The following is a 72,089-nucleotide window of genomic DNA, read 5'->3' as shown; positions in this document are numbered from 1 at the left end:
TACGATGGATTTCATCACCAAATTGCCGAGAACTGCCAGAGGAGTCGATGCAATTTGGGTGATTGTGGATAGGTTGACAAAGAGTGCACACTTCCTTGCCATTAGCGAAAGTTCATCAGCAGAGAAGTTGGCGGAGTTATACGTGAGAGAGATAGTATCTCGGCATGGAGTGCCGATCTCGATTGTTTCGGACCGCGATGTACGTTTCACTTCCAGGTTCTGGAAGAAATTCCATGAGGAGCTGGGTACTAAACTGCATTTTAGTACCGCATACCATCCCCAGACAGACGGTCAGAGCGAGCGGACGATTCAGACATTGGAAGACATGCTTAGAGCGTGTGTGTTAGACTTCGGGGGTAGCCGGGATGCGCATTTGCCTTTGGCTGAGTTTTCCTACAACAACAGCCATCATTCGAGCATTGGTATGCCACCTTTTGAGTTGTTGTATGGTAGGAGGTGTCGGACTCCCATTTTCTGGGGAGAGGTGGGACAGAGAGTGATGGGCAGTACAGAGATCGTACTTCAGACGACCGAGCAGATTCAGCAGGTTAGGCAGAGGTTATTGACCGCCCAGAGCCGACAGAAGAGTTATGCGGACAGACGCCAGTCCGAGCTCGAATTCCAGGTTGGCGACTTCGTCCTCCTAAAGGTTTCTCCTTGGAAAGGAGTGATTCGGTTCAGAAAGAGGGGCAAGTTGGGGCCCCGGTTCATAGGTCCATTTCGTGTAATTGCAAGGGTAGGTCGGGTAGCCTATCGGTTGGAGTTGCCAGCAGAGTTGGGTCAGATTCACAATACCTTTCACGTATCACAGTTGAGGAAGTGTATAGCCGATGAATCGGCAGTGGTTCCGTTAGAGGATATTCAGGTGGATGCGAGCCTGAATTACACCGAGAGACCAGTAGCTATCAGGGATCGGAAGATCAAGGTTCTGCGGAACAAGGAGATACCTCTGGTGTTGGTTCAGTGGCAACATCGGAGGGGATCGGAGATGACTTGGGAGCCGGAGCGTGAAATGCGGGAGCAACATCTGGAGTTATTCGCAGAGTGAGACTTCGAGGGCGAAGTCTAGTTCTAGTGGGGGAGAGTTGTAACAGCCCGGTATTCCAGGTATTGTTTTAAAACTGTTTTTGGGGACATTTTAGGAAGGGACTCGGCGAGTTGGTGCCTGACTCGCCGAGTAGGACCACAGGCTTGGTCGCGGATGCGCGACTGGACTCGACGAGTCCAGATATGGACTCGGCGAGTCGACGCTGTTCAGCAGAAACCCTAGCCGTTTAGTTTGGAGCGTATATAATGCCTCTTAGGCCGTCACTGTACGTTTTTTGGCCGATTGTGAAGCACCTAGCATCTGTGGACGATTAGAGGTGAAGGGAAGGCTATTGGGGACCTTGAGGAGATTGTTAGGCAAGAAGAGGCAAGGTTTTGGTCAAAGGAAGATCAAGAGGATTGAGTTCTGAAGGTTGGGGACACAGGGATCACGTTCTTCAGGTAATACTCGGCCCATTTCTGTTGTTTTGATGGTGAGCACGAATCTAGGGTTTATGAAACCCATTTAGTGATTAGATAGATTATAATGTTGCTATCAAGCGTTTAAATCCCAGTAATAGTATGTTAGAGGTCCAGGAATTCCCATGTATATATATATATATATATATATATATATATATATATATCGGAACCATGCGGATTACAGGAGGCAGTTGATCGACTGCATGGCATGGACTCGCCGAGTCCAATGATCAAACTCGGCGAGTAGCTTGAAGACTCACTGGGACTCGCCGAGTTGTTCTTCAGACTCGGCGAGTATCTTGAAGGTTCACTGGGACTCGCCGAGTTGTTCTTTAGACTCGGCGAGTGGAGTCGAGGTGGCCCCGCGATTCTTCCACGAGGATCTCGTCGAGTCAGGAGGGATACTCGACGGGTAGAAAGAGGAACAACAGGGAAGTTGGGGAGGACGTCTAGACTCGCCGAGTCGCCTTTGCACTCGACGAGTCCGGTCAAGTTGACCGTTGACCAGAGTTGACCTGCATGTAATTTCGTAGGGTCAGTTGTCTTGTTTGATAAGATTATTAATAAGGGCATGTGGTATTATAGGGAGTCTGCAGTTTGGCGGATTGAGTGCGAGTAGTTTCAAGAGTTCTAGCCTACATACTCCGAGGTGAGTTTTCTCACTAAACTCCACCCGGAAGGGTTTGGCTGTGAGACCGGAAGGTCGTATATGATATGTGTTATTTATGTTATAAATAGAAAGATAGATGCTATGCATGATATGTATGTTTATGTGGGTCGGAAGGTGATATATTATGTGGCAGAAAGGACAGGTATGATGTATGTGCTACGTGCTATGTGTGTTAAGTTAAATGTATGATGTGTTGTAAATGTTATGGGCCGGAAGGCAATATACTGTGGGCCGGAAGGCAATATGATACGGGCCGGAAGGCGATATGTCATGGGCCGGAAGGCAAATATGTTACGGGCCGGAAGGCAATGTATTGTGGACCGGAAGGTCAGGGCCTGGAAAGGCGTATGTGTATAAGGCGTATACTGGGGAACTCACTAAGCATTTATGCTTACAAGTTGTATGTATGTGTTTCAGGTACTAGCGAGGACCGTGGGAAGGCGCCGGCGTGACGCGTACACACTGCCATTGTTGGAGATCTTGGGGATCCTTTAAATTGTATTTTGAAATGAAATTTGGAATAAATACTATTGTTGAGTGAAATTGTTTTATTTTAAATGAAAATTTTATTTGAAAATTTGAGCTGTTACAATTGGTATCAGAGCCTTGGTTTGAGGGATTCGGGTGTACCTTCGGGTGTAACTGAACTCAAACCGAGGATTTGAGGAAAAAAAATCTTTTAAAAGTAATAAAGACATACAATTTTATAAATGGTAAACCGGTAAACAAGAACGGAGCAGTGTGTACGATCAGCCAGCGCCCGAACGGTAAAGATCCCCAGAATACCTTACAATGTTATGTTATGCACTGAATTATGAACTGTTATGCATGCTAGAAGACTAGGTATACATGATAGGACTAGAATGGCCTGTTTTGTGATGCCTTAGTCTAGGGAGATTGCTTATATGAGATATTTGGTAGCGTGCAAGTAGATAGTGCATACTGGAGGTAGAGTACTCATTATTCGGGGTTTGGGGAGGAAGATTTGGGACGAATACTGATATGGTGTGGTCGGTAGTATTGGGCCCGTACTACCGAAGACACCGGGTCGGTGGAAGACCCCAGTAAGAATCCCTGGATATCGGAGACTGAGTAGGGTGCGTTATCGAGTACAATTGTACTTGGTGGAGTCTCTGATAATTTTATATGGTATTTCAGAGACATCATGGTTATCACACGCAATGGGGCGAGTTCGAGCACTGTGAGTGACGAGGATCTTCGTCAGATGATCCAGGAGGAGGTGGCTGCAGCGATCCGGGCCGAGATCCCGGAGATGTTTGGGTCTATTAAGACCACACTGATGGAGACATTCGAGGAGCGGTACGCCGCACTGACTGAGGCTGCAGCTGCTGCCGCTACCGCAGCCGTGGCCGCTGCCAGGCCGCAAGGGGGCGATTCGTTGCTGTTCCGAGAATTCAGCAACACGAAACCCCCTGAGTTCGATGGGACACAGGATCCGATTGCGTCGATGAGGTGGATCGCCGACGTTGAGGGGTGCTTCCATACTTGCTCATGCCCGGAGCACCTGAGGGTACGGTTCGCCCTGAACCAGCTCCGATTAGGAGCGAAGGATTGGTGGAAGTTCGTGACGGCGAACTTCACTCTGGCGGAGATTACAGCGGTGACGTGGGAGAGGTTTGTCGAGATGTTCAGGGACGAGTACGTTCCCCCGGTGGAGAGGGAACGATTGATTCAGGAGTTCTTGACCCTTAAACAAGGTATTGATTCCGTTGCAGTGGTCACACGGAAGTTTCATGAGAGGGCGATGTTCTGTCCCGAGCTGGTATCTACAAAGCAGTCACGGATGAGCCGGTATTTGGGCGTGCTGAGGAGGGATATCCGGGAGTTTGTGTCAAACTCCACCTATCGTACTTTCACTGAGCTTTAGGCGAACGCCAGGAAGCGCGAGATCGAGTTGGAGACTCAGGTGAGGGAGGAGGCCGAGTCTCGGCAGGTGGATCGGTGGCCGGCTCAGTCTCAGCCGGCAGCCAAGCGGATCAAGTCCGCTGATTCGAGGATGGGAGGTCCGAAGGGCCGCACTTGCGCGAAGTGCGGCAAGGGTCATGAGGGGGCGTGGCGAGCTGGTGGTTGCTACAAGTGTGGCAAGGAGGGACACATTGCCAGGGATTGCCCTAAGGGGTTTATGGTTTGCTTTCACTGCAACCAGACAGGCCATCGGAAGGCCGAGTGCCCGCAGCTTCGTCAGGGAGCTACACCTACTACCAGGACTACTGAGACCCGACCGGCGAAGGTCGAGGCCCCGAGGGCTCGCGGGAGAGCCTTTCAGCTGACTGCGGAGGAGGTCCGCGCTGCGCCTGATGTTGTGGCAGGTATGCTATCATTCATGTATTTACTTTATAGTCGAAATGTATGCTTATATTAATGTATGTGTAGGTACTTTTCTTGTGAACTCTATGCCTGCTCTAGTGTTATTTGATTCGGGTGCGAGTAGATCTTTTGTATCGTTAGCTTTTAGTCAGCATATCGGCATTAGTCGTGAGCCGTTAAGTCGGCCTTTGGGCGTTTCTATTGCGGCCGAGAGGGTGGTTTGTGCTACGGAGGTTCTTCGGGGATGCGTGCTAGAGATTTTCGGAGTTGCGTTTCCGATTGACCTAATTCCTATTGCGATGGGGGATGTCTGTGTCATCGTAGGCATGGACTGGTTGAGCCGATTCAGCGCCGTCATTGACTGCGAGCGTCAGCTGGTGACTATACGAGACCCTAGTGGGGGAGTTCTTACGGTATATGGCGAGGGTACCCGTTCGGGATCGGCTTTTTGTTCGGCTGCTAGGGCGAGGCAATGCCTACAGCAGGGATGTAAAGGTTTTGTGGCGTATGTGATGGATACGCGGGAGACTTCCGAGAGACCGAAGACAGTGGAGGAGGTTCCAGTGGTGCGCGAGTTTCCTGATGTTTTTCCCGAGGATTTGCCGGGAGTACCTCCTGCGAGACAGGTAGAGTTTGGTATCGATCTGGTTCCGGGGGCTGCGCCTATTGCGAAGGTGCCTTATCGTCTTGCACCTCCAGAGATGCAAGAGTTGTCCTCGCAACTCCAGGAGTTGCTGGGAAAGGGATTTATTCGGCCGAGTAGCTCGCCGTGGGGAGCACCGATTCTGTTCGTCAAGAAGAAGGATGGTTCACACCGGATGTGTATCGATTACCGGGAGTTGAACAAGGTGACGGTCAAGAACCGCTATCCGTTACCGAGAATCGATGATCTATTCGATCAGTTGCAAGGGGCATCTTGGTTTTCCAAGATCGATTTGAGATCAGGGTACCATCAGGTAAGAGTGCGGGATGAGGACGTCCAGAAGACAGCATTTAGGACGCGGTATGGGCATTACGAGTTCGTGGTGATGCCTTTTGGGCTCACCAATGCCCCAGCAGTGTTCATGGACCTCATGAATAGGGTATGCAGGCCGATGCTGGATCGGTCAGTGATCGTATTTATCGACGACATCCTGGTGTATTCGCGGTCTAGAGAGCAGCATGAGGGGCATTTGAGGGAGGTCCTTAAGGTACTGAGGTCGGAGAAGCTATATTCGAAATTCTCCAAATGTGACTTCTGGTTGCGGGAGGTCCAATTTCTGGGACATGTTGTTAATCAGGCAGGGATATTGGTTGACCCGGCCAAGGTGGAAGCAGTGATGAGTTGGGAGGCACCGAAGTCACCTTCCGAGATCAGGAGTTTCCTTGGGTTGGCGGGGTACTATCGGAGGTTTATTAGAGACTTCTCCAAGATCGCGGTACCGCTCACTAGATTGACCCGGAAGGGTGTTACATTCTCATGGGGACCCGAGCAGCAGACTTCCTTCGAGACACTTCGTCAGAGACTGTGCGAAGCCCCGGTATTAGCTCTCCCGGAAGGGATGGAGGACTTTGTCGTATATTGCGACGCATCGATTTCGGGATTGGGTGCAGTGTTGATGCAGAGGGGCCATGTGATAGCTTATGCATCGAGGCAGCTGAAGCCTCACGAGGCGAGGTATCCCACGCATGACTTAGAGTTGGGGGCAGTAGTGTTCGCTCTCAAAATTTGGCGTCACTACCTGTACGGGGTTCGTTGTACTATATACACGGACCATAAGAGTTTGAAGTATTTGATGGATCAACCCAACCTAAATATGCGACAGAGGAGATGGTTGGACGTGGTTAAGGATTATGACTGTGAGATCCTATACCACCCAGGCAAGGCTAATGTGGTAGCCGATGCATTGAGTCGTAGGGCGGAGAGCACTCCATTGCGGGACGTATGTCTGAGGTTGACGGTGATGACTCCGGTATTAGATGCTATTCGTGGGGCACAGGCCGAGGTTGTGAGATCCGAGATGCAGAAGAAGGAGCGGGTCGTCGGGTTAATTTCAGAGTTCGTTAAAGATGGACGAGGACTTCTGACGTTTCAGGGTCGGATTTGGGTACCATTCGTGGGCGGTACGCGTGCTATTTTGATGGAGGAGGCTCATAGATCGAAATTCTCGATCCATCCCGGTGCTACGAAGATGTATTTGGATCTGAGAAAGGAATATTGGTGGCCTTGCATAAAGAGAGACGTCGCTTGGTTCGTTGAGAGGTGTTTGACCTGCCGTAGGGTTAAAGCCGAGCACCAGAGACCGCATGGTAAGTTGCAGCCCTTGGAGATTCCTGAGTGGAAGTGGGAACAGATTACGATGGATTTCATCACCAAATTGCCGAGAACTGCCAGAGGAGTCGATGCAATTTGGGTGATTGTGGATAGGTTGACAAAGAGTGCACACTTCCTTGCCATTAGCGAAAGTTCATCAGCAGAGAAGTTGGCGGAGTTATACGTGAGAGAGATAGTATCTCGGCATGGAGTGCCGATCTCGATTGTTTCGGACCGCGATGTACGTTTCACTTCCAGGTTCTGGAAGAAATTCCATGAGGAGCTGGGTACTAAACTGCATTTTAGTACCGCATACCATCCCCAGACAGACGGTCAGAGCGAGCGGACGATTCAGACATTGGAAGACATGCTTAGAGCGTGTGTGTTAGACTTCGGGGGTAGCCGGGATGCGCATTTGCCTTTGGCTGAGTTTTCCTACAACAACAGCCATCATTCGAGCATTGGTATGCCACCTTTTGAGTTGTTGTATGGTAGGAGGTGTCGGACTCCCATTTTCTGGGGAGAGGTGGGACAGAGAGTGATGGGCAGTACAGAGATCGTACTTCAGACGACCGAGCAGATTCAGCAGGTTAGGCAGAGGTTATTGACCGCCCAGAGCCGACAGAAGAGTTATGCGGACAGACGCCAGTCCGAGCTCGAATTCCAGGTTGGCGACTTCGTCCTCCTAAAGGTTTCTCCTTGGAAAGGAGTGATTCGGTTCAGAAAGAGGGGCAAGTTGGGGCCCCGGTTCATAGGTCCATTTCGTGTAATTGCAAGGGTAGGTCGGGTAGCCTATCGGTTGGAGTTGCCAGCAGAGTTGGGTCAGATTCACAATACCTTTCACGTATCACAGTTGAGGAAGTGTATAGCCGATGAATCGGCAGTGGTTCCGTTAGAGGATATTCAGGTGGATGCGAGCCTGAATTACACCGAGAGACCAGTAGCTATCAGGGATCGGAAGATCAAGGTTCTGCGGAACAAGGAGATACCTCTGGTGTTGGTTCAGTGGCAACATCGGAGGGGATCGGAGATGACTTGGGAACCGGAGCGTGAAATGCGGGAGCAACATCTGGAGTTATTCGCAGAGTGAGACTTCGAGGGCGAAGTCTAGTTCTAGTGGGGGAGAGTTGTAACAGCCCGGTATTCCAGGTATTGTTTTAAAACTGTTTTTGGGGACATTTTAGGAAGGGACTCGGCGAGTTGGTGCCTGACTCGCCGAGTAGGACCACAGGCTTGGTCGCGGATGCGCGACTGGACTCGACGAGTCCAGATATGGACTCGGCGAGTCGACGCTGTTCAGCAGAAACCCTAGCCGTTTAGTTTGGAGCGTATATAATGCCTCTTAGGCCGTCACTGTACGTTTTTTGGCCGATTGTGAAGCACCTAGCATCTGTGGACGATTAGAGGTGAAGGGAAGGCTATTGGGGACCTTGAGGAGATTGTTAGGCAAGAAGAGGCAAGGTTTTGGTCAAAGGAAGATCAAGAGGATTGAGTTCTGAAGGTTGGGGACACAGGGATCACGTTCTTCAGGTAATACTCGGCCCATTTCTGTTGTTTTGATGGTGAGCACGAATCTAGGGTTTATGAAACCCATTTAGTGATTAGATAGATTATAATGTTGCTATCAAGCGTTTAAATCCCAGTAATAGTATGTTAGAGGTCCAGGAATTCCCATGTATATATATATATATATATATATATCGGAACCATGCGGATTACAGGAGGCAGTTGATCGACTGCATGGCATGGACTCGCCGAGTCCAATGATCACACTCGGCGAGTAGCTTGAAGACTCACTGGGACTCGCCGAGTTGTTCTTCAGACTCGGCGAGTATCTTGAAGGTTCACTGGGACTCGCCGAGTTGTTCTTTAGACTCGGCGAGTGGAGTCGAGGTGGCCCCGCGATTCTTCCACGAGGATCTCGTCGAGTCAGGAGGGATACTCGACGGGTAGAAAGAGGAACAACAGGGAAGTTGGGGAGGACGTCTAGACTCGCCGAGTCGCCTTTGCACTCGACGAGTCCGGTCAAGTTGACCGTTGACCAGAGTTGACCTGCATGTAATTTCGTAGGGTCAGTTGTCTTGTTTGATAAGATTATTAATAAGGGCATGTGGTATTATAGGGAGTCTGCAGTTTGGCGGATTGAGTGCGAGTAGTTTCAAGAGTTCTAGCCTACATACTCCGAGGTGAGTTTTCTCACTAAACTCCACCCGGAAGGGTTTGGCTGTGAGACCGGAAGGTCGTATATGATATGTGTTATTTATGTTATAAATAGAAAGATAGATGCTATGCATGATATGTATGTTTATGTGGGTCGGAAGGTGATATATTATGTGGCAGAAAGGACAGGTATGATGTATGTGCTACGTGCTATGTGTGTTAAGTTAAATGTATGATGTGTTGTAAATGTTATGGGCCGGAAGGCAATATACTGTGGGCCGGAAGGCAATATGATACGGGCCGGAAGGCGATATGTCATGGGCCGGAAGGCAAATATGTTACGGGCCGGAAGGCAATGTATTGTGGACCGGAAGGTCAGGGCCTGGAAAGGCGTATGTGTATAAGGCGTATACTGGGGAACTCACTAAGCATTTATGCTTACAAGTTGTATGTATGTGTTTCAGGTACTAGCGAGGACCGTGGGAAGGCGCCGGCGTGACGCGTACACACTGCCATTGTTGGAGATCTTGGGGATCCTTTAAATTGTATTTTGAAATGAAATTTGGAATAAATACTATTGTTGAGTGAAATTGTTTTATTTTAAATGAAAATTTTATTTGAAAATTTGAGCTGTTACATTGTTGGTCCTTGAGTTGGGTCTTTTTCTTGAAGGCATCTTGATCTAATAAGATCAAGAAAGAGAGAGGATGGTAAGTCCTATGAATTGAATCAAGAGATATGACAAGTATATATATTCCGAATAAGCGATAAAGCAGGAAAGAGTTATCAATGCAGATATATTATCGCTAAAGGAATGATCAAGGAACAATGGGTGAACGAGGATTTCTACAAAGGATTGGCTCGAGAAATACTCCCATAGTATTTCATGATTCTCTACGATACTGGCTAGATGTTTGTGGTATTAAGGTAAGTTTTAGGCATGCCGCATACCACAATTACTCCCAAACACATGTTGGCCGTGTCTCGAATGTATATAGTTGGCCAGGCTATATTGATCCTAGACACGACTACATAACTGCCCAGGTTTAACCGCAGTACACAACACCCATTTACTTATGTTTTGTTCTACTTGTAGTTACGGATCTCGACTGTTCGGTATACTTGTATACTTTTGAAAATACTTATATTTCAAAGGATACTTTTAATTCAGAGCACTTAGTCCCTTTAGTGTTTATAGTTTTATACTATGTAAGGTTTGGTATACTTTATTCACTATAAACGAGGGCTCTGATACCAATCTGTCACACCCCGAAAACCGATGGCGGAAACATTTCCGGGGTTGACTCCACGTTGAGTATCAAATCCAGTGCACATAGTAAGTAAAGTAAAACAACCATTACATTACATATAGAAAGGTTTACATTTGTTTCAAAAGTAAATTTATACAGTTGTGATACATAGTATATATATAAACAAAATGAGACGAGTCTTCTGCGCATTCCGTCTTCGCTAAAAAGGAATCATCGGGTACCTGTCTAAAGCGGACCTGAGAATACAAGCAGTTTGAAAATCAGCATAACGCTGGTGAGTTCATAAGCGGTTTTGTTTTGTGAAAATGTATTGGTTCCTTTCCGTTTCTAAAAATGTTACAACCAAGAAAATCCCATATTTTCTTAAAAGTAGGTTTTTGAATCCCAAAATGTAATGTAAAGATGTACACTGAAAACATGTTTACCCTTGTGAAATGTAAAGTTAGGTTATCTGGTTTGTTACACTATTCTGAATATGTACAAATGTTTCACCAAGAAAATCCCATATTTCCCTGAATGTTGGTTACCAAATGTGAAAGATGTAAATTGCAAACCCGGTTATCCTTGTGAAATGTATTAGTTTTAACACATATATAAAACTAACATATACAACGTAATTTAATTACTTTATTCATTATTACTATTAAGTAAATCTCTATTATCCTAATTGCGAGTTCCATAACCTTACAATAGACTAGATATGGCAATAAGTAGTCCACATCACCTTATGACTTTCGTCACCCTTGAACCATTTCGGTTCGGCTGTAGCTAGCAGCCAGGTGTGGGGTAGTCAGCCCCGTATAGATCTATACACTCAAGTCACGCTCCTTATCTAAGAGATTCTGGTGCGGTCCTCCACTCGCGTATCTCTGTGGAGTGTTCACCGAGGACGTGTCTCCAATTATATAGGATTAACAAATATACTAGTAATAATATGATAATCCTCCACTCGTGTATCTCTGTGGAGTGTTACCGAGGACAAAACAGTGTACTAACTTTTATGATAAAGGTTCAATTGTCATGCTTTTAACAGATAAAATATGGAAAAACATTTGTGAAATATATAAAATACAACATTTTATGACATATTCCACAAATAATATGTTTACGTGTTCTGCATGTTCAAACAGTTATCTGTTTTGTCTATCAGTGTTAAAAACATATGAAATTATGAAACATCCATATGTAAAACAAGTTTTTGAGTACAAGTATTCCTTGTACTTTGCTTGTATTCTCCCCCTGAAAACAGTGAAAAATAGTGAAAAAGGGTAGGGGTATGAACTCACCAGACGGGAAAATTCGACGATTTGAATGCTAAGCGTTGGTTCGGGGCTTGATAACACGCGAGGTTCCTAAGTAATATGAAATGGTATACAAATGTATCTAATTAGACTTTAAAACACTAATTAGATATGATAACACACTCCAATGAGCGAAAACACTTCAAATCAAGTGTTTGAAGTGACTCGGGTGACATCTACGGATGTGTGGGACTTAGGAAATGAGTTTAGTCTTCAAGAGTAAACTCCTCATGGAGTTTACGACCAATTAACCACACTCCCATGAGTTTACAGCCGTAAACTCATGGATGGTGGGTTCTTGGATGCCAAATGGTCAAACAATGCACACGGGAAGTTCTAGGGTTGATTCCATGGCTTAGGAAGTGATCGGGACTTGAAATGGCATTGGAAAATGAGTTTAAGGTCTAAGGAGATGTTCTTGGGGAGTTTACTACCTTAAACTCATGAGTTTACAACCGTAAACTCATGTTTGTCCATGAATCAAGGGCTTTGGTGGTTGTAATTCAATCACATGTGATTCTAAGTCCAAAACTAAGCCATTCAAGGGGTTTAAGGCACCTAAACACCCTTTGGGGGTGTTTACGGCCTAAGGAGGTGGGTTTACAGTCCAAGAATGTTCTTGGGCCGTAAACTCAAGTTTGATGCATTTGAGGATGTTTTGGTGCATCACATGAAGGTTTATGAGGTTCTACACTCCCGTGGAAGCATTTTGAAGTTGTTTAAGGGCATTTTGACTCATTAACATGAGTTTATGGTCTAAGAAGATGAGTTTACGGTCTAAGAATTTTCTTGTACCGTAAACTCAAGTTTTTCCCATTTGTGTATGATTTGGTGCATTTCTTGAAGGGTTACAAGGTTACATGCACTCATGGGAGTCCATTGGAGGTGTTTAGGGGAAAACTAACACCCAAAAGGTGTTTAAGGTCTATGAGTGAGGGTTTATGGTCCAAGAATGTTCTTGGACCATAAACTCATGTCCATGCCTCATTTGGTGCAATTTTGGGGTCCTAAGCTCATGCATGCAAGTTTCTAAGTCGAATCTAGGCCCTAGAAGTTGTTTGAAGGGGTTTTGGGGCTTCAAGACCCTCTTTAGAGGATTTCACGGTTTTGGGAGGGCCCCCAAACCGTGAACACATGTGCATAGGTGTTTTGGGTGATTCCAACAAGAATTTGAATGATAAACAAGCTTAGAAACATGCTAGGATAGATTTCTTACCAAAATGAAGCTTGAAATGAGATGCTTTGGCCAAATTTCGAGTTCTAGAGAGAGAGTAGTGAGAGAAAGTTGTGAGATGGGAAAAAGTCGTCAAATGTTGCCCACACAACTTTTTTATAGTGGTTGGGTTTGGTACCCGGTGGAATTTTACCCGATACTGACGATATATGATGCTTTTGGTCACACCCGATAAAGTTGCCGTAACTCGTTATGGTCAAAACTAAAAATTTTCTAATATTAATTTAGAATTATTTCCTTGAGTTATTATTATGTTTGACCATCCATTAAGTCATATTAAACAACCCAAATATTATGACTTAATTTAATAACGAAAACGGAAATAATTCGAAAACGACGAATTTATTAACGGAACGAGTTACAATAATGGAAAGAATTTTCGGGTTGTCACATTATCCCCCCGTTAGAGGGGATATCGTCCCGAAATTCAGGATTAAGATACAAATCATGGATTTGGAAAGAGATGCGGATACTTCTGTTTCATCGAGTCTTCACGCTCCCAAGTGAATTCCGGTCCCCGCATGGCATTCCAGCGAACCTTCACTATCGGGATGCGGCTTAGTTTCGTACGTTTGATCTCTCGATCCATGATTTCGACTGGTTCCTCCACGAAATTCAAGTTTTCATTGATCTCGATTTCGTCCAAAGGAATCACAAGGGTATCATCCGATAAACACTTCTTGAGATTTGAGACGTGGAAAACGGGATGGATGTTGCAAAGTTCATGGGGTAATTGGAGTTTATAGGCTACAGGACCGATCCTGGCGAGGATCTCGAAGGGTCCAATGTACCTCGGTTAAGTTTCCCACGTTTTCCAAAGCATACCATGCCTTTCCAAGGCGAAACCTTTAATACGACACGATCTCCAACCTGGAACTCTAGAGGTTTCCGGCGATTATCTGTGTAACTCTTTTGGCGATCTCGTGAAGCTTTCAATCGTTCTCGGATTTGAATGATCTTCTCGGTGGTTTCGCGGATGATTTCAGGACCAGTGAGAGCACTGTTGGGGACTCGACTCTTGGCTAGCTACGTGTCCCCTACCTCGGCCCAGCACAGAGGGGATCTGCACTTGCGACCGTAGAGGGCTTCAAACGGGGCAGCCTTGATGCTGGTGTGGTAACTGTTGTTGTACGAGAACTCGATCAAAGGCAGATGTGTGTCCTACTACTTTCCAAAATCTATGACACATGCCCTCAGCATGTCTTCCAGGGTTTAGATAGTTCTCTCACTTTGTCCTTCGGTCTGAGGATGATAAGCCGTGCTCATGTCTAGATTAGTTCCAAGAGCCTTCTGAAGGGACTGCCAAAACCTGGAGGTAAACCTGCTATCTTGGTCAGAGATAATGGACGCAGGTACACCGTGCAGTCGAACTACCTCCTGGATGTAGATCCGCGCGAGTCTTTCCATCTTGAACGATTCTTTAATCGGGATGAAGTGAGCGGATTTTTTTAAACGATCGACAATTACCCAAATGGTGTCGTACCCACTCGGACATTTGGGTAACTTGGTGATGAAGTCCATGGTAATCATCTCCCATTTCCATTCAGGTATTTCGGGCTGATGGAGCAAACCCGAGGGTTTCTGATACTCAACTTTCACCTTGGCGCAAGTTAGGCACTTGCCCACGAATGTAGCGATCTCGGCTTTCATGTTTGGCCACCAGTATTTTTTCTTGAGATCCAGGTACATCTTGTCCAAACCTTGGTGAACAAAGTATCTGGTCTTGTGTGCTTCCTCCATGACAATCTACCTGAATCCTCCAATCTTCGGGATCCAGATTCGGTCCATGAAACAGTATACTCTGTTCTCTCTGATCTCAAGTTTCTTATCCATTCTCCTCAAGGCTTCGCTTGACACGTTCTCGAGTTTGAGGGCTTCTAACTAGGCTTCTCGGATTTGCATGGATAGGTGGGAATGGATAGTCATCGTCAGGGTCTCCACTTTTCTGCTTGAACTCTCTTTTCGGCTAAGGGCGTCTGCTACCACATTGGCCTTGCCGTGATGGTAACAGATTTCACACTCATAGTCACTGAGTAGTTCTACCCATCGTCGTTGCCTCATGTTCATGTCTTTCTGATCAAGAATGTGCTGCAGGCTCTTATGGTCCGTGAAGATCGTACACTTGGTTCCGTAGAGATAATGTCTCCAAATCTTCAATGCAAAGAATACGGCTCCTAACTCTGAGTCATGCGTAGTATAGTTGATCTCGTGTGCCTTCAGTTGTCTCGAGGCATATGCAATCACCTTTCCTCTTTGCATAAGCACACAGCCTAAGCCCTGATTAGATGCATCACAATAAACAACGAAGTCCTCCGTTCCTTCGGGCAAGGACAGGACCGGTGCGCTGCATAGGGCTTGCTTTAACGTTTGGAACGCGGTTTCTTGCTTCTCACTCCAACAAAAGGGTACACCTTTCTGTGTAAGAGTGGTTGAAGGTTTGGCGATCCTAGAAAAATTCTGGATGAATCTCCGATAACAGCCGGCGAGACCCAAGAATTGACGGATTTCTGTGGGTGTCTTCGGTACCAACCAATTCTCTATCTCTTTAATCTTAGACGGATCCACGTGAATACCCTCCTCGCTTACTACTTGACCTAGGAAGGTTACCTTCCGAATCCAGAATTCAAACTTGGAAAATTTCGCGTACAGATTCTCGGATCTGAGGGTTTCCAACACCGACCTCAAGTGTTGTTTGTGGTCTTCTTTGCTTTTGGAGTGGAAAAGGATGTCATCAATGAACACGATGACGAACTTGTCCAGAAAAGGGCGACACACCCGGTTCATCAGGTCCATGAACACTGCCGGTGCGTTGGTTAGACCGAAGGGCATCACTACAAACTCGTAGTGTCCATACCGAGTCCTGAAAGCTGTTTTGGAAACATCACTCTCATGAACTCGTAGCTGATGGTACCCTGATCGAAGGTCTATCTTTGAGAAGTAGCTGGCTCCCTGGAGTTGATCGAAGAGGTCATCTATTCGAGGAAGAGGATATCGGTTTTTGACGGTCAACTTGTTCAACTCTCGATAGTCGATGCACCTTCGGAAGGATCCATCTTTCTTCTTTACAAACAATACCAAAGCTCCCCAGGGTGAGGAACTCGGTCTAATGAATCCTTTACTGAGCAACTCATTGAGTTAGTTGGATAACTCCTACATTTCTGCTGGAGCTAAGCGATACGAAGATTTCGCCACGGGAGTAGCTCCAGGAATTAGGTCAATACGAAATTTGACCAGACGTTCGGGAGGAATTCCTGGAAGCTCTTCGGGAAACACATCAGGAAAGTTACAGACTTCGGGGATGCTCGCGAGGTCTTTAACTTCCTGTTTCTCATTGATTACATGGGCTAGGAATGCTTGACATTCCTTTCGCAAGATTTTCTGAGCTTTGATGCAGGAAATGATACGAAGGTTGGAACTGAGTTTATCGCCATAGAAAATGAGAGTCTGACCCGAAGGAAGGTTAAGACGGATGGGTTTTTCAAAACAGAGGATATCAACATGATTGGGACTCAACCAATCCATGCCAATGATGACATCAAAGCTCTTTATGGAAACTGGCATAAGATCGATGGGAAATGAATGGTCATTCAGGGTAAGGGTACAACCTACGAACATCTCGTCAGCGCTTTCTTTCTCACCGTTATCCATCTCGACGGTAAACATTTCGATTACTGGTTGGGGATTAGATTTAAGATTATGTTTGAAAGCATGACTAACAAAGGTTCTTTCAGCACCCGAATCGAAAAGGATACTAGCACAAGTGTTTTCGAGAAGGAACGTACCCGAAACAATGGTGGGATCGGCGATTGCCTCCTCCCGTCCCATGGCTAGGACTCTCCCAGTGTTATCAGTTGTAGTCTTCTTGGGGCAGTTCCTCTTGAAGTGCCTGACCTCTCCACAATTATAGCAGGGTTGACCAATGCCTGCTCCAGAAGATTGATTTGCAGATTGGGCTGGTGCCTTGCAGAATCGGACCATGTGCCCCTTTTTACCACAATTTGTGCATGACAGTTCGCAGCAGGGGCCGGGGCTATGATGATATTTTCACTTGTCACACAGAGGAAGATTACCAGCATATTTGCTAGTAGGAGTTGGAGTTGTGGATCCCACAACAGAAGCAGCAACAACGGGAATAGTAGCAGCATGGAATGCTACAGTCTGCTGTCTCTTGGAGGATCCTTAGGAAGATTGATCCTTCTTCTTCTTCCAGAACTTTCTTTTCTCACCACTCCTCTTGGTCGACTCAGGAGCGGTGGTGGTTTCCTTGACGTCATCACCGTGATCAATTAGGGTTTGGGCTAAATTCTTGGCACTATCATAGGTATCCGGACGTGCAGCGAAGACGTTTCCCTTTGTTGGCTGGGTCAGCCCCCAGATGAACTTTTCTATCTTTTTACTTTCAGGAGTGACCAATCCCGGGCAGAGAAGTGCAAGATCATCGAATCTAGAAGTATACGCAGCAATATCGGAACCTTTCATCTTCAGGTTCCAGAGCTCGTGCTCTAACTTCTGCATTTCGCCCCGAGGGCAGTATTCAGCTATGGGGAGTTCTTTCATGGGTTCCCAACCCATGGCATTGGCTACAGGTAGGTTCAAGGATTTGACTCGGCCGTTCCACCAAGTCAGGGCTTTGTCAAGAAAGGTAAACGATGCGAACTTTACTTTATCAGATTCCGAACAGACACAGATTTCGAAGATGGATTCGATTTTCTCAAACCATCAGGAAAGAGAAATGAAACCTCCAGTGCCATCGAAGGATGTAGGTTTTGCGTTCATGAAATCCTTATAGGAAAACTCCTTTCGGTGTCCCTGATTTATTTCTTGATCCTGAGTTTGAGTACCACCTCCCGAACCACCGGTGTTCAATTGAGACATAGCAGCTGCCACCGCGGCGGTAACAGCTGCCTGAAATACTATGGGGTCAATTTCAGGAGGAGGTGATGGCGGAGGGTTGTTGGTCCTTGAGCTGGGTCTTTTTCTTGGAGGCATCTTGATCTAATAAGATCAAGAAAGAGAGAGGATGGTAAGTCCTCTGAATTGAATCAAGAGATATGACAAGTATATATATTCCGAATAAGAGATAAAAATTTTCTAATATAAATTTAGAATTATTTCCTTGAGTTATTATTATGTTTGAACATCCATTAAGTCATAATAAACAACCCAAATACTATGACTTAATTTAATAACGAAACGGAAATAATTCGAAAACGACGAATTTATTAACGGAACGAGTTACAATAAAGGAAAGAATTTTCGGGTTGTCACATTATCCCCCCGTTAGAGGGAATTTCGTCCCGAAATTCAGGATTAAGATACAAATCATGGATTTGGAAAGAGATGCGGATACTTCTGTTTCATCGAGTCTTCACGCTCCCAAGTGAATTCCGGTCCCTGCTTGGCATTCCAGCGAACCTTCTCTATCGGGATGCGGCTTAGTTTCATACGTTTGATCTCTCGATCCATGATTTCGACTGGTTCCTCCACGAAATTCAAGTTTTCATTGATCTCGATTTCGTCCAAAGGAATCACAAGGTTTTCATCGGATAAACACTTCTTGAGATTTGAGACGTGGAAAATGGGATGGATGTTGCTAAGTTCATGGGGTAATTGGAGTTTATAGGCTACAGGACCGATCCTGGCGAGGATCTCGAAGGGTCCAATGTACCTCGGGTTAAGTTTCCCACGTTTTCCAAAGCATACCATGCCTTTCCAGGGCGAAACCTTTAATACGACATGATCTCCAACCTGGAACTCCAGAGGTTTCCGGCGATTATCTGCGTAACTCTTTTGGCGATCTCTTGAAGCTTTCAATCGTTCTCGGATTTGAATGATCTTCTCGGTGGTTTCGCGGATGATTTCAGGACCAGTGAGAGCACTGTTGGGGACTCGACTCTTGGCTAGCTGCGTGTCCCCTACCTCGGCCCAGCACAGAGGGGATCTGCACTTGCGACCATAGAGGGATTCAAACGGGGCAACCTTGATGCTGGTGTGGTAACTGTTGTTGTACGAGAACTCGATCAAAGGCAGATGTGTGTCCCACAACTTTCCAAAATCTATGACACATGCCCTCAGCATGTCTTCCCGGGTTTAGATAGTTCTCTCACTCTGTCCATCGGTCTGAGGATGATAAGCCGTGCTCATGTCTAGATTAGTTCCAAGAGCCTTCTGAAGGGACTGCCAAAACCTGGAGGTAAACCTGCTATCTCGGTCAGAGATAATGGACACAGGTACACCATGCAGTCGAACTACCTCCTGGATGTAGATCCGTGCGAGTCTTTCCATCTTGAACGATTCTTTAATCGGGATGAAGTGAGCGGATTTTGTTAAACGATCGACAATTACCCAAATGGTGTCGTACCCACTCGGACATTTCGGTAACTTGGTGATGAAGTCCATGGTAATCATCTCCCATTTCCATTCAGGTATTTCGGGCTGATGGAGCAAACCAGAGGGTTTCTGATACTCAACTTTCACCTTGGCGCAAGTTAGGCACTTGCCCACGAATGTAGCGATCTCGGCTTTCATGTTTGGCCACCAGTATTGTTTCTTGAGTTCCAGGTACATCTTGTCTGAACCTTGGTGAACAGAGTATCTGGTCTTGTGTGCTTCCTCCATGACAATCTCCCTGGATCCTCCAAACTTTGGGATCCAGATTCGGTCCATGAAACAGTATACTCCGTCACCTCTGATCTCAAGTTTCTTATCCATTCCCCTCAAGGCTTCGCTTGACATGTTCTCGGGTTTGAGGGCTTCTAACTGGGTTTCTCGGATTTGCAGGGATAAGTGGGAATGGATAGTCATCGTCAGGGTCTCCACTTTTCTGCTTGAACTCTCTTTTCGGCTAAGGGCGTCTGCTACCACATTGGCCTTACCGGGATGGTAACGGATTTCACACTCATAGTCACTAAGTAGTTCTACCCATCGCCGTTGCCTCATGTTCTAGTCTTTCTGATCAAGAATGTGCTGCAGGCTCTTATGGTCCGTGAAGATCGTACACTTGGTTCCGTAGAGATAATGTCTCCAAATCTTCAATGCAAAGACTACGGCTCCTAACTCCAAGTCATGCGTTGTATAGTTGATCTCGTGTGCCTTTAGTTGTCTCGAGGCATATGCGTTGTATAGTTGATCTCTTTGCATAAGCACACAGCCTAAGCCCTGATTAGATGCATCACAATAAACAACGAAGTCCTCCGTTCCTTCGGGCAAGGACAGGACCGGTGCGCTGCATAGGGCTTGCTTTAACGTTTGGAACGCGGTTTCTTGCTTCTCACTCCAAAAAAAGGGTACACCTTTCTGTGTCAGAGTGGTTAAAGGTTTGGCGATCCTAGAAAAATTCTGGATGAATCTCCGATAGTAGCCGGCGAGACCCAAGAATTGACAGATTTCTGTGGGTGTCTTCGGTGCCAACCAATTCTCTATCGCTTTAATCTTAGATGGATCCATGTGAATACCCTCCTCTCTTACTACTTGACCGAGGAAGGTTACCTTCCGAATCCAGAATTCACACTTGGAAAATTTCGCGTACAGCTTCTCGGATCTGAGGGTTTCCAACACCGACCTCAAGTGTTGTTTGTGGTCTTCTTCGCTTATGGAGTAAACAAGGATGTCGTCAATGAACACGATGAGGAACTTGTTGAGAAAAGGGCGACACACCCGGTTCATCAGGTCCATGAACACTGTCGGTGCGTTGGTTAGACCGAAGGGCATCACTAAAAACTCGTAGTGTCCATACCGAGTCCTGAAAGCTGTTTTGGAAACATCACTCTCATGAACTCGTAGCTGATGGTACCCTGACCGCAGGTCTATCTTTGAGAAGTAGCTGGCTCCCTGGAGTTGATTGAAGAGGTCATCTATTCGAGGAAGAGGATATCGGTTTTTGATGGTCAACTTGTTCAACTCTCGGTAGTCGATGCACATATGGAAGGATCGATCTTTCTTCTTTACAAACAATACCGGAGCTCCCCAGGGTGAGGAACTCGATCTAATGAATCCTTTACTGAGCAACTCATTGAGTTGGCTGGATAACTCCTGCATTTCTACTGGAGCTAAGCGATACGGAGATTTCGCCACGGGAGTAGCTCCAGGAATTAGGTCAATACGAAATTCGAATAAGCGAGAGATATGACAAGTATATATATTCCGAATAAGCGATAAAGCAGGAAAGAGTTATCAATGCAGATATATTATCGCTAAAGGAATGATCAAGGAACAATGGTTGAACGAGTATTTCTACAAAGGAATGGCTCGAGAAATACTCCCATAGTATTTCATGATTCGCTACGATACTGGCTCGATTTTTGTGGTATTAAGGTAAGTTTTAGGCATGCCGCATACCACAGTTACTCCCAAACACATGTTGGCCGTGTCTCAAATGAATATAGTTGGCCAGGCTATATTGATCCTAGACATGACTACATAACTGCCCAGGTTTAACCGCAGTACACAACACCCATTTACTTATGTTTTGTTCTACTTGTAGTTACGGATCTCGACTGTTCGGTATACTTGTATACTTTTGAAAATACTTATATTTCAAAGGATACTTTTAATTCAGAGCACTTAGTCCCTTTAGTGTTTATAGTTTTATACTATGTAAGGTTTGGTATACTTTATTCACTATAAACAAGGGCTCTGATACCAATCTGTCACACCCCGAAAACCGATGGCGGAAACATTTCTGGGGTTGACTCCACGTTGAGTATCAAATCCAATGCACATAGTAAGTAAAGTAAACAACCATTACATTACATATAGAAAGGTTTACATTCGTTTCAAAAGTAAATTTATACACTTGTGATACATAGTATATATAAAAAAAAATGAGACGAGTCTTCTGCGCATTCCGTCTTTGCTAAAAAGGAATCATCGGGTACCTGTCTAAAGCGGACCTGAGAATACAAGCAGTTTGAAAATCAGCATAACGCTGGTGAGTTCATAAGCGGTTTTGATTTGTGAAAATGTACTGGTTCCTTTCTGTTTCTAAAAATGTTACAACCATAAAATCCAATATTTTCTTAAAAGTAGGTTTTTGAATCCCAAAATGTAATGTAAAGATGTACACTGAAAACATGTTTACCCTTGTGAAATGTAAAGTTAGGTTATCTGGTTTGTTACACTGTTCTGAATATGTACAAATGTTTCGCCAGGAAAATCCCATATTTTCCTGAATGTTGGTTACCAAATGTGAAAGATGTAAACTGCAAACCGGTTATCCTTGTGATATGTATTAGTTTTAACACATATATAAAACTAACATATACAAAGTAATTTAATTACTTTATTCATTATTACTATTAAGTAAATCTCTGTTATCCTAATTGCGATTTCAATAACCATACAATAGACTAGATACGGCAATAAGTAGTCCACATCACCTTGTGACTTTCGTCACCCTTGAACCATTTCGGTTCGGCTGTAGCTAGCAGCCAGGTGTGGGGTAGTCAGCCCCGTATAGATATATACACTCAAGTCACGCTCCCTATCTATGAGATTTTGGTTACGGGTGTGGTCCTCCACTCGCGTATCTCTGTGGAGTGTTCACCGAGGACGTGTCTCCAATTATATAGGATTATTAAATATAGAGTGTTACCGAGGACAAAACAGTGTACTAACTTTTATGATAAAGGTTCAATTGTCATGCTTTTAACTGATAAAATATGGAAAAACATTTGTGAAATATATAAAATACAACATTTTATGACATATTCCACAAATAATATGTTTACGTGTTCTGCATGTTCAAACAGTTATCTGTTTTGTCTATCAGTGTTAAAAACATATGAAATTATGAAACACCCATATGTAAAACAATTTTGTGAGTACAAGTATTCCTTGTACTTTGCTTGTATTCTCCCCCTGAAAACAGTGAAAAACAGTGAAAAAGGGTAGGGGTATGAACTCACCAGACAGGAAAATGCGACGATTTGAATGCTAAGCGTTGGTTCGGGGCTTGATAACACGCGAGGTTCCTAAGTAATATGAAATGGTATACAAATGTATCTAATTAGACTTTAAAACACTAATTAGATATGATAACACACTCCAATGAGCGAAAACACTTCAAATCAAGTGTTTGAAGTGACTCGGGTAACATCTACGGACGTGTGGGACTTAGGAAATGAGTTTACTCTTCAAGAGTAAACTCCTCATAGAGTTTACGACCCATTAACCATACTCCCATGAGTTTACGGCCGTAAACTCATGGATGGTGGGTTCTTGGATGCCAAATGGTCAAACAATGCACACGGGAAGTTCTAGGGTTGATTTCATGGCTTAGGAAGTGATCGGGACTTGAAATGGCCTTTGGAAATGAGTTTAAGGTCTAAGGAGATGTTCTGTGGGAGTTTACTACCTTAAACTCATGATTTTACAATCGTAAACTCATGTTTGTCAATGAATCAAGGGCTTTGGTGCTTGTAATTCAATCACATGTGATTCTAAGTCCAAAACTAAGCCATTCAAGGGGTTTAAGGCACCTTAACACCCTTTGGGGGTGTTTACGGCCTATGGAGGTGGGTTTATGGTCCAATAATGTTCTTGGGCCGTAAACTCAAGTTTGATGCATTTGAGGATGTTTTGGTGCATCACATGAAGGTTTATGAGGTTCTACACTCCCGTGGAAGCATTTTGAAGGTGTTTAAGGGCATTTTGACTCATTAACATGAGTTTATGGTCTAAGAAGATGAGTTTACGGTCTAAGAATGTTCTTCGACCGTAAACTCAAGTTTATCCCATTTGTGTATGATTTGGTGCATTTCTTGAAGGGTTACAAGGTTCCATGCACTCATGGGAGTCCATTGGAGGTGTTTAGGGGCAAACTAACACCCAACAAGGTGTTTAAGGTCTATGAGTGAGGGTTTACGGTCCAAGCATGTTCTTGGACCGTAAACTCATGTCCACGCCTCATTTGGTGTGATTTTGGGGTCCTAAGCTCATGCATGCAAGTTTATAAGTCGAATCTAGGCCCTAGAAGTGGTTTGAAGGGGTTTTGGGGCTTCAAAACCCTCTTTAGAGGAGTTCACTGTTTTGGGAGGGCCCCTAAACCGTGAACACATGTTCATAGGTGTTTTGGGTGATTCCAACAAGAATTTAAATGATAAACAAGCTTAGAAACATGCTAGGATAGATTTCTTACCAAAATGAAGCTTGAAATGAGATTTTTGGGCCAAATTTCGAGTTGTAGAGAGAGAGTAATGAGAGAAAGTTGTGAGATGGGCAAAAGTCCTCAAATTTTGCCCACACAACTTTTTTATAGTGGTTGGGTTTGGTACCCGGTGGAATTTTACCCGTTACTGACGATATACGATGCTTTTGGTCGCACCCGATAAATTTGTCGTAACTCGTTATGGTCGAAACTAAAAAATTTCTAATATAAATTTAGAATTATTTCCTTGAGTTATTATTATGTTTGAACATCCATTAAGTCATAATAAACAACCCAAATATTATGACTGAATTTAATAACAAAAACGGAAATAATTCGAAAACGACGAATTTATTAACGGAACGAGTTACAATAATTGAAAGAATTTTCGGGTTGTCACAAACAGGGTTGCTAATAACTCATAGCTATTTATTTTGTCGTGTTGTATGTGATATTTTGGACCACTGATAATCCTCATGACTGTTGATAGTCTCACAGTTTGCGATAACTCATAACTGATTATTATGTTGTGTTGGATATGATATTTTGGGGAACTTACTAAGTTTAGTTTTAAAGTTGTGGAATAAAATGTTTTTTAGGTATCAGTTATTGATCATGGGAAGGCAAAAACATGACTGTACACACTCATCAGTAACACTGGAGATTACACATTTATTACATTACTCAGATTTTCAAGGAATTGCATTTTGGAACAAATGAGTGTTTCTTAACATGGGTTTCATGAAAATGAAGTTTTTGCCTTAATTAAAAACAGAAATTATTTATGAAAATGAGACGTTACAGCTCAAGTCAGTACAATTAGTTTAACTAGGTTCTTGGTCAGTCCAAACATGAAGTTAAGCCAATCGGTTCACAGACGAACTTGGCTAGATTTACTGTAACGAGCCATGTCAGCAAAGTCTCTTCAAGCAATTAGTATATTCTGTAGTTGATTAGTTGAGACAATTACTTAAATTTTATTATATCAATTTCCTTCCCATTAAAAGATGTACAACACAAGAATCAACGATTTACAACTTCCTTCTTCTATGGGAGCTAATTTCAATCAGTTTGCTTAGTGTCTGTTCATTTGATCTGATAATGAAGATGAATTAGCTTACTATACTGCTAATAACTTCTTAAAGTACTCAACAATAGTGTTCATGTCTGGCCGATCACTCGGTTGATCCATTGTAGCCAATAACATTGTGAATGCCAACTACACAACAGTCAGAAGAAAAATAATCAATGATCGAATCTAATATTGAGTAATGAAGAGAAAAAGGGTTCATGTGTTGTGATATATCATTAAAAATGGACCCATGTTGGGTTCTACTCTTTATTTCCTCAAAGAAGCCAATGCTGCAAAATAATTTTAACGAGAAAACCATGTGCCAAAAGAGAAAGCCACAAGCCTTTTTTTCATGATATTAGCTAAGGAACTTCCATTTCAAATAACAATAGGCAATACCCTAGGGAGGTTTAGCAATACACTTTCAAAAATAGGAAAAGGAAAAACCTTTTTAGCTTCACGTGACGTATATTTTCCATTAAGCTTTAGGTCCACTAATGATCCGATGTTGTCTATTTTTCCAGCTGGCAAGACCTATTTGACAGAAGCCATAAGATACATAGGTTTAGCAGAAACGACAATAAGTCAACAAAAATCAACCAGACTCTTAATCTCTTACTGAGTTGACGATTCCTTTGGATGGCTTGTTTCCAGTAAGAAGCTCAAATAGAAGAACCCCGAAGCTATACACGTTCCCTTTCATTGTGAGCTCTCTTCCCTTATATCTACCACATAAGAACACGTTAGCTAGCAATACCAATATTGCAACCAAGAAATAGATAGAACAAGAAGCTTTTGGGACACCACTATTCAAACAACAACTAAAAAAAATTGTAGCTAATTCTTTTCACATAAGAATTTTCGTTTACGTTCATTAATTGGGCCAAGTCAGAAAAAAGAATGTAGCCAAAAACTTGGCTTACTCTGGAGCCCAATAACTTTCACTTGCTGATGAACCGGTTGAAATCTTTGCATTAAAGTTATCAAACAAAAGCACGTTGCTGGAATCAATGTGCGCAAATAGGTTTTGATAATGCAAATACTCTAATCCCTTTGCCACGTCATATGCAATTGTTACCCTTTGTGTCCAACTAATCACAGAATTTCCTGCATCATCATGCAAAATTTGGTGTAGCGTTCCCTGTGTCCAATGTTCTTCAACCAAGAAACGACGATTGTCTCTTATACAATAACCAAAGAGCTTAGCCACATTTGCATGCTTCATTCTTGAACGTACAAACAGCTTGATGAAAAATATATACATATGATTAAATTATATACAATTCAATTGCAGGAAAAAAAAAACAAATACAATATATAATTTCCAACTTTAACTTACTTCTTCCAAAAAACTTGATTCGGATTCCGGATTAATTTCTCTTATGACAACAACGTCTTTATTCAAGCTTCCGATATGAACGCTTTTGTTTAATGGATCATAAACTTCGGTAGTTTCTTTATTACGTTTCTTTTTATGATTAGTAGATACGTTTCCTGCGGTATCAGCTTGTGGAACCCAAGTGTGCCGATTGGCCATAAGAGAGTTTAATGAACACCAATACGCTATTGCAACAAATGTAAATATCGTCAATAACTTAATACAAAGGGACATTAAAATTAAAGATTTGGTAATTTTAAACATTTATTCTTAGCTACACATTTACGCATCTTAAAATTAAAGATTTGGTGATTTTAGTGTGGTATGTGGGCCATGGACATTCAAAGAGAGATGTGTACAATTTACCCGATGCTTTTGGTAACAATGAGCGGAGAGGGAACCTTCTTGGACCCAACTCTCTCATAACAGTTTCAACAATTCTTTCTATGCAATCTGATTCATTCCTGCACATTTTGTGCAAACATCAATATGATTCAAAGAAATTTTAATTTCCATATGATTCATCACCCAAAATGCTTCTGAGGCTATAATTCTGGATGAATCAATGATTACCAATCGAGTTAACTAAAAGCTCATTATTTGATCTTGAACTTATAGAAATCTCAAATTAAGGAAGAGATATATCCTTTTGAAAATGACTAACTATTACCTGTCCAAATAAAATGTCAACGGATTGATTAAATGCATGGCATCCATGATTTGATATGAGTGACCAAAAAAAATTTAAATTTTCAGTTTGCTTAATATATTGTAGAGACAAATTGTAAAAGTCTCTAATCTCTAATCAGAATACACAAATATTTTAATTATTAGAGAGAAATAATGTTACCCGTGTACTTCTATTCCGGCAATATTTGTAGCCTGAATGAGGGCATTTCTCCATATTGATAGCTTCATATGATTTCCATGAACTGCAAATCCATCCCCGAAGCAACCACTTTGGTGCTTTACCTCCGATGGTTGAACATGATAGAACACCGGAATAACGTACCGGCCCATTGACCGTTTGCACTCAAAAATTTTCTCGAGTTCCGTTAAGCAGTTAACTGACTCTCCGTAGTTTTCGGATAAAACGACAACCGAGATTCTCGATTCCTCTATGGCTTTTGAAATAGATAAGAAAATGTTTCTTCCAATTCGGATGGTCTTCTCATCCTTAAAAACTTTGATTCTTTGTCCGATGAGTGCAGCATAGAGATGCGATACAAAGTTCTTACGAGTGTCTACACCTCTGAAATTTAAGAACACGTCATGTTTCCATCGATAACAGGGTGAAGACGACGACAATGACTTGTCTCCATTCAGGTCCATGGCTTTCGTATTGCCCTATGTACAGATTCACACATCAAAAGTGGTATACATATAATATATGTATTAGGTTGTTGATTTAGACGATACAACGCTGGAATTAACAACATAGACACATCTATGATTTCGTTGAAGTTTCAGAAAATAATATTTTAAGATTTTGCAGGCTTTTTTTTAACCTCTCCTTCAGTTGTTAAAGTTGTTAATTGTTAAATGTTAGTATCATAATTTAGTTTACGAATACAACAGACACTTTTATGATTTCGTTGAAATTTCGGAAAATAATATTTTAGGATTTTATTGGGTAATTTTTTTTTAAACTAGTTCGTTAGTTGTTAGAAGCTAATATCATCAAGCTAGCAGACATTTGTCCGGATTACAACTTAGGTGTTGTTTGTTATTTCGAAGCAAAAATGTTTGAAGTCTGCAGACCACCTCTGCAACCCTCTGTAGCAGAAGAGGTGGACCAAACGACTGAAACATATAATAAAAAATATGTATCTTTTTTAACATCTGCAGGCTACTACAGTAAGTTAAAGTTAGGTGTGAAAAGGTTTGAAGCAGATGGTCTACTGTTGCGCCACGCAGCACACGCGCAACAGTTTTTAAGTCAGAAGTCTTCTGAAAAACAAACAGCTGCGAATGATCAAGTGCTACGCGGCGCATCAATAAGAGGTCAGAAAAGGTTTTTTTTTAAAACAAACAGCACCTTAGATGTCCAATCTTGTAACTTCTAAAAAATACAAAGTAAAATTTTCATTTTTCAACAACCAAAACAATTCATTCATCTATAATATAGTCAGCGTATAAAAGTATTTTTCAAAACATCCGTGTAAAACCATAAAACATATAATGTGGAAAAACACCGGTAAATGCAATGCAATCAAGTCGGGTCCTACCATTTAGAACCAGGAGTACCTGAAACATTTAAACATTAAACTGTAAGCACAAAGCTTAGTATTTTTCCCAAAATACCACATATCATAAATAAAACTGGGCTCATCCCTAGGGTTATATTTCAACCCATATGAATGTTATGATCCAACCATAGTCTTATAGTCACTTCCTTGCTACAACCCAGTTGTAGTCTTTCCCGCTATGGTCCAGCTATGGTCTTTCATACAAGTGTTGATCAAACCATAGCTTTTCAACGAGTGTTGTGATCCAAACACAATCTTTCATACAATGTTGTTATCCAACCATAGTCTTTCATGCACAATCACAAAGACAGTCTAGCATTTAACATCGTATAGTGAGAAGACTCGCCTCACACAGCAGTCGAAAGTACTAAAGCTCTCACACAGTATAATGGTACTATACACCACCTAATGAAACATTCAACGTCAAACCTCAGTCTCCCCTCCAAAACTAGAAATTGACCAAAAATCATTAGGTCAAAAAGTCAAATGTCAACGGTCACCACATCGTGGCCACAATGTGGCAATTCAAACAGTCGCGACCAACTCCACCACCACGTTGTGACAACAATATGACAAAAAAAAAATGTGAAGACCTCCTTCATTAAATCGTGGTGAGCATCATGTCACATTGTGGTTTCTACACTAAGACAACTTAATGAATTTAGCTCTAATTTCATTACGCTCCTTTATCAAACTTTCCACAAGGCTTCTTGGGGCTTTAAAGGTTAATAAAAATCCAAACTTTACACATATGCATGATCCATGCATGTCCTTCACTCAAACTAGGTCAACGGAAAAGAAATTGACTTAAATCTAATGCATGATTTCCAAAACACTTTCAACTTCAAGATCCTAAAGGTAAAACAGTCTAGGGACCTTGATGAATTATAAAGTAGCTAACTTTGTGACACCCATCCGTTAAAACTTTAGCAATGGGTCATAATATGCATATTTTGTTAGATCAATAGGAAATAAACCATAAATATTAAGACTTGAAGACTTACAATGGTCTAGAAAATGATCACAAAGGTGGAGATGAGATGGTTGCTAGATCCATGGACTAGAAATCCTCTTTTTTCTTCTTCAAATGTCACCAAATCAACCAAAATATGCTTAAGAGCTTGAAAGGTGGCTATGGTTTTGATCTAAGCACAAGAGGAGTGATGGAGGCTAATGGTGCGCAAACCCTAGCCATCACATCCTTTAGATAAGGCCTTAAGGCCAGAAAATTAGGCTTTAAATATGGGATGCCACAACGTCATAGTCAAAACATTGCCACATCGTGGCTATTAAAAATGTTGTAAAATCATCAATCAGAATTTCATCGAAGGGTACCACTATGAAATCATAAGCTAAACACTTTCACAATGAATAAACATGAAAGGTGTTGCGGGTCTAACTAAGCTCACAGGAAGATCCAACCGATAAGCGACCTTCCCTACCGGGTCAATAACACTAAAAGGACTGATATATTGAGGGCCCAACTTGGCCTGCTTCTGGAACAATCTGACATATTTCTATGGTGACACCTTCAGTAGCACTAAATCCCTAACCCTAAAATCGAGATCGGAATAACGTTGACCAATGTAACTCTTATGTCTACTCTTTGCAATCTATAGTCTACCATGAACCTGTTGTAGCAACTTCATAGTCTTAAGCACTACCTCAATGCTCCGCATCACTCGTTGACCAACCTCACCCCAAAAAACCAGGGTCGTACACTTTCTTCCATAAAGCAACTCAAAGGGAGGCATATCAGTGTTGTTGTGATAGTTTATTAGTTGTTATTTTAGGAGAACTCAACTAAAACAAAGTAAATATCAAAACTGCCACCAAAATCCAACACACATACACAAAGCATATCCTTAAGATTATGGATGATCTGATCACGTTGACCATCAGTCTATGGGTGATAAGCAATACTAAAAAGCAATCGAGTACTCAACTCCTCGTGAAACTTCTGATGGGTTTTGAGCATTCCAACAGTTCGTAAGTGTACATGCAACCCTAATAAACCTTGGATCTATGTTTGTCTAATTCTAGCACTCCGGGACTCATCTCTAACACCTAAGAGGTTATAAGGAAGGGGGAGAGGGTTTAGGGGTAATGGGAGAGAATGACTATGAAAGGTGTGAGTTTTGGGGGTGTTCTATGCCTCCATTTATAGGTTGTCTGGAGCTTCTCATGCCGTGAGGCTTGGCTCTCACGTCGTGAGCTTTGCATAGGCACCAAAGTGAAGCCTGGTGCTGACATGTGGCGCATGACGTAGGTAAAACAACTCATCTTTAAAAATGCATAACTTCCGCATACGAGATTCGTTTTCGACGTTCTATATACACGCGCGTAGTTAATGACAAGATCTACAAGTTTCCTTTTGACTCCATCGGCTAATTCTCGACCGATTTTAAATTTAACAGTATGAGAAGATTATACTATTACATGACTTCATAAAATTCATAACTTCTACATACGGACTCCGTTTTCGTCTGTCTTTTTATCGTTGAGCTCCTATTAATGAGGTCTTCAATTCTCATTTAGGTTGCATTGGCCAAAAATCAATTGATCTAAAATTCGAATTCCAGTTTGTGCATTGTTATGCCAAATCATAGAAAAATCATAATTTCCTGATACGAAGTCAAATTTGGGAGTTTTTTTTATGCATGCTCTCGGTTTAACGTATACTACAACTTTCATTTAGATATCTAAGGCTAAAAAGTAGTTTATCAAAAATTCACTTTTTACGTCAGACAATGCGGTGCCGGTTTTGTCGCGAAACTTCGACATGTCATAACTTTTTTTGTTATAACTCGGATTTCAGCGTTCTTTATATGTACGGATCCTTTGTGACATATACTACAACATAGTTAAGATTATTCATTCTAAATAACCTTCCATCAAAAATCCTATAACGACCAAAAATTTCAACCAATTTAAACTTTTCAAAAACAACTTGATTTCATTAAATTATTACAAAAAGGTTTTCAATACAATTAATTTAGAGTATTCCCAGAATCACATCACAACATAACATGAGGAGCGGTACGATCACGCCTTTGCCTTGCCACGGTCTCCTGAAGAACCTGAAAAACATTAAACCACAACTGTAAGCCCGAAATCTTAGTGAGATACCCCCAAAATACCAACCACATAGACCATACACGCATAACATGCCATATCATATCCGATCACAGAACAGCCATGCACTTCGGGTCTACTGTGTGACTGGTCCGCCGCACCGGCCAACAGTCCACCTGGTCCACCCTCCGAGTCTAGCCATATACATCGAGTCTGCAATGTGATTGGTCTGCCCGCTCTGGGCCTTCAATCCACCTGGTCCACTCTCTGAGTCTACAGTATGACTGGTCCGCCCGCACCGGGCCTTCAGTCGGCCTGGTCCACTCTCCGAGCCTCGGCACGTCTGGTCCGCCCTCTTGGGGCCTACAGCATATCTGGACCGCTCGCTGGGCCTTCGGGACAACCGGTCTGCCCTGGGTATCTTGGCCTACAGCACAAAGCAGGACCCACCTCAACCCAACCCCAGTCCAACAACCATGTGCACATAAACATACAATCATATAACAATTCACAATCAACAAGCCGATCTAGCAGATCACATAACATATCATCATCCTAACCAGGATATCGACCTAACCGGTCACTAGCATATACCATCCTAGCTACCAGGATGCAACCATAACAAAGCAATAATCATAACAACAAATACCCGGATCTCAATCCGATAAAGGGCCGGCCTTGGTGCCTTAGACCCTATTGATATAGTAAGGATAACTCACGTCACACTGCTGAAACTCTGTACAAAAGAAGCAGATTCTCGAATCACCGCCTCACCGAAAATCCCGAACTAGCCATCATAGCACAAATAATCATTAGGCTAAGCACAATACCCTTCCAAGGGTAAATTGACCAATTTACCCTTCACTCATTCCGGCCCAACACTAGATAAGCTCTCAAGCCCACTAATGACCCAAAGTCCAAAAGTCTGAAGCAAAGCCCACTATTGGCCCAATTTACTAAATTGGGCCCACCTCACCAAATAGGCCTAGACCCATGGTCCATAACAACTAATGGGTCCACAATACTCTATCCATAATGTCCAGTCATCGCCCAAAATCCAGCAGCCCAATAACAGCCCAATCCCTAAGGCTCAAAATGAAAAACCCAACAGAGGGAGTACGCTGGGCGTACCCTCCTTGGTACGCGGGGCATACACACTGATTCACAATTGGGGATCGGGGCACTGACCCGCTACGCGGGGCGTAACTTCGCTGCTCATTAAGTCCACATAACTTCTTAATGGCTTAAGCTCTTAAGCCCAAACTTCAGATCCTTAGGCCAAATATGCCTAAGATTCATAAAGTATCAAACTTTATCACTTGGGACATCCATAAAGCTCTTAATCCAAGGTCTTAATCCATTAAGACCCATATATCTCACATATGGAACAACCATAGCCCTTAGGAGCTCATTTTTCTCACTCAAGACATCTCAAAAGGTCTGAAAGGATAGATAATCTCGACCAACTCAAAACATGCATCAAGATGAGGACTTTTGGGAAAAGAATGATGTCAAAACTTCACAACACTTAGATCTATGCAATATAAATGACAAGCAAGAAGCTTTATACCTCATATAGGCTCCAAAGGATGATATCTTCCCAGATCTATAAGCTCCAACCACTCAACTCCTTCTTTGACAACTTCCTCTTTCTTCTTCTACCCTCTCCTTTGCCAAAATAAGCTTTTCAAGGCCAAACACACCCAACAATGGAGGTGGAACGACTATCTAGGGTTTCTGAGGTTAAGAGAGAGCTTATGGAGGCTAGGGTATGAACCAACATGTTCCTTATATAGTGGCTGACCCTAATTTTAGGGTTTTAGAACTCTGAGAGTACGTTGGGCGTACCTCTATTACGCCGGGCGTACTCAACCTTGCACCCGCGTCCAATTACACACTTACGCTGGGCGTACGCGGCGTGTCCCCAAATTTCATATTTGGCCCTCTTTTCCACTTTTCCTACAAGATGACCAAAATACCCTTCCTCTTAAATCCCGGGGACTCACAATTAAGTACTCTTTGGAACGGGGCGTTACAATTCTCCCCCACTTAAATTAGGCTTCGCCCTCGAAGCCGTGACAACCTTACTCCAGAACTTCTCCCGCAACGCACCACCTGGCATTCACCAGACCAGGTTCCTCAAGACACAACCATCGAAACCCGAAACTCACTTTCTCCTTTCTTGCGGTGTCCTGACCACCGCCTCAAGCCGGCCACCGGCTTCACCCTCTGATAACCACACCTATCAGATTCCACACTTACCAACCGAGTACCCCTCCATGGCACTTTTCTCGATCCTGACCACAACAATCACTTGACTCTTACGAGCTAGGTATAACCCTGAACCTCCGGGTTCCCGATCCAAGTCCAACAATATTTACTCCATGCTGACAGAATGACACATTCTTCAGCCTCAGAGCAACTCCCATGAGTTATCCTCTTGCAATCGCATGCACATGCTGAACTAGCTCTAGCACCCTCGGGTTGGGAAAACCCGTCACACTGACGACACCTCCAAACATCCCCCAGGATGAATCACCACTACATACACAATTCCTTGATCAGAGTCAAAATGGGAATACAAGACTCCATCCCTCCATCCTTTTCGAGCCTCTTGGCTCTACACCCGCGGAATTCCTTCCGCAACCACAACAGACATCCCATCCGGATGTGATTCCATACCACTGCCGTAATCACGCTTCTCAATGACCATAATTGGATCACTCTAATCATAACTCTACACTGCCGCTTTCACTTCCGTGAATTTACACTCCCTCTCGGAGCTACACTTATCTCTCTTTCCTTACCAAGGAAATCCACTTGGCCGCCTTGTCACTGCGACAAGTGCCACGGTGCTCGCCCAACGCTACACCACTCCCCTATAGCATAACCGTTATCCATGCAACACACATGCTCTGAATCCGCTCGCAAGGACTCTCGAGTCCATGCACTATCTCCTCTAATTGAAATAAATACCCGGGGCCAGACCTTCTAATGCTAACACATCGCGACATACTCAATCCATTTTCCTCGAACCGATCTAATAATACCTGCAGAGTCTTCAGCATGACTGGACCGCCTTACCAGGCCTTCAGCTAATCTGGACCACTCTCAGAACCTTCAGCCAATCTGGACTGCCCTCCAGGGCCTTCAGCTTGGCTGGACCATTCTCCGAGCCTTCGGCCTGACTAGTATGCCTACCGGCCTTCAGTCTACCCGGACCGCTCAACTAGCATTCATCCTTCCGTGTTATCTCTCCGGGAAATCCTCCCATGCATACTGTTCTAGCCCTCTAGGGGTTCCGAACTCTATCTCCATCATACATACTCAATCCCGGCCTGATCCCAGGCCCTTTACAATCAAATACCCTTGGTCTGTATCCTGCCCCACATGCCTGCCACTTACTCATACCAGCCTATGCTCTTAGCTGACAGAAACACTGCTGAATCCCAAGCAGCTAAACAACCTCACATGCTCATCGATCTTCCAGAGAATTTTCCAATTCTCCCCCACTTATAGCACTGACTATCAATCACCGGTCGCCATCACCGACCTCCCTCAACAACCTTACACAACACAAACTCTTACACACGAACTGATTCCCACTAGAATGAGCAACCTTCACAAAATCACATAACAACACAAAACATCTCGGCTCGAAAGAAACTCGATCTCTAGCAACCACTCCTCAGATTGCAGATAATACCCGACATTCAGACTAAAAGCCAAATTCCCACTAGACCCCTCATGAACGATAACCAATGACATTCCCAACACCAAACCCTTAACCACACCATAACCCGCAAGGAACAACGAACACAATACCAAAAATCACACAACAAAACTAGCAGATATACAATACTCCACAATAAGCATAAGATAACAAAACATCAAGAAAGAAACATACTTGCAGCTGCATCCGGCACTGCCCTAACCTCCTCTACTGTAAGCTGATAAGCACGACCCTGAGCCCTTGGGGGATCCGCTCCACCCTGACCTCCACCCGTGATCCTCAATGTGGCCGGTGCTGGAGCCTGCACCGGTCCTGCAGCAAGCTGTGGACAGTTGACCCTCAAATGCCCAACCTGATGACAATGATAACAAATCCTCAAATCCCGAACCGGGGCTGACTGCCGAAAATCCTTCGCATAGTGCCCCTCCTTTCTGCACTTGCGGCATGCACCACCGGACCTACAAACTCTGGTGTGACCCTTCCCACACTTCCCACAAGCGTGGCTGCTCTGATCTCCCACCCTAGAATCAACGGTCTTGGACCGTTTCGGCGCCGGCTGCAACTGCACCGGAGCCTGCCTCAGCTCACGCAACTGCAACTCAATCTCCAACTCACGCCGCCTGGCGGCCTCCTGCAACTCCAACAAAGTCTCGCACCTCTGCGTAGACACAAACTGTCTGATATCTCTCTTGAGCATACTCAGATATCGGGACATCTGAGCCTGCTCCGAAGCGAACTCAGGGTAAAACATCGCCCTCTCAGTGAACATCCTGGTGATCTCCGTCAACGACTCCGAATCCTGCTTCAGCTCAAGGAACTCCTGAGCCAATCTCTCCCTCTCAACCCGCGGAACATAACGAGTGCTGAACATTTCTCTGAACGGATCCCATGAAACCGCAGCCCTCTGCGCATCCGAATATGACCCCGTGGTCAATCTCCACCAATCCTTCGCCCCGAGCCTCAATAGGTTCAGAGCACACCTCACCCTCTGATCAGCAGGGCATGAACACGTGAAAAAACACCCCTCCACGTCCGACAACCATCTCATAGCAACAATCGGGTCCTGAACTCCATAGAAGGTAGAGGATTCGTATTAGCGAAGTCTCGATACTGAAAACCTCGACCGACTCCTCCCCCTGCCGCTGCTACAGCCGGTGTAGCCGCCGCGGCAGCCGTCTCTGTGAGAGCCGCATAGCGCTCATCAAAATACTCAACCATGGCGGTCTTGATCGACCCAAACAGTTCCGGCAGCTCGGCCCGGAACAACGCAGCAACCTCATCATGCAGGATCTCACGAATCCTAGCATCCAACTCGCCTGTGGTCATCTGACCCACAACCTCGGACGGTACTGACCCGCCTGGAACTCCCTCTCCTGCTCCGGATCCTGACCCGGATCCACTCCCAGCATGCCTCGGAATCACCATACTAAAAAAAACCACAAGATCTCAGATTCTTCCCACTATCTCGGGAACCAACTCTCAATCCAACCCTAGAGGTCATGGTTTCCCTGATACGCGTATGGGTCTTGTGCTTTCAGTAGTACGGGCCTATACTACCTTCCACACCTACCCATATTTGTATGAAGTACTACCACAACACCGTAGTGAAAACATACATAACAAACGCTCAACCCTCACTACTAGAGGAACACTGGAAATCTCCAACGAGGAAACCCTAGGCTAACAGGCATCATAAATCAGGCAACATTATCATGAAATCCTAAAGATCCCTAGCCTAGCACTAGCATGCTGGTCTATCAAACTCAAAAACAAATATCATGTATGGTATTTTGGGGTTACTTACTGGCTCCGGTTGATCGTACCTCCGCGTCCTCCTTTACCCATTTTGAAAACCATTTTAAATTCTCTTTTGAAAACCCTCCTCGATTTGAGACTGAAGTCACACGAGTGTTCCTCCAATTCACTCAAACCAAGGCTCTGATACCAACTTGTAATGACCAAAAATTTCAACCAATTTAAACTTTTCAAAACAACCCGATTTCATTAAATTATTACAAAAAGGTTTTCAATATAAATAATTTAGAGTATTCCCAGAATCACATCACAACATACCATGAGGAGCGGTACGATCACGCCTTTGCCTTGCCACGGTCTCCTGAAGAACCTAAAAAACATTAAACCACAACTGTAAGCCCGAAAGCTTAGTGAGATACCCCCAAAATACCAACCACATATACCATACACGCATAACATGCCATATCATATCCAATCACAGAACAACCATGTACTTCGGGTCTACTGTGTGACTGGTCCGCCACACCGGCCAACAGTCCACCTGGTCCACCCTCCGAGTCTAGCCATATACATTGAGTCTGCAGTGTGATTGGTCCGCCCGCTCCGGGCCTTTAATCCACATGGTCTACTCTCTGAGTCTACAGTATGACTGGTCCGCCCGCATCGGGCCTTCAGTCGGCCTGGTCCACTCTCCGAGCCTCGGCATGTCTGGTCCGCCCTCTTTGGGCCTACAGCATATCCGGACCGCTTGCTGGGCCTTCGGGACAACCGGTCCGCCCTGGTATCTTGGTCTACAGCACAAAGCAGGACCCACCTCAACCCAACCCCAGTCCAACAACCATGTGCACATAAATATACAATCATATAACAATTCACAGTCAACAAGCCGATCTAGCAGATCACATAACATATCATCATCCTAACCAGGATACCGACCTAACCGGTCACTAGCATATACCTTCCTAGCTACCAAGATGCAACCATAACAAAGCAATAATCATAACAACAAATACCCGGATCTCAATCCGATAAAGGGCCGACCTTGGTGCGCTAAACCCTGTTGATATAGTGAGGGTAACTCACCTCGCACTGCCGAAACTCTGAACTGAAGAAGCAGATTCCCGAATCACCGCCTCACCGAAAATCCTGAAATAGCCATCATAGCAGAGATAATCATTAGGCTAAGCACAATACCCTTCCAAGGGTAAATTTACCAATTTACCCTTAACTCATTCCGGCCCAACACTGGATAAGCTCTCAAGCCTACTAATGGCCCAAAGTCCAAAAGTCCGAAGCAAAGCCCACTATTGGCCCAATTTACTAAATTGGGCCCACCTCACCAAATGGGCCTAGACCCATGGTCCATAACAACTAATGGGTCCACAATACTCTATCCATAATGTCCAGTCATGACCCAAAATCCAGCAGCCCAATAACAACCCAATCCCTAAGGCCCAAAATGAAAAACCCAACAAAGGGAGTACGCTGGGCATACCCTCCTTGGTACGCGGGGCGTACACATTAATTCGCAACTGGGGATCGCGGCACTGACCCGCTAGGCGGGGCGTAACTTCGCTGCTCATTAAGTCCACATAACTTCTTAATGGCTTAAGCTCTTAAGCCCAAACTTCAGATCCTTAGGCCAAATATGCTTAAGATTCATAAAGTCTCAAACTTTATCACTTGGGACGTCCATAAAGCTCTAAATCCAAGGTCTTAATCCATTAAGACCCGCATATCTCACATATGGAACAACCACAACCCTTGGGACCTCATTTTTCTCAGTCAAGACCTTTCTAAAGGTCTGAAAGGACAGATAATCTCGACCTACTCAAAACATGCATGAAGATGAGGACTTTTGGGACAAGAATGATGTCAAAACTTCACAACACTTAGATCTCTGCAATATAAATGACAAGCAAGAAGCTTTATACCTCATATAGGCTCCAAAGGATGATATTTTCCCAGATCTATAAGCTCCAACCACTCAACTCCTTCTTTGACAACTTCCTCTTTCTTCTTCTAGCCTCTCCTTTGCCAAAATAAGCTTTCCAAGGCCAAACACACCCAACAATGGAGGTGGAACGGCTATCTAGGGTTTCTGAGGTTAAGAGAGAGCTTATGGAGGCTAGGGTATGAACCAACATGTTCCTTATATAGTGGCTAACCCTAATTTTAGGGGTTTAGAACTCTGAGAGTACGCTGGGCGTACCTCTATTACGCCGGGCGTACTCAACCTTGCACCTGCGTCCAATTACACACTTTACACTGGGCGTAACCCAGCTTACGCTGGGCGTACTTGGCGTGTCCCCGAATTTCATATTTGGCCCTCTTTTCCACTTTTCCCACAAGATGACCAAAATACCCTTTCTCTTAAATCTCGAGGACTCACAATTAAGTACTCTTAGGAACTGGGCATTACAAATCCATTTTTGACGCTTATTGTCTCTAAATTGACTAGCCCGGATCTGCGGGCGTTACAAATGAACAAACAAACTTTCCTAATCATTGTCTCCTCATAACACAAGGAAACGTAGGAAGTTATGGACACCAATCCAAGTTACTTGGATACCACTCCAAGGTATGGAACCTATTACACGCCTAAGGCCATATTCGGTTCTTAGAAGTTCCCAACACTACAATTATTTAGTTTACAGCCAATACACTCTATTAGCCATTTCTATCAATACATCTTGTTTGAATCCTTTTTTAGTCGATCTAACAGTTTTGTACTAAAAGACATCCTCTATACTTTTTACTCCTAGTGCCATTTACAACGACGAAAAGGAGCTATAAATTTACAACAAATAAGCTCCTTAGTTGGCATTAAAGAGCTTATTTTTCGTTGTTAATTTATAGTCTCTTTTATCGCTGTAAATTTGTAGCTTATTTACTAATCGGGTTTTGGCTGTGCGATGGACTGGTTATATATTCTTGGATCACGACAACACAGTCTTTCTGGCGTACCAAACAATGGCATTTGTGTGTGAATTTGTACTATAATCAACCATTCAATTTCTTCTTCTATTATTTGATTTGGTTAAATTAAGAAACTTCATCTGTTGGCATATCAATTTCTATAAAAAGTCATCGCCACCTTCGTTACATTTAACATTACCATCAATACCAAAGTATGGATAATTTGCTAGTTCGACATAATGAAAATTTCATTCTATTGGCTTTTGATGTGGAACTACTTGCATTTGACGTGGAGGTACAACCGTTTGATATGATAAAACTAGTATTTGAAATGGTGTTACCGGCAATTGATATGGTACATAATATCCATGACGGACATAGTGAATTTGTCAATACGTATACTTGTTTTCATAAACAACTTGTAACTTTAATTGTTGTTGTAACCATGTTCTATATGCAACATATCCACAAATATTGTGAGGATTATTTAGAGAGATATGCATACATGCTTGATTGTTGCTATCTCTTTCGCTGAATCTGTTCTCAACACGTCTTTTTCCTCTTCTGCTACCGGACCCTCTTCAACTACTAGATCGATTCTCACCAACAACATATCTATTTATATCTATTTGCGACATTGTATTGGACATGCTATGTCTCATCCAACAAATCATATGAGTTGAAATATGTTTAATAATCTTCTTTAAACGCTTTACATAACCTTCATCGTTATCAGTATAACATATTACATTGTACGGAGTTGGATATGATATTAGGTTTGTCGTCTAATCCAACCATCTTCATGACTAATTTGTATATTTATGTGAAATTTATATGTACAAGAATTTCAATATCAAAGTTTATATCAAATGGTGTAACCTACATCAATTCTCTATTTTTACAAACAATCTCTAATCTAATATGTACGGATTTTTGCAATATGAATTTTGATTTGGTAATACAGTTTCTGAATTTCATAGTCATGACAAGATAATACATGTTTTTTCAAAAAACAAAAAGGAAAAAAAATCACGGGCATGTTATTTTTTTTTTTTTTTTTGCAGCCAATGACGTCCGAAGCGATGTCGATTTTGATTTTTCAAAAAAATATTAGAACACACTTTTTGCATATGACCGATTTTCGCAAATGCTCATCTTGATTTTTTTTTGGCTATGATAATAATTATAAAAAATAATTATAAAAATAATTAATTAATGGAATTCATTTTGATAATACTAATTACATTGCCTAAATGAAAATACAAAAAAATTTATACCGGAGATCATCTCTGTAACGTAAAATATGTAGAGTTTCCATTCAAACGGCAACGTCGGAATCTCCTCCATTAGCCCTAGAAAATACCTCGCCTCTCCACAGCTGTCGTAGATGTCTGCAATGAATAATCTTCCGCCGGATATTATCGAAGCAATACTCCGGCGCCTGCCGGAGAAATCCCTCGGCCGGTTCAAATCCGTATCAAAACAATGGTGCTCGCTAATTTCCGATCCCCAATTCATCAAAACCCATCTCCATCAACACAGCCACCATAAAACCAGTAAATTGATTCTCGTTTCCGATACAAAATGCCTCTACTCAGTCGATATCAACGAAATCGTTCCGCATCTCAAATTTGACGACATACCCGCAACCGGAAATGAAATAACTTTCCGGCCACCTTCGATCAGGTGGGAAGGTATCTTGGGGTCTTGCAACGGGCTTGTTTTAGCGATAGACGAATATGACATACTCTATCTCATGAATCCAACCACACGTAAGATCTCGAAACTTCCCCTTTCCCCTTTTGCACTCCCGATTAGTGAGAGTTTTGAAATGTATGGATTTGGATACGATTCATCCACCGACGATTACAAAGTAATCGCGATTTCTTTCTGGGACACCGACAACGAGCATAATCCTGATTGCACCGATATGTTCGTCAATGTCTATACCCTGAGCAACAATTCATGGAGGAAATTGCCTAATTCTCCTTATGATCATGCTGTGGGCCATCTCGTTAGTGGGGTTCTCGTCAATGGGAGCCTTCACTGGTTAACAAGCACACGACCCAATTACTCATCAACCATTATTGCGTTTAATTTAGCTAACGAGAAGTTCAAAGAAATTGAATTACCTGATTCGATTGATAACTACAAAGCTGTTTTCAACGAGCTTGTTGTTATTGGTGGGAAGCTTTGTCTTTTTAACCAACTGGGTAATGATTTGTGGGTGATGGAGGAGTATGGAGTTGGTATGTCTTGGACCAAGGTTTCCATCCATGGAGTCGATATAGATAATGTGAAGCCTATTTGTTCAGTTGATGACAGCAATCGGGATATTGTTTTGGGTGATGAAGATGGAGTTATTATATACAATGTTGATGAGAGAGTATGCAGAAATGTAAGGATCCTAAGGGGTCCAACTAGATTCACCATTGGAGGTACGTATGTTGAAAGCCTTGTATTACCTACATACATCAGAGAAATACCATAAACTTGCAGTTTTCTTTCTGTAATAAATTTATAATCTTCTTGTCTTGATATATATGTTGTGGTATTCCTATATTCTATGACCTGTTTGGTTTTTGTTACTTCTAATGTGAATTTGTCTAAATAAATAAAGCCTATTTGCATGTAAGGCCCCTAATTGAGTTATTTCAGTTCATCTGTTTATTTTCTGTGAGTTACCCATTTCCTCCTAACATTCCTTTACACAATCAAGGGTAATTAATAACCAAATGTGAAGATGCATATATCGATACAATCACAACTATCTGAATTATATAGAACATGGGATAAAACAACAAGTTGAGATGCGATTTGATAATATGGTGATAAAATTTTAGCAAATACATAAGTATCTAATGGAAGAGAATAAAGTTGACCTCCATGAGGAGGTGTCAGGTGTGTGATCGTCCTTTATATGTCGCTAATCTGTTGCTAAATCCATTGTGTTGTCGTTATACGTTGCTAATTAATCGCAATGCGTTGCTAATCTGAATGAACCAAAAATCCCTTGCTGCTGTCCTAACGACTCCCCGAGCTATCAATATAAAATAACACCTAGTTAATACTTGGGTTCCAAACTGTATCTAAAAGTCCATACTTAGGTTAAAATGACCATTTTACCCATGATCTAGTTTAAACCAAAACTAAGGCCCAAATCCACAATCTAAAAGGCCCAAAACCAAATAATCTTTCATGGCCCATTTATGGCCCAATTTTCCAAATTGGGCCCAATCTCTTTATGGGCCTTACCCTAAGCCCAATAACTATTTCCAAAACCAAGATACTTGTTCCCAGAAGACCCAACAAGAACTCATAAGCCCAAGCCCACCAGGAGGCCCAAACCCTTGGCCCAAATTGCAAAATCCTCTCTGAGTACACGGGCGTACTTAGCTGTACGCTAAGCATACTCGCTGCTTGAGTCTGGACATGTACGCTACGCGTACCATCTTGTACGCTGCGTGTACATGCATGGAACCTGCTATCCACTTACTCCTATACGCGCCGCGTACATGGATGGTACGCCTGTAACAACGTAAAAATTTAAAACAATTTTTCATTTTTCAAACAATATAAAAATATCAATATTCTCAGATCTCATGTTCAACAAATGTCATCATGATAAAAACATATCCCAAGATCATAAAAATAATCCTCTGCTAGTGTGTACGGATCATGCCGACACCTTCTCGCAATCCTCGGTAGTACCTGAAACACATAACACTTAACACTGTAAGTATCAAAGCTTAGCGAGTTCCCCAAAATATCACATACAATACATACGCCACTCAAGGCCATATCTTTATGGGACCTTCCGACCCATGTGTCTCAGGGGACTTCCGTCCCAACCCTGGTAGACCTTCCGGTTCTACACATAATGACCTTCCGGTCCATACCCTTTTTGACCTTCCGGTCCATAACATGATGACCTTCCGGTCCAAAACATACTGTTCATAACATAACATAACACATATCATCTATCAACATACATCACATACTCTTCTTAGCACATAAGACCTTCCGGTCACTCATAAATACCACTCTAGGTAACGTATACTGAGAAAACTCACCTCGTATGCTGTCTAGTAACTCACGTGCTCGGTATCCCTGAACCTTGTAACAATGACCTAGCCCCGCCTAAACACAAGCAATCATCTCAAATCAATAACGACTCTCCAGGCTAGACTAGTCCCTTCCAATGTCCTCTCAGAAGGCTAAAAGAACATTTTACACTTCTAATGGTCCACAAAGTCCAAGTGTTGACCAAACCCTAAAAGTCAACGAAAGTCAACTGTAGTCAACGGTCAAAATTTGACCAGACTTGTCGAGTGCACTCGTGTGACTCGCCGAGTCCAAGCGTGTCCCCTGAATCCTTCTAAGGTCTCACTCGACTCATCGAGTGAACCTTCCACTCGACGGGTTGCCACCGGCCATGAATCGCGGGGCAACCCCGACTCGACTCGTCGAGTCCCCTTGTGGACTCGGCGAGTTCCTTCCATGGCAACACTCAAATGACCTTCTGAGGTCAGATCTATTTCTCTAACCTATAGATCTGACCTTACCATACTCGATAATCACGTAAAGGCCCGACCTTTACACTCATGCAACGTCCAATATGCTTCTTTTTGCACAATAGCCTCTAAAATGGCAACCTAGGTTCATATCTCTAATGGAGTAGCATAAAGATGGGAGGTTGGGGTTCTCTGGACCTCTCAAGGTCCAGATCCAGAGTTTAACACTCAAAGGGACATCATAAGCATCATATCCAAGCCAATAAAGGGTACAGAAAACTCTAGATTCAAGGGTTCTACACCAAAACAAAAGAAGGGTTCGATTTAATACCTCAAAGATGGAGTTTCCTTGCTTGAAACCACAAAATAGGAACCCCCTTGACCTTCTTTTGCTGGAATCTCCTTCTTCTTTGCAGAAACCACACCAACAAGGATCAAAATAGTCCTTCTACTCACACCACACGCTCAAGCTCACTAGGGTTTCTCTCTCTCGACTGGTAGCCGCAAATGAGGGCCATAAGGTCCCTTAAATAGGGCACAGGCCCGAGGATTTAGGGCTACCACCCACAGCGCGGACTCGTCGAGTCCTCCCATCGACTCGTTGAGTCTGTTCATTAATCGAGTCAGCAAATCGCGATCCCACTCGACGAGTCTAGGCGTCAACTCGTCGAGTCCCTCCTCATAACTCAAAATAAACAATTTAAATATGGTACCTGGAAATCCGGATGTTACAATTCTTCCCCACTAGAATCAGACTTCGCCCTCGAAGTCTCGCTCTGCAAATAACTCTGGATGCTACTCCCGCATCTCCACCTCCGACTCCCAAGTCAACTCGGACCCTCTCCAATGTTGCCACTGGACCTGAACCAGGGGCAGCTCCTTGTTCCTCAGAGCCTTGATCTTCCGATCCAAGATCGCGATCGGCTTCTCAACGTAATTCAGGCTCGCATCCACCTGAATATCCTCTAGTGGCACTACCGCCGACTCGTCGGCTATACACTTCCTCAACTGAGACACGTGGAAGGTATCATGTATCTGGCTCAACTCCGCAGGTAGCTCTAAACGATACGCTACTCTGCCCACCCTCGCGGTCACTCTGAAAGGACCAATGTACTGGGGCCCCAACTTTCCCCTCTTCCTGAATCGGATCACTCGTTTCCAAGGAGATACCTTCAGGAGTAGGAAGTATCCAACCTGGAACTCAAACTCGGATCGTCGCCTGTCCGCATAACTCTTCTGGCGACTCTGGGCTGTCAGCAATCTCTGCCTGACCTGTTGTATCTGCTCAGTCGTCTTGAAGCACTATTTCAGTGCTACCCATCACTCGCTGCCCTACCTCTCCCCAGTAGATGGGAGTTCGATACCTCCTCCCATACAATAACTCAAAGGGAGGCATACTAATACTCGAATGGTGGCTGTTGTTATAGGAAAATTCAGCCAATGGTAAGTACGTGTCCCAACATCCTCCGAAGTCCAACACACATGCTCGAAGCATGTCCTCGAGCGTCTGAATCGTCCGCTCACTCTGTCCGTCCGTCTATGGGTGGTAAGCGGTGCTGAAATTCAACCTCGTACCCATCTCCTCATGGAATTTCTTCCAGAATCTGGAAGTGAAACGTACATCTCGATCTGACACAATCGAGATCGGTACTCCATGCCGCGATACCACTTCTCTCACATACATCTCTGCCAGTCTCTTTGCGGAAGAGCTCTCGCTGATAGCATGAAAATGAACGCTCTTCATCAGCTGGTCAACGATCACCCAAATTGCATCGACACCCCTCGCGATCCTCGGCAATTTGGTGATAAAATCCATGAAAATTTGTTCCCACTTCCATTGGGAAACCTCAAGTGGCTGCAATTTTCCATGCGGACGCTGGTGCTCGGCCTTAACCCTGCGACAGGTCAAGCACCTTTCAACAAACCATGCAACATCCCTCTTCATACAGGGCCAACAATACTCCCTCTTCAGGTCCAAATAGATCTTAGTGGCCCCTGGATGGATCGAAAACCTCGATCTATGCACCCCCTCCATCAATATGGCACGTGCCCCGCCCGCAAACGGCACCCAAATACGACCCTGAAAGGTCAAAAGCCCTCGACTATCGGTAACGAACTCAGATACCTGTCCAATCACCCGCTCTCTCTTGCGGTTCTCCAGTCTCACAGCCTCTACCTGGGCCTCTCGTATGGTATCCAACACCGGAGCCATCACCGTTATCCTCATACAAATGTCTCGTATCGGGGCACTCTCCGCCCTGCAACTTAGGGCATCGGCTACAACGTTAGCCTTGCCCGGGTGGTACAGGATCTCGCAGTCATAATCCTTTACCACATCCAACCATCTCCTCTGACGCATGTTCAGGTTGGGTTGATCCATCATGTACTTCAAACTCTTGTGGTCCGTGTATATGGTACAACGAACTCCATATAAATAATGACGCCATATCTTGAGGCCGAACACCGCTGCCCCCAATTCTAAAATCGTGGGTGAGATACCTCGTCTCTCATGGGGCTTCAGCTACCTCGATGCATATGCTATCACATGCCCTCTCTGCATAAGCACCACTCCCAATCCCGATATAGACGCGTCACAATACACCACAAAATCCTCCATTCCCTCCGGAAGGGCTAATACTGGGGCTTCGCATAATCTCTGGCGAAGCGTCTCAAATGAGGTCTGCTGCTCTGGACCCCAACTAAAAGTCACACCCTTCAGGGTCAATCTTGTGAGAGGAACGACAATCTTGTAGAAATCCCTGATAAATCTATGATAGTAGCCGACCAATCCCAGAAAACTCCTGAACTCGGTGGGGGATTTCGGCACCTTCCATCTCATAACCGCCTCAATCTTGGCCGGATCGACCAATATCCCATTCTGGTTAACGAGGTGTCCCAAGAACTAGACCTCTCGTAAACAGAAATCACACTTGGAGAATTTGGTGAAAAGCCTCTCCGGCCTCAATACTCCGAGAATCTCTCTCAGATGCTCCTCATGCTGCTCTCTAGATCTCGAATACACCAGAATATCGTCGATGAACACGATCACCGACCGATCCAACATCAGCCTGCACACCCTGTTCATGAGATCCATGAATGCTGCCAGTGCATTGGTGAGTCCAAAAGGCATCACCATGAACTCGTAATTCCCAGAACGAGTCCTGAACGCCGTCTTCTGGATATCTTCATCCCGCACTCTCATCTGATGATATCTAGACCTCAAATCTATCTTGGAGAACCAAGACGCTCCCTGCAAATGATTGAACAGATCATCGATCATCGGTAATGGATAACGGTTCTTGACACTTAACTTGTTCAACTCCCGGTAATCAATGCACATCTGGTGTGAACCATCCTTTTTCTTGACAAAAAGGATCGACGCTCCCCACGACGAGCTACTCGGTCTAATAAACCCCTTTCCCAGCAGCTCCTGAAGCTGCGAGGATAACTCCTGCATCTCTGGCGGCGCAAGACGATAAGGCGCCTTGGTTATAGGCGCTGCCCCCAGAACCAAATCGATGCGGAACTCCACCTGCCTCTCGGGAGACACACCCGACAACTCCTCGGGAAAAGCATCCGGGAACTCGTGCACTATCGGATCATCATCAATCGAACTCGGGCTCTCCGCGGCCACTCGTGTATCCATCACATAAGCTACAACCCCCTGCAGCCCTGCTGTAAGCTCTGTCTCGCTCTATCAACTAAACAAAATGCTGACCCGTATCGGGTACCCTCGCCATATACCGTCAGCACTCCTCCACTAGGGTCTCGTATCGTCACTATCTGCCGCTCGTAGTCTATAACCGACCCAAATCGGCTCAACCAATCCATGCCCACTATAGCGCAAACGTCCCTCATCGCAATCGGGACCAGATCTATCGGAAACTCAATGCCGAAGATCTCAAGAATACATCCTCGAATCACATCAGTAGCATACACCGCTCGCTTGTCAGCTATGGAAACTCGTAGAGGTCGACTCAACGCATCTCGTCGAATACTGGTGTGCTGACTAAACGCTAACGACACAAATGATCGACTCGCACCCGAGTCAAATAACACCAAAGCAGGTACAAAATTCACAAGAAAAGTACCTACGCATATCATAAAAAAATAAGCACAATATCTCAACTCAGCATAAATAAATGAAAGAATACATACCAGCCACGACATCGGGCGCTGCGCGGACCTCCTCCGCTGTCAACTGGAAGGCTCTCCCGTGAGCCTTCGGAGCCTCGGCCTTCATTGCCTGACCCTCGGTAGCTCGTGTAGTAGCAGGAGCAGATCCCTGCGCTGATCCCTGTAACAGTTGCGGGCACTCGACCTTCCGATGGCCCGTATGGTTGCAATGAAAGCAAACCATAAATCCCTTGGGTTAGTCCTTGGCTATATGCCCCTCCTTGCCACATTTGTAGCAAGCACCCGACCGATAGACTCCATCATGCCCCTTGCCGCACTTCCCACAAGTGCGGCCCTTCTTGCCTCCTAATATCACATCGGCGGGCTTAGCCCGCTTAGCTGCCGGCTGAGACTGAACCGGCCGCCTATCCTTCCCCTGAGACTCGGCCTCCTCCCTGGCCTGAGACTCCAGCTCAACTCCCTCTTCCGGGCATTTGCCTGGAGCTCGGCAAATGTCTGATAAGTCGACTTCGCCACGAACTCCCGAATGTCCCTCCTCAGAATGCTCAAATACCGGCTCATGCATGCCTGCTCAGACGACACGTGCTTAGGGCAAAACAACACCCTCTCATGAAACATCCGTGTAATCACAGTCACAGACTCCGTCGCCTGCATGAGGGACAAAAACTCATGCGCCAACCGTTCCCTCTCCACCGGGGGAACATACTCGTCTCTGAACATGGTGGTGAACCTCTCCTAGGTCACCTCCGAAATCTCTACAAGAGTGAAGTTCGCCGTCACGAACTTCCACCAGTCCTTCGCCCCCAAGCGAAGCTGGTTTAGTGCAAACCGAACCCTCAGATGCTCCGGACACGAACATGTGTAGAAGAATCCCTCGATATCAGAAATCCATCTCATCGCATCAATCGGATCTTGCGTCCCATCAAACTCCAGTGGATTCGTGTTGTTGAACTCCCGGAACAGCATCAAGTCACCCCCCTGAGGTCTAGCAGTAGCCACAACTGCAGTAGCTGTAGCAGCCACAACCTCAGTAACCGCTGCGTATCTCTCGTCAAACGTCTCAATCAAAGTGGTCTTGGTAGACCCAAACATCTCCGGTATCTTTGTGCGGATAGCCGCAACCACCTCGTCGTGGATCATCTGACGAAGCTCCTCGTCACTCACGCCGCTGGTCTCTGGTCTGTGGCGTGTCCCCACCATGATGTCTCTGAAATACAACATAAAAATATCAGAGACTCACTCGAGTATACTCACACTCGATAACTCAACCCTACTTGTTCCCTAGTACCCTAAGGATTCTTACTTGGACTACACACTGATCCGGTGTTTTCAGTAGTATGGGCCCTATACTACCTTCCATACCGCATCAACATTCATTCTAAGTCCTCCTCCTAGGATCCCAGATCGCAAGTACTCTATATCTCACTAAGCATAGGCTAACCTTTGGTAGACTTCTTATAAGCTCCTCACCGCTACCTACGCACTCTCAAAGCATCTCATAGCAGCAGAAATCTCCTAGGCTAAGGAATCACAAATTAGGCCACCCTAGTCCTAATAGGAATACCAAGCCTACTCTAGCATGCATAGCATATAACATAATATCTCGTAACACATAAGGTAAGGGAATTTTGGGAAATCACCGTTTGGGCGCTGGCTGATCATACACACTGCTCCATTCAGCTTTCTTCGAAAATCTTTTACTTTTTTTAGAAAAATTGTTTCTTTTATGAAAAACTTTCTGAAATCTCCAGTTTGAGTTCAGATACGCCCGAAGGTGCATCTAAATCTCTCAAACCAAGGCTCTGATACCAACTTGTAACAACGTAAAAATTTAAAACAATTTTTCATTTTTCAAACAATATAAAATATCAATATTCTCAGATCTCATGTTTAACAAATTTCGTCATGATAAAAACATATCCCAAGATCATAAAAATAATCCTCTGCCAGTGTGTACGGATCATGCCGATGCCTTCCCGCGATCCTCGCTACCTGAAACACATGACACTTAACACTGTAAGCATAAAGGCTTAGTGAGTTCCCCAAAATACCACATACAATACATACGCCACTCAAGGCCATAGCTCTATGGGACCTTCCGACCCATGTCTCTTAGGGAAATTTCGTCCCAACCCTGGTGGACCTTCCGGTCCTACACGTAATGACCTTCCCGTCCATACACTTTTTGACCTTCTGGTCCATAACATGATGACCTTCCGGTCCATAACATACTGCTCATAACATAACATAACACATACATATCACATATCGTCTATCAACATATATCACATACTCTTCTTAGCACATAAGACCTTCCGGTCACACATAAATACCACTCTAGGTAACGTATAGTGAGAAGACTTACCACGTATGTTGCCTAGTAACTCACGTGCTCGGTATCCCTGAACCTCGTAACAATGACCTAGCCCCGCCTAAACACATAAGCAATCATCTCCAATCAATAACGACTCTCCAGGCTAGACTAGTCCCTTCCAATGTCCTCTTAGAAGGCTAAAAGACCATTTTACCCTTCTATTGGTCCAGAAGTCCAAGTGTTGACCAAACCCTAAAAGTCAACGAAAGTCAACTGTAGTCAACGGTCAAACTTTGACCAGACTTGTCGAGTGCACTCGTGTGACTCGCCGAGTCCAAGCGTGTCCCCTGAATCCTTCTAAGGTCTTACTCGACACGTCGAGTGAACCTTCCACTCGACGGGTTGCCATCGGCTATGAATCGTGGGGCATCCCCGACTCGACTCGTCGAGTCCCCTTATGGACTTGGCGAGTTCCTTCCATGGAAACAATCAAATGACTTTCTGAGGTGAGATCTATTTTTCTAACCTATAGATCTGACCTTACCATACTCGATAATCACGTAAAGGTCCGACCTTTACACTCATGCAACGTCGAATATGCTTCTTTTGGCGAAATAGCCTCTAAAATGGCAACCTTGGTTCATATCTCTAATGGAGTAGCATAAAGATGGGAGGTTGGGGTTCTCTGGACCTCTCAAGGTCCAGATCCAGAGTTTAACACTCAAAGGGACATCATAAGCATCATATCCAAGCCAATAAAGGGTACAGAAAACTCTAGATTCAAGGGTTCTACACCAAAACAAAAGAAGGGTCCGATTTAATACCTCTAAGATGGAGTTTCCTTGCTTGAAACCACAAAATAGGAACCCCCTTGACCTTCTTTTGTTGGAATCTCCTTCTTCTTTGCAGAAACCACACCAACAAGGATCAAAATAGCCCTTCTACTCACACCACACGCTCAAGCTCACTAGGGTTTCTCTCTCTCTCGACTGGTAGCCGCAAATGAGGGCCATAAGGTCCCTTAAATAGGGCACAACCTCGAGGATTAAGGGTTTCCACCGACAGCGCTGACTCGTTGAGTCCGTTCATTAATCGAGTCAGCAAACCACGATCCTACTCGACGAGTCTAGGCGTCAACTCGTCGAGTCCATCCTCATAACTCAAAATAAACAATTTAAATATGGTACCTGGAAATCCGGATGTTACAACGCCCTATGTACGGCACCCTCAAGACGAAAGATCAAGTCCAAAATCATAATTAAATGAGTAACCAAATTAAATAAATAGATACTTGAAAATTACCGAGGGTTACAATTCTCCACCACTTGAATCAGACTTCGTCCTCAAAGTTTACCGCCCCAATCAACTCTTGATAGTGCTTTCTCATTTTGTCTTCGGGCTCCCAAGTCCACTGTGACCCCTTGTAGTGCTACCATTGCACCTTCACTAGCTCTACAACCTTGTGCCTCAAGGTCTTCATCTTCCGATCCATAATTGCTAGACGGTCACCACCTGAATATCCTCCAGTGGTACAACTGTGGAATCATCCACCAAACACTTCCGTAGCTGAGAGACATGAAATGTGCTATGAATCTGATTGAGATCGATTGGAAGGTCTAAACGATATGCAACCTGGCCCACCCGAGCCAAAACCATGAAAGGACCAATATACATGGGATCCAACTTGCCCCGCTTCCTGAACCAGATGACACCTTTCCAAGGTGACACCTTCAGGAGAACCATATCTCCTACCTGGAAATACAAAGCTGACCGGTGCCTGTCCTTATAACTCTTCTTCCGACTCTGAGTCGTTTGGAGCCTACTCCGAACCTGCTAAATCAACTTAGTGGTCTTGAGTACCACCTCGGTACTCCCTATAACCCGCAGACCGACCTCGCCCCAACAAATCTGGGTCCTACATTTCCTCCCGTAGAGCATCTTAAAAGGTGGTTGATCGTTGATGATGTGATAACTGTTTTTATACGAAAATTCCGCTAACGGAAGATGCGTATCCCAACTCCCACCAAAATCCAATACGTACGCACGCAACATATCCTCTAGAGTCTGGATAGTCCACTCACTCTGACCATCGGCTTGTGGATGAAATGTTGTAGTAAAATGGAGACGAGTGCCCAAAACATCATGATACCGCTTCCAAAATCTGGAAGTGAATCGAACATCCATGTCAGAAAGCACTGATAGCGGAACCCCATGACGTGCCACCACATCTCTGATATAAATCTCGGCCAACTTTTCTGCATACATACTCTCATGAATCGGATTAAAATGCGCGCTCTTGGTCAAACGATCCACGTTGACCCATATCGAATCTACTCTACGCCCAGTCCTGGGAAGCTTTGTGATAAAATCCATGGTGATGTCTTCCCATTTCCATACAGGAATCTCTAACGGCTACATCTTGCCGCGAGGTCGCTGATGCTCAGCCTTGACCTTCCTGCAGGTCAAACACCGCTCCACGGACCATGGTACGTCTCGCTTCATGCATAGCCATCAATAATCAGGACGAAGATCCCTATACGTATTCGTTACCCCGAGATGGATGAATAACCTCGACTTATGAGCCTCCTCCATCAGAATTCGGCACACACCGCCCCAGTACGGAACCCCGACTCGTCGACGCAGAGTCAATAACCCATGACTATGATAATCGAAGGAAGCCACCCGACACACAATACGCTCGCTTTTCCGGTGTTCTTCTTTCATAGCCTCAATCTGTGCCTCTCGAATCAGCTTCAATAGTGGAGTAATCACAGTCATCCTCAAACATAAACCCCTGATCGGATCCGCGACCACCTTGTGGATAAGATCATCGGCCACCACATTGGCATTCCCTGGGTGATAAAGGATCTCGTAATCATAATCCTTCACCACATCCAACCATCGACGCTGCCTCATATTCAGATTTGGCGGATCCATCAAGTACCTAAGGCTCTTGTGATCCGTGTAGATAATACTGTTGGGTTTGGTGACTAAGACCATAACTATAATTGATATGTACTTGATTGGATAGTAGCATGGGCCTTTTGGATTGCCTTCACTTATGCCACTTCACATGATGACTGGTGGAGAGAGAGTAGAATTTATTATGTGAAATAATAAATTGGTACTCAAAATGATTTTATTAATATATTATAAAATTAATATATTATTTTGAAATCATATTATTGATTTGTATTTGATGAGAAATTAATATGGAATTAATTTTGGGATTAAAGGAACTGATTAATAATGCAGGGGTTGTTTTGCAAATAATTGAATGCTGTGAAACTGGGCTTAGGACTCCATGGAATGGAGTGTTGGAACCTAAAAGCGAACCTCTAGCAATCCTAAGTCCCAGTAGCAATTCCGAAGTATGTATGTTCTGAACTGAAGAGTGGTCCGGAATCTATCCGGAACTGAAGAGTTGAAGAAGAGATGTTTAGAAGTGAAGACATTCCGGAATTGTCATCATGTCCGGAATGTGCGCTGATCTGAAATGAATATTTTGTCCTTATGAAATTAATGAAATTTGTCTTTGTATTGATCTAACACTTCATAGGACTTAGTCTTTTTGTAAAGTTAGACAATCAAAATGTCAGGAACTTCTCTATTGTTTTGTTCTATGTTAGTTTCTCAGTTTATTCATTGTATCCTACACTCCTATTTAAAGGAGCTTTCAATGCAAAGTTAACGACGAATCATTCACTCACTTTTGCCATTTACTAAGTAATTTCAAATCTCTTTCAAAGATTTTTCGTGTTATTCATTTATTAACTTTACTTTGATCTTTTATTCTCGTTCTTCATTTATGACTTGATCATTTATTGAATATACTAACTTAGACTTGACTGGTCTATCCAGGCTTGACTAGAGCATTTATTAGCAAGCAACCATTGATCTTAAGCATTCACTCGAGGTTTGAGTTTTCAAACCTTGTCCTTGCGTATCAGATCTATTTTGTTCTCTCAATTCGTATCAGAGCTTGAGTGGTTGTTCTTTGAATCCATAAGATCAGATTATAGTTGGTTTGAAATTACCTTGGTATTTCAACCATTTCTGTGTTAAGGATAAAAGTTCTTCTATATACCACTTTTGCTTGAAGATATCTTAACTTCAATGGCTGCTTCTAATCCTCAACAAATGATTTCAATGTAAATCGCAAATAGTGTGGGTAGCCCTACACGTGCCCCATTACTAATTGTGGAAGAATATGATCACTGGAAAGTTGGAATGGAAAGATTTTTACTGGCCAAAGATAAAGGTGAAGAAATTTGGAGATCCGTCAAAGAAGGTCATCATGTTCCTGTAAGAACAGTTGTGAGAGATGCTGCTGCCTAGCTTATGGGTCAAGATGAAGCTCGTCCAGCTCCTCTAATTGCAGATGGTATTGAGAAGTTTCATGCTGATCAAGTTGCTTTCTTAGAAATGGTGTTTGGTGTTTCTCCTTCACTCTTTGTGCACATCAAGTTGTGCAAATCAACAAAAGAGATTTGGGACACTCTTCAGGACCTGATTAAAGGTTCGTAAAATATGAAAGACATGCGTCTCACCTCAGTTATTAATGACTTCAATACCTTGAATACCACTCCTGGTAAGTCAGTGGCCTCAGCCTCCAACCGTTACCGAATCGTGGTCAACAACATGACTGCTCATGTGATTGTCCGAACTCCTTTGGAGTACAATCTCAAATTCATAAACAATCTCGGAAAAGGTTGGGGAAATGTGAAATCTTGTCTCCAAAGTAATGGTTCTTTGAAAAAGTTAAAGCTCTATCAACTTTTTGATGAACTTAAAGGACACGAGTCTAATGTCGCTCAAACCATAAGGGAATTCTCCGGAGGCCCTCTTGCTCTTGTCAGTTCTTTCGAACCAACCTTTCCGAACTTGTCTACTTCGGACCCTTTCAAGCCCATTGCTCCATCTGCTCAACCTTACGCACCCATATTACTCACATAAAACTATCTTGTTGATGATTCCAAAGCCTTGGACTCCGAACTCCGTTTCCAATAGGAGTTTGCTCTATTCTCCATGAAATACAAACGTCCTTTCAATCCCTCTTAGAAACCATACCAAAACCGACTCCATGCTCCTCACAAAAAGAATCCTCAACCATATTCAGCTCTCGAACCTCAACCTACTTCAGAGAGTCCTCCTGCATACAAACCAAACATCACTAAGCCAAACTCTACTCCGGAACCTTCTCAGAATCCTAAATTTGACAAACCAAAAATTGTGTGTCATAAGTGTCGCCATGCAAACCACTTTGCTAAAGATTGCCTGGCTGATGCTCTGCAAAAACTAAAAATCAAGGATTCTGCTTATTACATCCGAAAAGCTCAAGAGATAGCTGAAAGTGAAAAAGCCTTCGTAACAACGGTATCAAGGGATGTTGAAGGATATTGGTCATCCGGAGATGATGATGACATGGTAACCGGAAGAAATATGTGTTTGATGGCAAGAAAAGCTGTTGAATGTGATGAAGGGTATTGGTCATCCCGATCAGAAGATGAAGATGATGTTGCTGAACCTCACTACTGCTACATGGCCACCAACGATCCACCTGGTCGAAGCATCGTTCGACAACTAAAATCTATTATTACTGATAATAATTTTGATTCGTCTCTGTGAACCTTATCTAACCCAGATCCAAACAAATATGAGCATCATCTATAAAGCCTATGAGTCTGCCATAGAAGCCAATGAGAAGGAGTGTGAATTAAATCGTCTTAGGTTACGTTTTGAGGATAAAAAATTGAAAATCGAGTCTTTAGAGCGTGAACCTGTAATTTCAAACAATGACTGTATCATTTTAAAAGAAAAATGTGAAATCACCTATTCTGAACGAAATGTCTTGATTTATGATAACAAAACTCGGCTCTACTCGACGAGTTAGACTCTCAACTCGTCGAGTCTCTCAATTAATCTCAAAATAAACACATAATTAACATACCTGGGATTCCAGATGTTACAATTCTCCCCCAGTTGAATTAGATTTCACCCTCGAAATTGCTCCTCAACATCACAGAGATCGAAACAAATAACCCAAAAAGCACCACCGAAGGGTCTCATACCACCCAACTATCTTCCTCCAAGGACACCTGAACCCAACAGGAACCCCCAATCCCGAAAAGGACAGTCCCCTCTGCCACTACGATACATGTTTTGACTCTCCAGAACCTGGAAACTCTAGTGGTCTGTCTCTTTGCTAGACGGCCTTACAAGATATCACTATGTTATTCGCTCCTCGAATAACAGACCCAAATAACTCACTGCCCATCTGATTCTCGTGCTGCGACTGATAAAATCAAGTCACTGACCAATAATTGGCTACCGATCACTCATACCGGATATACTACTCGCTCCAGATCATACTCTAGGAATGAAAGGGTCACATCTTACCAGGGGCCCATCCGTTGTACTGCTATCAGAACTCATCTGAACAATGAACTCTTATCACCTTGTACTCAGACACAAGAAAATGATCGTGCTCATTCAGAAGAATCCTCTGACATCTAATATTCATACCCTAACTTCCCCTCAATTATCTCTTTCAACACTGAGCACCAGGTCAGCTCCCGACCCAACAATTAAACCTCCAATGTTACCCGTTGCATACGCCAATACTTCTCACTGGCTTCCTTCTCACAATAACTATCTCGGCTCATTGTGACACACTAGTCACGAAGTTTGCTTTACTCTAAGAGAAAATTACAATCTCAACTGAAGATCATCTCTCCCTCGACCTCTGTCGTCTACTATTCATTAGTTCCATGCGTCTCGCAACCCTTTCCATACAAATGAACTAGCCCACACAGGTCTAAAACATCAGATGACACACAATACCCCTCAAAATGGAACCCATCTCTGAATCCAAAATCTCATTTTGCCTACTCAATACACCACTAGAGTCGAACTCAAACTCGAGAGTCTGGTCCGACACAGAATTGGAACCACTCGTCCCAATGAGGCACTCAAATCGTGACCCATGACTCGAACTCACGCTTATATCACTTCTCTAATTCATTCTTATTGCGATAACCACACCTTAATTCAGAATATAACGATTCCCGATCATTAAGGAGACCCAGTCTCACCCCTGGTCCGACCACCAGGTTTTCGAAAACTCAAATAATAAGGCCACCCAAGCCTAAAAGTCTTATGCGTCATGCTCTGACTAGCGAATAATACGGCTCCCAGTAGTATCGTAACATTCCCTCTCACTAACCTGTGATGGCCACGACTCCCCGTAGTATCACAACACTCTCTCGCTGACTGGTGAATACTACGGCTCCTCGCAGTATCACAACACTTCTCTTCTCACTGACTCGTCATGGGCTCTCTCCATGGCTTTCCCCTGATAATCCAAAGTGATTACTCCCACTCGGATCCACTCACTCTCTTATCACCCTATAATCTCATCCTCGAGTCATCACCCTTCTGAGTTCATTATCGAATACTCCACGGTCCAACATAGATAGGTACATGTATCCACCCAGGTTAACCATCACTACTCCTGACGACAATCATCGTGACCAAACACTTTTTCTCGCTGCAATTCACATTCTTAGATAGTCACGCTTTGATGTCAAATAGCCGAAGGGCTCCCATTGGAACCATAAATACTAGATACACCACTTGCCATCTCAAACTCAAGACTCAAAATACTCCAAAATTTAGGACATCATACCCGGATACCTTGGTACACATCACAGATTCTCACAATATCTTGCCTCAACCAATGATCTTGTAATCACGACATCATACTCAGACACCGCGATGTACCCTCTCAGAATCTCACAACCGATCTTCTCCTCGCAAAACTTGTAACTTCGAAAAATTCCCAACTGACAAATTGAAACACAGAGGAATGGTCAATGACTGAAAACACGTTGATGAAATCCGAAGCTTCTCCCTATACTGATCACCGCCCGCACTGTGACAACCCAAGTTGTCCCGTTACATTTCCCCATTACCATTAACGGAATATGCCACTGTATAAAAGTTCCGTTAATTAGAGGGCGTCAGTTTAATAAACATTTCCATTTGATTACCTTTAACATGCCGTTAAGTCGTGATAAAAGGAAATAAAAACACAGGACACACATTTTCATTTATTTAGAAAATGTCAAGTTTTATTATTACGACCACTAAATCGGGTGCGACCAAAAGCCCCGTTTAATGGCAGTATCGGGTAAAATTCCACTGAGCCCCGACTGTGAAACCTATATATGGGTGAGTGGAGTCCATTGGAGACTTTTTACACACTCTCTCTCTATACTCTCTCTCTAGACCCGTTTTCGCCCCGAATTCGCAACCAAACGCTTCCAAATTGTAAGTCCGCTTACCCTAGCTTATTCTAAGCGTATTGATTTATGTTTAAAGCCCAAAAACCATCCAAGAAGGCATAGGATAAGGAGTTTACGGCCCAGGAACATTCTAGGGCCGTAAACCCCTAAAAAGGTGCTAAATATGCCTTTAAACTTGACCATAAGTTTAGAAACTATTAGGGGATATAGCCTAGGGGTGTTTAAACACTAAAATACATGGATTTAGGACTCAAAGAAGAGTTTACGGCCCAAGCACATGCTTAGGCCGTAAACTCCACAAGTCATGGTCCCAAATGTGCACCAAACTCATCCTAGGGCTTATTACATAATTTGGGGACTTATTCCTTTGAGTTTAGGACACTTGAACACTCCAAAATGAATTAAAGAAAGGAGTTTACGGCCTATGAATGGTCAAGGCCGTAAACTCCCTAAATCATGCTCAAAAGTGTGATTTTGCCCCCCTAATGGCCTTAGACATTTACCATGAAATACTAGGAGGGGATCTAAGGACTTAAACCCAAGAAAATGAGGGATTTCTTGGAGTTTACGGCCCAATCATTTATCTAGGCCGTAAACTCCCCAAAACCCCCTCAAATGTTGGTTTTAACCACCCAAAATAGCATCCAACTTCATAAGAAAATTCTAGAAAGGCATTAGAGGCTTGAAACTTCACAAATCACTAAGGGTGAGAGTTTACGGCCGTAAACTCCCTTGGGAGAGTTCTTAGGCCGTAAACTCCTATAAAATACCCTTAGAGACCTCAATTCCACTCATGCCTTTTGAGAAAAGTGCTTAGAATAAATCAAGGAACAAGCTAGAAGCATCAAACACCAAGGATTATGACCTTGGGAGTTTACGGCCGTAAACTCCCTTAGGTTGGGCCGTAAACTCCTTGTTTGGTCCATATTGATGCTTTAAACCCCTTTACACCCTTGATACTTGAGTATAGCAAAGTCCCACAGCTGATAGGAGACCCTTAGCACCCTTAAACGCTACCCGGGACCCCAAACACTCAACCAAAAGTGTTTTCCACTCCTTTGAGTGTGTATAATTGTTTAATTAGTATATTATATGCTAATTGTATGTGAACATATGTTATCATATGTTAAAATAGGTCCTTGTGTGTGTTCAAGTCATTGCGTGACCCCGAACGCCTAAACGACACTACCGTCGGACCTACTTACACCAGGTGAGTTCATACCCCTGAATGAACATTTTAAATGCTTTTAAATGTTTTATAGGGGGGGATTACAAGTTAAACATGCCAGTTATCATATCAATCACATGTGATTGATAACCCGCATGCACAAGATTTTACCACTGTACACTGTTTTACCGAGTAGGACACTGTAAATGGCTTTCAAAAAGGGTTTTTAAATTGTTCAAGTTCTTACTTATATTTCTTATCAAAGATTCATTCTCAAAATGATTTATAAAAGATTCCCAAAGATTTCTAAAGGTTTGCACACTTATTTTATCAAAGAATATAAATGCGATTTTCCTGAGTAATAAGGTTTTCAAAGGTTCATGAATACTTTCAATTGTTAATGACTGCTGCTTCGCTTATACTTATTTTATACTCCTACTCTGTAATGCTTTCGCTTATACCTGAAGTCACTTATACTTGATGACACTTATACTTATTCACCCTCTTACTTGGCGATACGAGCCTACTTCGCTTATACTTGAGATCGACTTTACCTCACTTATACTTGATACGCTCTTACTTCACCTGTTGTCATCTCTACTTCGCGATGCGCTTATACTTATTCGACATTTATACTTCACTTGCGACCGCTCTTACTTCACTTATTAGCCACTCCTACTTCACGAGAATCACTTTCACTTGATACCCACTCATGCATAGTTAGATGTATGTCTGTGCTTGTGTAGACACATGTAAATAATGGTTGAAGGACTTAGGAAGGTTTGTCCACCCTATTTCCTTTTCTTCGTTGAGATGTGGTCTGGTGGGATCGGATATCCATCCGAAGGTCGTTTGATTCATTAGTTATATACTATGTTTAGGAGCTTAGTCATACGGGTTATTCCAGTCAGTTCAGTTAAGAGTCTCAACCCCTATTTTATACTTTCGTTAGAAACCCACTATTGGAAAGTCTCTACCTCTAGTCCAGCACTTTCATTAGAAACCCACTATTTGGGATGCATCTTCGGGACGCAGCCTTCTCCGTCGTCTAGTTGGTAACCAGAGTCTCCTGTAGGGAGAGCGGACATTATGTGTGTAGGCTTATACGGGATTGACAACCCCGCACCCTGACTGCTAGCTACAGTCCACGGCCCACCAAGCCAAGGGGTGACAAATGTCACATTAAATAGATGCCCGTAGGGTGTCTGGAACTCTAGTCAGTATGGTTACGAGTATCCTGGGTTGCCTTATAATTCATGGCTTTAAGGTAACGGTAGTTCGTCAGCAATTTACACTGTATGCTGATGTCACTTTTCAGAGTCGCACTGTTTTGACCTTGCTAGCGGTATCTTTCATTTGATACTGTCTGGGGTCTATAGTCTCTGTTTCGACCTTGCTAGCTGTATCTTTCATTTGATACTGTCTGGGGTCTATAGTCTCTGTTTCGACCTTGCTAGCTGTATCTTTCATTTGATACTGTCTGGGGTCTATAGTCTCTGTTTCGACCTTGCTAGCTGTATCTTTCATTTGATACTGTCTGGGGTCTATAGCCTCTGTTTCGACCTTGCTAGCTGTATCTTTCATTTGATACTGTCTGGGGTCTATAGCCTCTGTTTCGACCTTGCTAGCTGTATCTTTCATTTGATACTGTCTGGGGTCTATAGCCTCTGTTTCGACCTTGCTAGCTGTATCTTTCATTTGATACTGTCTGGGGTCTATAGTCTCTGTTTAGACCTTACTAGCTGTACCTTTCACCTAGTACCTTCTGGGGTCTATGTCTCCCCTTAGTTAGACTGAACCAGGCGTATCATTTGATTGATACCTCCCTGGAGTCTATGATTCTTGCCTTAGTCAACAGTCCTCACTGCTGAGGCGTATGATATTCCCTGATGTCGTTTGCTTTCCTCAATATTCAAATTTAGTATTTTGATAATGATAGCAACTTAGGGAAAACTACTTTTTACCACACATCACTGACTAGTCTTGGTAGAAGGCTGCTTTATTTAAAGAAAATATAGGATTTTCTAGAAAAGACTCTAATACTCTGAAACCTCTTAAACTATTACTTTATTAAGTTATTTGAATGAAATGTCACTAAATGCTTATGAACTCACCAGCATTTGTAAAAATGCTGATACTCGATTTTCAAATAACTTGTAATCTCAGGTCCGCAATTAGACAGGTACCTCCCCCGGAGCTGCTGATGAAGATGGCTTAGTACCTTGCTGTACTTATTATATTAAATGTATTACTTCGATACTATGTAATGTAACCATGTAAAATTATTACTATTAATGCAATGTATTGTTGTACTTTGATTACTATATGCATGTGTTGTGATACTTGACATGACGTCATCCACCCCAGAACGTTTCCGCCGTTCCGGTTTTGGGGTGTGACAGATTGGTATCAGAGCATTGTTTATAGTGAGCTAAGTATATCAATTCATAAAAGATATACAGCCTATAAATACAATGGGATAAAACACTCTGACCAAGAATTATACTTTAAAATATAACCAAATTTTACCAAAGTATAATAACATCCAGAATCTAAACACTCGAACAAAAGTATCACAAGAAGAACAATAATAAAAGTCTTCGGATGTTGAGCACTACAGTCAGACCTGGGCAGTTATGTAATCGTAAGCTGGGATAAATGTAACCTGATCAACTACATTTATCCGAGATGCGATGAACGTGTGCTCGGGAGTGATAGTGGTGTGCAGCAGATCTGAAACTTACCAAATAGGAATTCTAGAGCCAAACATAAAGTTAAAATACTATAGGAGTATTTTAGAACGCTAAAAGATCCACACTAATCCCAGAATCATAATCAGAAGATAAAATCCAATCAAGAATTAAAATACCATGGGGGTATTTTAGAATCTATAAACAACCTTGCGTGAATAATTAAAAAGACCCTTATCGATATACCTACAACTACAGAGGGTGTACTTCCAAAATTTTATATAATAAGGATCCCATAGGCTAAGAATGTGTGGTTTCGCTCTGTTTCCTTTTCCTCGTTGGGATGTGGTCCTAGAGTAGTATCACATATTCGAAGGCCTATCGGATCTAAGCTATATAGGATTTGTATACCCTGTGTAATCGTAGCAGGACTCGATATGGATCATACAGTGAAATGTTAATAATCCCTTAGGATTCTTTAGACATTTCCATTCTCGCGCGAACCCTGTAGAAAACCCTACCCACTTCAGTGCTTGACAGAAGAGTTGATTCCGACCCCAAGGAGATTCATTGAGAAGATTTCCTGTTCGGAAATAAATGAACTGGGTCGAGACTATTGAATGCACCAAGTGCCCATATTCTCTTAGGGACAGTGGTGAGAGATTCGCCTAAACTTCGGAGATTCCCAGTCATCCATCATGAAGTGATGACACCCACAGTTGGAATCAGAAGGAAGGCGGAGTAGAAACTTGATATGTCCATATGAGAAGATAACCCTAGGAAACTACGCCAAAGGAAGCCAACGCCGATTCTAGTCAAAGATACGAGGCAGACCGAGGGAGCTAATACATGGAACCCGGGAATTGTCTTTTCCTCATATTCGTCACGATAATTCACCCTTAAAATGATGCAATTTAGTGAGTTAGTGGTTACACTACTCACAATATGTGTTAGGTAAATCGTCGTTTCCCGTTGCCAGATACACGATTAGGGCGGATCCCCGCGTCTCTATTGAGAGAATTTTAGCCATCTGCCCTTGTGAGCCTCTCTTTCCATGATTTCGTTCCGAGCCGTTCTCAATTCTCTCCAGGCCGGAGAGTGAAACCTTTCCCAGTATAAAAGTAACTTAGTAGGAACGACTCGCATCTTATGGCCTTTTTCCGATACTCATACTCCTACTTCGATTACCAGGACTACATCATAGGGATGTAGGTCAACGTTCAAACAACCAGTACCCGAGGCACGGGAAAAATTTATGCCTAATACGTTCAGGACAGAAATGTCCAGGGTTAACCATCGTCTCTCATTACCTTGTATTCCTTTCCGTGTAGGAAAATCCATGCCATCGAAGAAGCGTAACCAATCCGCAAGCAAGAAAACTGCAGGCACGTATACATAAGGGATTAAAAATACTCTTACCAAGCTGCAGTCTCAGCAGCCGTAGCAGCTGTCATGGCTCACCTGAATGCTAACAACGCCAATGTTAGCAAGGGCCCTGTCGGGATTCCAAATCCTGGCAATGGACGACAGCAACCCACTCTTCCACACTCAGCCACCCAAGAACCTCCACTGAACCCACTAAAGAGAAAACTCAAGATAGAGGAGGGAAGTACCTCGGCTCCAGGACCTTCCGAAGAGCAACGAGCTGAGGCAGTCGATACCCCTGTAAATCCTTCCCTCCCGACCTCAAGAAGACCATACCTAGGAGACCTTCCCCACTGCAGCAAGTGCAGCTACCATCATTATGGTACCTGCCGGGAACTCTATTGTGCTAGGTGCCACATGCTGGGGCATACTGCTCGTGTCTGCAGAACCCCGGTTGAGTTCATTACACCAACCACCAATGTGGCGACCCGTATAGTTTGCCACCTATGTGGTAAAATGGGACACTTTAAGAGGGACTGCCCAACCGAAGAGAAAGACAAAGACATAGAAGGAGCCTGACACTACTGCTTAGGGAGAAGCAGCAAGGAAACTCGTTAGATTTTTGGTACGTCTCTCGATCCCGGATAACTAATCTAAGAACAATAAAAGACTAATTCAAATATAAATTCTTTCCAGTAAGGCGAAAGTCGCAGCACTGTTAAAGAAATTTAAATTCATTAGGTAAAACTATAATGGCTAAACATATACGTTACGACCATGTATATTTAGGATGGACAGACCTAGAGTGAGCGAATGCCGCCTCTTTTCCTGTTCCTCGTTTGGTTGTGGATTTAGGGCGGGGTCGCTCAGTCAACAGTCCTCCCCACCTTAAATATACATGACTAGTATATGTGAGGTGATTATAGAAATGCCTCGTGAGAACCCATTCAAGAAAAGATACTCTAATCGGAAGCACTTAGAACTCTCTATAGTTCCGCATTGACTCTAATCGGTCCAAGTATCCGCAATAGTGATACATAGGACGAAACCCGAGACGCCTAGAACTTGTGTGCCTGTTCGGCACATGACTCTATTGATCTTCGCTTTATATCATGTCGAAGTGTGCCAACTTCGACGACTCTATTGAGCACGGTTTGACTTCGTGCAACCATGTGTACATTCTTAGTGCTGTGAGCTTTCTCCATGGCCATATCGGCAAATAAAGGTTCCTCCGAACCCGAACCTAACACAAATAATCACATCTAATGCAATCCGTCAATCGTCCCTCTTATCTCAAACCTTCCGAAGTACTCAAGCGAGGGTACCCCACGCCGTCGACCGACCCCTCGTAGTCAAATGAACACCGAAGTGAAAGGCACTGCAGATACCTCAGAAAACGACAACTATCCGAGGCATACTCCGTTGAGTCCCCTGGGAGACCCTTCTCACCTCGCACATCAGGTTCGTGAACCTAGAGAATAGAACTCATGAGGCTGGCCACTATGACCAGGTATACTGTTGGCATCCATCAAGTATTGGCGGTTAAGCCAAGCATGAGTTCTACCATGAACCTCTTCGCAAAACACTTTCACCCCATTCGATAACATAGGAGCAGAAATCAAGAGAACTACTGCGGATTGAGCTAGTAAAGTTCCAAGTGAAGAGACCCTATACCCACTAGATTTGACTTAGACCGAGAAAAACTCAGAACCTTCGGGAGAGTAGTTGCGGTAGGTGCTCGCACTACTCCTGCACCTTGTCCACCAAGTTATAGACCAATGGTGCTTATCATTCTCCACCCTCTCGCAAGGAGGAAATCGTCGTCGCCCTGTAGACAATAGGCTTCATTCTCCGAAGTGAACACTAGGATACCGAGAACCACAGGATAACCTTCGCAGCCAAGAATACTTGGCTAAGTGCGAAGGTAGTTGCGTTAAATCTCATGACCCGGATCCCGAAGAGATTATAGACTCGACACCATAGTCTTATTGGTGTTAGTCGAGGGATTATGCAGGAGCACGCACTTTCCACACTAGAATAAACCATAGTCTTAGAGATTCCTTGGACAAATAGGTGTTCCCCGAATACTATCCCAAGCAGAGATAGTAGGACCACCTCCGGAGATAGTCCAACACTCGTCTGGTGAAGCCCTATCTCCCCGATTCTCAGGGTTTCCGTATCTCAAGCGTTGTTGATGCAGGTCCATTTTGCACAAGCTTGGGATAGACACTCTATAGCAAACCGATAACCATAATCGCGCAACCCACTTGATGATCTAGGAAGCCTCTATCAGCCAGTTGAAAGAAAGCATGAAACTGGAGACCACTTGAGATTCCTAAGAACCAACCCGAAGGACTACACTATCAGTACGAGAGAGAACGTTAGGAACTTCAGAATGGCGATCACGCCAGTGATGATCTTGCCATAGAAGTACACTATGTTTTAAGTACTGAAAGGCTCTAACCTTCCGAGAGCGTTGGACCATCCGAGAATACTCATGGAGACTTGGTCCAACCCTCTCCAGGCTGCCACTACCTTCGGAGATGCCACCAGATTCACACCCGATCGATCCACTTCTTAGAATTGATATGTGATTTCCTGACAACACTCTTCGTGCCTCACTCACCTTGATAGAATCCATCGAGAACCCTGACTTCATAGATACACCAGTCGGAACCCGCTAGCTACACTAGACGGAATGCGCATCCCGTATGTGAAGGTCTGTGAGAAAGACAAACACAGACTAGGAATCACTTGGGAATGCGAGGGCAACCGTATAGGAAGTACTCCCTTACCTCTACTCGGCAATTCATACCTACTTCCTTGCCTAGAGCTGAATTTCGGGACGAAATTCCCTCTAACGGGGGGATGATATGACAACCCAAGTTGTCCCGTTACATTTCCCCATTACCATTAACGGAATATGCCACTGTATAAAAGTTCCGTTAATTAGAGGGCATCAGTTTAATAAACATTTCCATTTGATTACCTTTAACATGCCGTTAAGTCGTGATAAAAGGAAATAAAAACACTGGACACACATTTTCATTTATTTAGAAAATGTCAAGTTTTATTATTACGACCACTAAATCGGGTGCGACCAAAAGCCCCGTTTAACGGCAGTATCGGGTAAAATTCCACTGAGCCCCGACTGTGAAACCTATATATGGGTGAGTGGAGTCCATTGGAGACTTTTTACACTCTCTCTCTATACTCTCTCTCTAGACCCGTTTTCGCCCCGAATTCGCAACCAAACGCTTCCAAATTGTAAGTCCGCTTACCCTAGCTTATTCTAAGCGTATTGATTTATGTTTAAAGCCCAAAAACCATCCAAGAAGGCATAGGATAAGGAGTTTACGGCCCAGGAACATTCTAGGGCCGTAAACCCCTAAAAAGGTGCTAAATATGCCTTTAAACTTGACCATAAGTTTAGAAACTATTAGGGGATATAGCCTAGGGGTGTTTAAACACTAAAATACATGGATTTAGGACTCAAAGAAGAGTTTACGGCCCAAGCACATGCTTAGGCCGTAAACTCCACAAGTCATGGTCCCAAATGTGCACCAAACTCATCCTAGGGCTTATTACATAATTTGGGGACTTATTCCTTTGAGTTTAGGACACTTGAACACTCCAAAATGAATTAAAGAAAGGAGTTTACGGACCATGAATGGTCAAGGCCGTAAACTCCCTAAATCATGCTCAAAAGTGTGATTTTGCCCCCTAATGGCCTTAGACATTTACCATGAAATACTAGGAGGGGATCTAAGGACTTAAACCCAAGAAAATGAGGGATTTCTTGGAGTTTACGGCCCAATCATTTATCTAGGCTGTAAACTCCCCAAAACCCCCTCAAATGTTGGTTTTAACCACCCAAAATAGCATCCAACTTCATAAGAAAATTCTAGAAAGGCATTAGAGGCTTGAAACTTCACAAATCACTAAGGGTGAGAGTTTACGGCCGTAAACTCCCTTGGGAGAGTTCTTAGGCAGTAAAATCCTATAAAATACCCTTAGAGACCTCAATTCCACTCATGCCTTTTGAGAAAAGTGCTTAGAATAAATCAAGGAACAAGCTAGAAGCATCAAACACCAAGGATTATGACCTTGGGAGTTTACGGCCGTAAACTCCCTTAGGTTGGGCCGTGAACTCCTTGTTTGGTCCATATTGATGCTTTAAACCCCTTTACACCCTTGATACTTGAGTATAGCAAAGTCCCACAGCTGATAGGAGACCCTTAGCACCCTTAAACGCTACCCGGGACCCCAAACACTCAACCAAAAGTGTTTTCCACTCCTTTGAGTGTGTATAATTGTTTAATTAGTATATTATATGCTAATTGTATGTGAACATATGTTATCATATGTTAAAATAGGTCGTTGTGTGTGTTCAAGTCATTGCGTGACCCCGAACGCCTAAACGGCACTACCGTCGGACCTACTTACACCAGGTGAGTTCATACCCCTGAATGAACCTTTTAAATGCTTTTAAATGTTTTATAGGGGGGGATTACAAGTTAAACATGCCAGTTATCATATCAATCACATGTGATTGATAACCCGCATGCACAAGATTTTACCACTTTACACTGTTTTACCGAGTAGGACACTGTAAATGGCTTTCAAAAAGGGTTTTTAAATTGTTCAAGTTCTTACTTATATTGCTTATCAAAGATTCATTCTCAAAATGATTTATAAAAGATTCCCAAAGATTTCTAAAGGTTTTCACACTTATTTTATCAAAGAATATAAATGCGATTTTCCTGAGTAATAAGGTTTTCAAAGGTTCATGAATACTTTCAATTGTTAATGAATGCTGCTTCGCTTATACTTATTTTATACTCCTACTCTGTAATGCTTTCGCTTATACCTGAAGTCACTTATACTTGATGACACTTATACTTATTCACCCTCTTACTTGGCGATACGAGCCTACTTCGCTTATACTTGAGATCGACTTTACCTCACTTATACTTGATACGCTCTTACTTCACCTGTTGTCATCTCTACTTCGCGATGCGCTTATACTTATTCGACATTTATACTTCACTTGCGACCGCTCTTACTTCACTTATTAGCCACTCCTACTTCACGAGAATCACTTTCACTTGATACCCACTCATGCATAGTTAGATGTATGTCTGTGCTTGTGTAGACACATGTAAATAATGGTTGAAGGACTTAGGAAGGTTTGTCCACCCTATTTCCTTTTCTTCGTTGAGATGTGGTCTGGTGGGATCGGATATCCATCCGAAGGTCGTTTGATTCATTAGTTATATACTATGTTTAGGAGCTTAGTCATACGGGTTATTCCAGTCAATTCAGTTAAGAGTCTCAACCCCTATTTTATACTTTCGTTAGAAACCCACTATTGGAAAGTCTCTACCTCTAGTCCAACACTTTCATTAGAAACCCACTATTTGGGATGCATCTTCGGGACACGGCCTTCTCCGTCGTCTAGTTGGTAACCAGAGTCTCCTGTAGGGAGAGCGGACATTATGTGTGTAGGCTTATACGGGATTGACAACCCCGCACCCTGACTGCTAGCTACAGTCCACGGCCCACCAAGCCAAGGGGTGACAAATGTCACATTAAATAGATGCCCGTAGGGTGTCTGGAACTCTAGTCAGTATGGTTACGAGTATCCTGGGTTGCCTTATAATTCATGGCTTTAAGGTAACGGTAGTTCGTCAGCAATTTACACTGTATGCTGATGTCACTTTTCAGAGTCGCACTGTTTTGACCTTGCTAGCGGTATCTTTCATTTGATACTGTCTGGGGTCTATAGTCTCTGTTTCGACCTTGCTAGCTGTATCTTTCATTTGATACTGTCTGGGGTCTATAGTCTCTGTTTCGACCTTGCTAGCTGTATCTTTCATTTGATACTGTCTGGGGTCTATAGCCTCTGTTTCGACCTTGCTAGCTGTATCTTTCATTTGATACTGTCTGGGGTCTATAGTCTCTGTTTCGACCTTGCTAGCTGTATCTTTCATTTGATACTGTCTGGGGTCTATAGTCTCTGTTGCGACCTTGCTAGCTGTATCTTTCATTTGATACTGTCTGGGGTCTATAGCCTCTGTTTCGACCTTGCTAGCTGTATCTTTTATTTGATACTGTCTGGGGTCTATAGTCTCTGTTTAGACCTTACTAGCTGTACCTTTCACCTAGTACCTTCTGGGGTCTATGTCTCCCCTTAGTTAGACTGAACCAGGCGTATCATTTGATTAATACCTCCCTGGAGTCTATGATTCTTGCCTTAGTCAGCAGTCCTCACTGCTGAGGCGTATGATATTCCCTGATGTCGTTTGCTTTCCTCAATATTCAAATTTAGTATTTTGATAATGATAGCAACTTAGGGAAAACTAATTTTTACCACACATCACTGACCAGTCTTGGTAGAAGGCTGCTTTATTTAAAGAAAATATAGGATTTTCTGGAAAAGACTCTAATACTCTGAAACCTCTTAAACTATTACTTTATTAAGTTATTTGAATGAAATGTCACTAAATGCTTATGAACTCACCAGCATTTGTAAAAATGCTGATACTCGATTTTCAAATAACTTGTAATCTCAGGTCAGCAATTAGACAGGTACCTCCCCCGGAGCTGCTGATGAAGATGGCTTAGTACCTTGCTGTACTTATTATATTAAATGTATTACTTCGATACTATGTAATGTAACCATGTAAAATTATTACTATTAATGCAATGTATTGTTGTACTTTGATTACTATATGCATGTGTTGTGATACTTGACATGACGTCATCCACCCCAGAACGTTTCCGTCGTTCCGGTTTTGGGGTGTGACACGCACAAACTACTCACACCGACTCTGTAATTGGTTGATAAATCAACTGCTGCCCCACCTGGAGTATAGATCACATTCTATACCTATACCCGCAAATCCCAACCATTGCACCTTGAACTCGGCGACCCAACCGCCTTGAACCCAACAATTGCAAATCCGCAGAAAATTCCTAGCCATAATAAATTCTCTGGCCAACGACAATATGTCATGGATTCACTCATCCCTCCTTAGGGACATACCCATACATCGAACCAAAAATTCTCAACCGCCGGAACTATCCTTACCAGCCAACCACCTTGAATTCACCATTACAACCTCAAAGAATTCCCAACCACCACAAGGTCTCTGACCAACGGCTGCTTGCCGTGGTGACACTCATCCTTACCTAAACACGTACAACATGAATTATCTCGCTCTGCACCTCGCCTTGACCACCAATAACCCTGGTCTCATGTATCTGTACCACAAGTCTCTATATCCAGTTCTCTAACTGCTCCTGAACAAATCTCTGATTCTCTTAATAAAATACCCGGTTCTTCCCCACTCAGGGTTTAAACCATAACCATTTGGCACACCAACAATTTATTCCACAGACTGTTTCACCAGGTACATCCCACCTACTCTTGGAAAGTACCACATATCACTCGATGATCTTCCCAATAGAGACCAAGCAATTCCAGATATTCCGAACCT

At 43.4% G+C, this 72,089-nt stretch overlaps 2 protein-coding genes across 5 annotated transcripts; one reads left to right on the top strand and one right to left on the bottom strand.

The window, feature by feature from the left end:
• Positions 1-24,870: 24,870 nt before the first annotated feature.
• On the bottom strand, positions 24,871-27,769 carry LOC111901536 (calcium/calmodulin-regulated receptor-like kinase 2). Its single transcript, XM_023897403.2, has 7 exons — positions 27,213-27,769; positions 26,729-26,826; positions 26,324-26,547; positions 25,908-26,227; positions 25,604-25,709; positions 25,432-25,518; positions 24,871-25,131 (listed from the first exon to the last, which is right to left on the bottom strand). The coding sequence occupies exons 1-7, from the start codon at positions 27,692-27,694 to the stop codon at positions 25,033-25,035; spliced, it is 1,416 nt and encodes a 471-aa protein (XP_023753171.2). The 5' UTR covers positions 27,695-27,769; the 3' UTR covers positions 24,871-25,032.
• A 13,575-nt stretch (positions 27,770-41,344) lies between these two features.
• LOC111901526 (F-box/kelch-repeat protein At3g06240) lies at positions 41,345-71,285 on the top strand. Of its 4 annotated transcripts, none has more exons than XM_052770607.1 (2): positions 41,345-42,531; positions 54,314-54,752. In XM_052770607.1, exons 1-2 carry the CDS (start codon positions 41,481-41,483, stop codon positions 54,442-54,444), a joined length of 1,182 nt encoding a protein of 393 aa, XP_052626567.1. In that variant the 5' UTR covers positions 41,345-41,480; the 3' UTR covers positions 54,445-54,752. The 4 variants fall into 4 exon arrangements, with proteins under 4 accessions (XP_052626567.1, XP_052626569.1, XP_052626568.1 ...); XM_052770609.1 differs by lacking the exon at positions 54,314-54,752 and adding an exon at positions 71,163-71,285 and having other exon boundaries at positions 41,348-42,531; XM_052770608.1 differs by lacking the exon at positions 54,314-54,752 and adding an exon at positions 62,699-62,847 and having other exon boundaries at positions 41,348-42,531.
• The last annotated feature ends 804 nt before the right edge of the window (positions 71,286-72,089 follow it).

This window comes from Lactuca sativa, chromosome 4, assembly GCF_002870075.4.
Source record: "Lactuca sativa cultivar Salinas chromosome 4, Lsat_Salinas_v11, whole genome shotgun sequence".
In the NCBI taxonomy this organism is placed as follows: Eukaryota; Viridiplantae; Streptophyta; class Magnoliopsida; order Asterales; family Asteraceae; genus Lactuca; species Lactuca sativa.
This window is presented reverse-complemented; position numbering and strand designations above follow the sequence as displayed.

Bases quoted from the DNA above. Each gene is read 5' to 3' on its own strand.
- LOC111901536 (XM_023897403.2), bottom strand. From the start codon at position 27,694: ATGGACCTGAATGGAGACAAGTCATTGTCGTCGTCTTCACCCTGTTAT. The intron at 26,827-27,212 runs GTAACATTATTT...CAAAATGTGCAG, and splicing joins GCCGGAATAGAAGTACACGG to GAATGAATCAGATTGCATAG. The intron at 25,519-25,603 runs GTAAGAGATTAA...TCTGTCAAATAG, and splicing joins CCAAAGGAATCGTCAACTCA to GTCTTGCCAGCTGGAAAAAT.
- LOC111901526 (XM_052770607.1), top strand. From the start codon at position 41,481: ATGTCTGCAATGAATAATCTTCCGCCGGATATTATCGAAGCAATACTC. The intron at 42,532-54,313 runs GTACGTATGTTG...TTAATAATGCAG, and splicing joins AACTAGATTCACCATTGGAG to GGGTTGTTTTGCAAATAATT.